Source organism: Oenanthe melanoleuca, chromosome 1 (assembly GCF_029582105.1).
Source record: "Oenanthe melanoleuca isolate GR-GAL-2019-014 chromosome 1, OMel1.0, whole genome shotgun sequence".
NCBI classification, from domain to species: domain Eukaryota; kingdom Metazoa; phylum Chordata; class Aves; order Passeriformes; family Muscicapidae; genus Oenanthe; species Oenanthe melanoleuca.
In genome coordinates this window covers 16,892,815-16,956,379 of record NC_079333.1, presented here as the reverse complement: position 1 = coordinate 16,956,379, position 63,565 = coordinate 16,892,815, and the positions used below count along the sequence as shown (strand labels likewise).

Genomic DNA, 63,565 nt, shown 5'->3' with positions numbered 1-63,565 from the left:
AGTGACTAGATGGCTCATGGGACAGGAGAATAAAATACTAACAATTTTCTCTTTATGTCAATTGCTCACACTTAGCTGCCAATTGCCATTCAGAGGGCACTTGTGAGGAAGAATTTACTGTGTTTCCTAAATAAATAGCAGTTTTCCACAGCATGGAAAATTCTCCATGCCAACATATCTAAGGTTGCTACCTTACTAACTTGCACAGCTAATGAAAGATGCACTAAAGAGAGAGGAACAATGAAAAGTGCCTTTGTTTTATAGAGCTGTTGAACATTCTCCGTGAATAAACAGAAGACACCTTGAGTGGTTAGTTCCCTTGGTATTGGAGAAATCAGGTGCAGTAGCAGTACAGAAGAAACTGCTGGGCAGATTGTCACTATTTCAGATTCTTTATTTGTAACATTGCTAATCTGATTTCTTCAGAATGCTAGAAAATTTCAGAAGACAGTTTTAGTTTGTGCAGGAGATGATGATAAAGAGATGGCAGGCTAATGTGTCTGAGCTCTTTTGAGCTTTACCTTCAGTGCATTGTTGGAAAAGTTTTTCGGTTCTATTAGGGCAGCAAGGAAAGCCAAATTTCAGACAGACCCTCAGATTAATTGCCATGTATTTCTGTTTTTGCTGTGCAGTAGTTGTCAGGTATTGTCTGAGGTACAGGACATGAATGTGCCTCTCCACAGCCTCAGTCTCTTCCCTCTTTTCCATACTTTGGCATTTAGACTTACCTTTAGAATATGTCCCTTAGGGACAGAGATTGTAACATCATGATATTCCTTTAATGAGGCCTGATCTTTGCTACCTCCTTTCCCATTTTGAGGTTTATTCCCCTGCTTCTTTTTCTTTATGGATTTTGGGTTCCTATGACTCCATCCAGTCCACCCTCCCAGCATCTCCAGTATTCTGCACAGGACATGAGTTTGGGTAAACAGTGCAGCTTGAAATGAGGCAAAAAATTCAACCCTTAATTTCAAACTGGAGCCAGATAGTTTAGCAGCTCAAAAGTTATTGTCTCAATACATTGTTGTCTTTAAGCACAATAAAAACTGCCTAGAAAGGTGTCTTGAATTTTCTTACAGGTTGTAGACTCCCTGTCCTTGGGTGATTGGTCTATGTTTACCAACTTACAAAAAATATTTAGGTAGAATCTTATCTGTAGTCGCAAACACGTGGAGTTACTGTAGATAAATAATTTTTGAAATGATGTGCCACAGTGTTTACATTAAAATGCACAGGTACTTGCATCCTAATTTCACAGGTTTCTGCTAAATGATTTTATATTAGTGTAGGAAATGAGCATTTCAGCTATACCTTCCTAATTTAGTCTAACAAAATATGACTGAGAATTTCCTTCCATACGTTGTTTCATAATGCAATACAGAACTCCCCCAAAATTGGTAATTCATTTCATATGATTAAAGTTATGCAGAAAAATTAGGCAAATTTAAATGGAAATGCTCATTTTTAAATCCACTTATATAAAAAAAGTCAGTATATATAGATAGTAGGTATTTTTCCAAGTCTATCACTTCATTAGTTTAAAACAAAAAATCCCAAATACAGCTGTTTCCATACACCCAAGCTGCTTAGATTGAGTAATTTTATTTTAAATATTGTAAAGCCAGTTCTGAAGGACACCACATTCATAGGGTTTAAATACAAAAGCATCAGACTAAGAACAGTGAATTTCTGAAGTCTGGATGTGAGAAAACTGACAGTGACATATTTATGTATCAAAAATGAATAAATAAAAGAACTTAAAATTCAAAGCATCAGCAATCGCATACATAATTTTATTTTTTTAAAATATTTTTATTAAGGGTATAAAAGATTCAAATGTCAGAACTATAATGTCAGAACTGTTTATAATGTCAAGTGATGCATGTTGCATATTCTTTCTATATTCCATTGATCAAACAGAACCTGGGATAATAATTGTAGATGATGGAATACATTTCATGTGCAAATGGACATGAATTTGAAGTAAATTTTGAAGAAAAACTCGTGTTGAAGTCTTAATAAGTGCTTTGTTCAACCTGCACCAATTTGTGCATGAATTATTTTGCTTAATTCTGATGTTTCTAGCAGTAATTAGTACTAGTGTGATGCCTGCAGGGCATTGTCAGGCAATCAGAACTTAGTCTTATGATATAATACAGTAATTTGATAAAACTTGTTACAGACTTGAGAGAGAATCAATCCTGATAGAAGCAGAACTATAGTTTTCCCTTTGCACGCATTTCATGCCATTCCATTTCAGCTCGTAGAATTAGATTTGTTATTTACAAAGTAAGGTTGTGCTTTGAGCCTACTTTCCTAAAAAAAAATGTGGCTATGTGATCATGCCATCTGCAAATGCCTTCCCTGCAATCCTGGCTACCACCTTCAGAGGCAATTGCAAGCCAGTTTGACAAGAGGTAGAAATCTCAGAAAGACTCAATTGCTAAAAGTTCTCACTTAGGTATTTAGACAGGGCAAAGATACCTAAATTAGTCAGGGAAAGGCTGTTTTGCAGAAGGATAAGTTACCCTATACCTCTTACCTTTTGTCTCATGCAGCCATGGCAAAGAGCCCAGTAAAAACATTTTTTTGCAAAGGAGAGCATACAAGTCAAAGGACACAAATCTCTGGTAGTGCTTACAAAATAGTTTGGGCTTTGCTGTTCTTTGAACTTCCAATTTTGCTTTACAAAGACAACAAAATTTAATTCCAACACTTTTATGAAAGGTTAATTTGAAAGAACAGTTGCTGAGCCCTGGAAAAAACATCAAAATATCACATTATTTTTATTAACAACTATAATAAAATCAAGAGTAATAGAGACATTGCTTAGGAGGATCTTGGGAACTGAAGTGTTTCCCAGAGAACTTAATCCAATTTTGAGTACTGATTAGGGTAAATCTTAGGTTAATACAAAGTAGGCTTTGTTCCTAATTCATCTGGATACAACACAGTCCTACCTAAAACCTTGTGCCCACACTTTAGATAGTAGGTTAAAGAACACGTCATTAAAAGAAAAATAGTAACTTTGTGTCTTCTAGAAAAGTTGCAGTTTGTGTTTTTTCATTATTTTGTTAATTAATCTGAACAGAAGAGAACGTGCTGTTTTCAGTTTGGATAGTGGTAACTTTCTTCATAGTAGCTGGTATGAGACTGTGCTTTGGATTAGTGACCAGAACAATATTGATAACATGGAGATATTTTCATTACTGCTGAGAAGCTCTTGCACAGCGACAAGTCCTCTTCTGCCTCTCACCCCACCACTGAGTGGCTGGGGGTGCACAAGGAGTTGTGAGGGGACGCAGCTGGGACAGCTGGCCCCAGGTGAGCACAGGGATATCCCACACTGTGTGAAATCATGCTCTGCATATAAAGCTAGGTGAGAAGAAGGAAGGGAGGGGATGTTCAAAGCGATCTTCTCAAGTCACCCTTATGCTTGCTGGATCCCTGCTTTCCATGGAGATGGCTGAACATCTATCTGCCTGCCTGTGGCAAATGGTGACTGAATTCAATGAATTCCTTGCTTTGCTCTGCTTGTTTGCATTTTCTTTCCAGATTAAACTTTCTTTATCTCAGCCCGCAAGTTATCTCACTTTCGCTCTTCCAATTCTCTTCCCCATCCCACTAGAACGGAGTGAGTGAGCAGCTAGCCAGGGTTTGACCACAACATGTTCACAGAGATCAAATAAGTTACTTGTACTGCATCAAATATCTTTTCTATTATACACAGGAAAAGTTGTTTTTATTTTTTTCCCCTGTGGCTGCCACAGTCATTAACAAGGGAAAGAATAAAGCAAATAAAAGGAGATATATGAAGAGTGAAAATTGCTACTCCTGGAGAAGGCTGCTCAGTATTGCCCAAGCAGGCTTTGACAACATCAAGCCCTCTGAATATAACAAATGTTATCTTCCTTGAAATGGTGACACAGAGACCACCTCCATGTCTGGATCCTTCAGACACTGTTTCTCCTGCCGTTCTGTATGATTTTGAGCACGTTGGAAAGGTCAAAACTTTGTGTGATCAATTCCATTAGGGCCTCGTCTTTTTCCACACCATTGATAAACTCTTCCAAGGTCAGTTCCCCTAAAAGAAAGTCAGGTACTTTTTAGAAACTGAGAAACACAGCAATCCTCCAGCATACAAAAACCCATCCATTCCAGATTAAATCCCTTATGAAAGTTGCTGATAGGCAAATGCAAGTAGAATATTTGGTCGTTTTTTCTCACTTTGCATCAGTCAGATCCTAGAACTGACTCACTTGTTTTTCTGTTAAAACAGGTCAAACACAGCTTTCACTGAGGTCTAAGACAATTATAAGTGCTCATAAGTGTGTGTAAAGAGGCTCTAATGAAGCCTATATCAGGGCTGAATTTGGATGTACTGGCTAACTGGAATTTATCTTAGAGCTGGTTTTAAAAGAGATTAGGGTGTGATTTGCCAAGGATTAGTGGGCATAGTCCATGTGTTGACTACTAGGATTATTTAGAGCCATGATCAGATATAGGAAAAAAATAAGTGGCTTGATAGATAAATTCTTCTGAGGAACTGAAATGGCCATTTAGAATGTGATTTTTTTGGCTCATGTCAAGATCAGCTAATAACTTGGAAGTTTCAAGACAACAATAAAACTATTTTACTCTTTTATTGAAGAGTAGGAATATTGTTTAATGTTCTCTCTCTTGTCCTGCTCTTTTCCCTGTCAGCAAAGGCCAGTTCTAGGCATGTGCCTGTTTCCATAGTACACAGAGATGTATGCAGTTCCCTGTCTAGGGGTTGTTCCAGTGATATTGTTTTACCTTGAGAGGAGAAATAAATCTTGGTTTAATAAGAAAAGCCAGATTGTTTCCTCTGAGAACGGTTTAAAGTTTCTTGTTAAATTCACAACAATGAATGATTTCTCAGTAATATAAGAGACGACAAGGGCCAGGCAAAGAGGAAAATAGCTGGATGAGTTAATGCCCCAGGGTGCAGGGGAGCAGCAATTCAAGTCATGTGTATGTCTGGTGAATGCTTAGCATGCTGATTTTTGGCTGTTTTCAGGTTTAAGTACTCCCTGTAGGGGTTTTTTTGTATCTTGGTTTTTGTCCATGGCAGCCTTGGAAACTTCATCTGACATGAAAAAGGCAAATGATCAGCATTTGAAAAAGTGAAAACCACTTTCTAGCCATAGTCAGTAAAGCTTGCTTTTGTTTTAGTCACATCTGTCCTTGCTACACTGGTGACAGGGTCATATAAAGAGCAAAGTCATAATTTGACAGAAGTCCTGGTTCTGAGGCTTCCATGAATGTACTAAGACCCTCTCCAGGAGCTGGCATGCAGAGGCCTGAGGAAGTTTGTACTTCTTTTTTCAATAACAGCCTATATAATCATTCCACAGGCAGAATCAGAACAAGCCATCTCTGTACACTTGCATGCATCATCCTGCTTTGTCACTCATCCACTCCCTCCCTCTGAACTCTCCTGCTGTCCCAGGCACTCCTCTTAGTTCCCCTCTCCTTCCCTCTGTATTGCCTTTGACTCAGGTCTTTGTGTGGATGGGGCTCCTGGACTCATCCCATGGACATGATGCACCATTTTCCTCTTATTCAGGTCAGCTGGTCTGGGGCTCCCTCCTTGTGTTGTGTTACAATACAGGATGTGGCCAGAAATGTGTATTCTGTCACCAGCTGCTGAAGCTGGGTGGGGCAGTGACCCTTATCTCCATGACACATATTATCTGCTAATGGGCCATCTTTAAACCAGCTGGGGCAATCACCTTTATCTTTTCCACAGCCCATCCTCCCTCCAGGAAGATATCATCTGCTGCTGGCCCATTCAGTCCCACTGCATGACTGATAAAATTACATCATCCCACTGGGAGATGCTCCAGCCAGGGGGAGGAGCCAAGCCTTTCCTACCTAGATAAAAAATGAGATTTTTGGACAGCAAGATACCTTCTTTACAGAAGGTAATTCCAGAGGAACGCCAGACCTTTTCACATCATCCCTGGACCTTCAGAGGAAAACTGCACCTTCTACAGGAGCACTGCTTCAGCTGAACCACATCTGCCACTGCAGGAGGATGCAGCCACCATTTAATGGGACTGCTGCCAACACCCTGACTGACAGAGTGTCAGGTTGTATTCTGACTCTGTCAGTGTTTTGGGATTGTTCTTCGTAATACTGTATTTCTATTTTAATCTTCCTAGTAAAAAACTGTTATTCCTGTTCCCATATCTTTGCCTGAGAGCCCCTTAATTTCAAAATTATAATAATAATTTGGCGGAAGGGGGTTTACATTCTCCATTTCAAAGAGAAGCTTCTGCCTTTATTGACAGACACCTGTCCTTCAAACCAGGGCACTCCTGATCCCCAGCTGTCCATTTTGAGGTACCAATAGCAGGCATACGAACCACACTGCAGTTACCAGGTGAGGTTACACAGGGAGGCCCAGACTCACTGCTGCTGTCATGGGCCTCAGATTTCTGTCAGACAATGAAAATAAATTGCAAAACCAACAGACTTGTTCTTTACAACTCAAGGGATAATTTATTTTATATTAATGTAAGGAATTTTTAAATTTTCAATTTATTTGTCTATTTGCATTTTTCTTTAAGAAGCTACAGGGAGGTAGCAGAGTTGAAGCTAAACTTGGTAAAACTTGGCCCATTGCTCAAGTCAAGCTAGTCCTGTTGCTTTCCAGCAATTTAAAAACTAAGAAACTATGGAACCACCATGAAGATAATCCTGAATATGCCATGTTCTGGATTTTCCTTCCTAAAAGGTATGACACAAATAATGGTCTAGCTCAGATAGAATAATTACTTACCAGTAAATGTATGGTCAAAGCAGTGAATAATCATAGAATTTGGGTTAGATTTTGACTGTGTTGTTTGGACTACTTTCATAATTTGTCTTCACCCAAAGAGTGGGCCAAGGAGGTGGGTCAAAAAATCATCCTCTAATGCATCCTTCACATGCATCACAAGACCACTGTTACTTTTATATACTCTGATTATATATTGCAATCAATTTTTTGACCTCAATACACAAAGACCATAAAAATGCCCCCCCGCCTTTCCCAAACTGCCGAAATTCCTGTCTGTGACCTGACTTTGCTCTTTTTTGCTTTCGTAATGTTCCTAATTTATCAATGATCTCAACAATTGCTGTAAAACATAGTTGCCAGTGGAAAGAGCATCTTCATGGTTGGAAGTATGAGGGGGGATATTAATCTGTAACAAATTTTCAATTAGAAACAACTCTGAAGTAGTGAAATGAAATTGCAATTTCCAAATACAAGATCAATTTGCTTCACCTAGTATCTTGAGGAAAAAACAGGAGCATGTCTCTTAGCATGTGTTGACAGCCAACCTTCCAGGAACATCCAATATTCTCACCAGTGTTTAGAAAATGCTAGAGCATGTGCAACCCTGCATCTTATTTGTTTTTTTTTAAAGGATTTAAAATAGATTACACCAACACAACTATATTACTCCCGCACTGCCAATCACATTTTCATTTTGCTATGCAGCCTCAGAATTGGCATTTTGGATGAGCAGTGCAGGAGCTCTGTTTTAGCCCTTACTGCATGTAATTCCTTTGTCAGTTGACTTACATTTCACTGTAAAGCTGAAGTAAAATAATGCAAAGAAGAACAGATTCAGGCTTTCAGTTATCTAAACCCATCAATCTCCAGTCACATGTTCAAATCACTTCTTGCAGAGGAATCTCTGCCAATGCCAACAAAACCTGGATTCTTACCGTCATTGTTCACATCTATCTTCTGAAATACCATGTTTGTGAACTCTTCAGCACTCATGCTGGTGTAGCCATTAATAGCCTGGATAGCCTGAGGGCAGAAACAAAGATGTTCTTTCAGGGTTTTTCCCATCAAGTTGTGAAAACCACACACTGGCAGAAGCAGTACTTGAAGTGCAACCCTTTAGTTCACAAGCCCTTTCAAAAATCACTAAATAAATAGCTATTTCAAGTAAATCTTCAGTAATGAGCCCTGGAAATTTAATTAACATAACACAGTCTGGAGATTACAGTCTAATTTGCATATCTCTGAAGGTCTGAAGAACCCTGTGGCACCTCTGCTCTGTAATGCACTTTAGATTCCACATCAGCATTTTTATCTGGCCCTAGAGAGTTCTGTGCCCTTTGGTCTGTGTGACTTAAATGCAGTATTGTTTTTCCCAGCTGAAAGAACATGCAGAGAAAGCCTAAGTAATTTTTCTATTCAGACATGTTTGGTTTAGTAATTACAAATAAAGTCAGACCTGCAGTCTTTGGACTTGGCAGAGTTTACTTGTCTTCCAGAGAAGTTAAGAAAAAAACAGAAGAGTCCTCCCTTTTTCTTCTTTTTTTTTTTTGGTTATAAAAGGACTCAATATTTGGATGTGTGCATATCTAGACATGCATATACATTATATAATGAGCACACTATAGAATTTGTTTTTCTGCACTTGAATTATCTTGAGGTGCACTCTCTTGTGTAAAATAAGTCACTGTATGTGCCACTTGTTTCTTTTGGTGTCTCTTTCCTAATATATTAGACCTCACATTTTAAAACAATATAAGTTAAACCTATTCAGCACTGATATGGAAATCTTGACCAAATAAAATCATAAAAATGCCACCTCCAAATTCCCCAAATTCCTGTCTGTTTAAAAAAGCAGCAATAATTTTGCAAAAATGGTTATATAAACTTGTTTCTATTACTAATTTGTACTTTAGGTATTTTTGGTGTTTATATGTCTGACCCTCCTGCAGCAGTCTTCAGTAGAAAGTTGTATCCCTTCCACAGTTAAATTTATTGCAGTTCCAAGAGCAAAGCAGTGGTTCCTGAAGTACTTGAGTCACTGACTACCACAGAAGCCCCTTAAAAGTAAAAAACTGGGCATTGAAAGGGTGCATGGTTGTCTGGAAGGGGTTTTGATGGTTGGTAGTGATATGCTGATTTGCATAGCTGTAGAGAGAGGTTTCATTTTAATAGCACTTCTGTGTTTCTAAGTTAATGTCTCAGCTATGACACATCTCTTTGGACACGCCCTTGCTTACTGATGCTTATTATAAGCTGAGAACCCCTTAATGGCTGTGAGCCTGTTTGTTCTTTTTTTCTTTTAGGGCCCACCATTTTTAATCTAGTCTAGGCCAATGACTTAGGCAGGTTTAAGTTAAAGTTCTTATACTCCAAATGAGATGAAAATCCACAGAGGTCTAAATTGGTTTTAAAATCAGGCAAGTTAAAAAATAAATATTCTTTACATTGAAAGGATTTAAATTTTAATTCTCATTTTGGATAAAACCCCAGAAAAACCACTGTTGACTCATTGGATCTGGGTGAAAATTAATGGAGAATATCCGTGAAAGATTGATTTCATTAGTCTCAAAGGAGAAATCTGGAAGATTCAGCCTCTCCTTCTACCTTTAGAAAGCTGCTCTTCAGGTGATCAGCTTTATTTGTTTGATCCAGTAGCTCCATCTGGCTCCAGTTCCTTTCAGTTTTGGCAGCAGCTATTTAAAGTCTAACAGTGACTGGCTTGGCCCCAGCAGTAATGCACAATCCAGGAAAAGTATTTTCCTTGTTTGTTATGACATTAAAACTCTGCTTAGGTTTGATGCTCCCTGCAGCAAAACTTTGATCTGTAGTGAGTCCTGTACATTTAGGGAGCAGTATTGAGTCATATATATTTGTAAATGCACAATATTATTTCATTAGAGCAAGTTGAAAATCATGGACATAATTTTAAAGAAAAAATTGCACTTCTTTGGCTTTATGGGTTTGAAGTGGACCCATTTTCTGCAAAATTTTGAAAGTATTTTTATCCAAATATCACTGTGTGATTTAATAGTAAAATTGTATTTCCATGATTTAGTTTTAAAATGAGGGTAATGACATTTGTAGCAAACAAATCTAAAAGTCTTTCAAAAAAATAAAATGTAGTATTGTGATGCCATCTATATTTTTCTTGCTGCAAGATCAGTTTGAGGAGCCAGTTTTCCACAACAGACTGGCACATATACTTGTAACCATCTGTTTTATTCATTTTGCTGCTACAGTTCTACCCTGCCTTATAGTATAGTTTATTACAGTAATGTCTCTACTGTTTCTACAGTATTTCACTTTCAGTAAAGTATTTTATCTGTAGAACTGTGGTTTAAAGTAAAATACTACTTAGATATGTTCAATAAGGAAGAGACTAATGTCAGGAGTGTCACTACTAGACACTGTTAATTCTGGCTTTACAACCATAAAACATTAGATAAAGCACTGACAATCCATTTACAACACATGATGAACCACTGTTTCAGGGGCAATGCACTATATCAGATGCTTTTGCTATTGGTCAAATCTTGCTTACCCTGAATATGCTTAAAAGTTCCTTTTTGTCAATGCATCCATTTCCATCAGCATCGTATAGCTTGAAATACCATTTCAATTTCTGGTCAATTTTCCCTCGTATAACCAAATTTATTGCAGCTATGAACTCCAAGAAGTCTATAAATCCGTCCTAAGAGAGAGAGAGGGAGAGAAAAAAACCACACCTATTTAACAACATTGGTTTTCTGTTCTTTCAGGCAATTGCACAGAAACAGGTGATCAAATTCCCTACAATACACGTTGATTTATGAAGCACATTAACACAGAAATCTTCAGTGGTGTTAGAAAAGGATAAAAGGATGCACTCAACTGGAAGAGCTATAGGAAGATGTGTTAGGAGGGAAAGTTCTGTTCTCCCCTGAAATCCAAGAGTTGTGGAGGTGAGGGGAAAATCTGTTCTGATCAATTGTTATTGACAGTTTTTAAGAGGAAAAGAAACAGTTTTGTGGCAGACTGCCATGTGAAAAAGAGGAGCTTGGGGTATCTGGTTTGGTGCTAATGAGATAACTACAGTGGAGTTGTTTACATCTACACTGCAGAACTATGTATGATTTCTATTGCCACAGAGCTGTTCCAGGTGTTATTCATCTGAAAGATAATGTAATAAGTGTTTTAAAATTGTAACCAATACCCTGGCACGAACCCCAAGTACTGTGGTTTATCCAAATAAAAATAGTCTCTCTAATGAACATTTTGCATGGGATATAAAGCCTCAAGGCATAAATCAGTCTCTAAATATTAAGGATTAGGGATATTCATAGGGAGAGAGTTTTTCAGATTGATTTAGCTCATTATTTTCTTACTGCTTTGCTCAAGCTACTGATAGAAGCCTGTCAAGGACAGGCCCTCATAGTCAGGTTTTTCTGTAAAAATGTGGTTAGGATGGAAGAAACAGTTGCTGAATATTGGAGCATACTTGCTCCAACTGTTTCTCTTGTGCATACAAAAAGAATTTACAGCTGGTAAATTTAGTCTTGTGATCAGAATCCAATTGATCAGAATCCAATTGGTCAGAATCCATTTGCTCAGAAAACCTTGGAAAGACTTGTTAGTTTCAGATGGCCTTTGACTGAAAAGAGAAGGTTGGATGAATATCCAGTAGGTTTAGCATGTTACTTAGTGATCATTGTCTTATATCAACACACATCTTGCCAGTTGAGGTTTACAATCAGCAGGCATTAATCAGTCCTCAATACTGTATGATAGAAAAAGAAGACCTGTAATGATGTGGTGCAACTCATTGCCAAAATCAGAATCCTAAAATCTTTAGGTTGAAAAGACCCTTAAGGCCATCAGGTCCAACAGTTAACCCAGAACTGCCAAGTCCATCACTAAACTGTGTCCCTAAGTGCCACACCTAGCATATCTTTTGAAGACCTCCAGTATATAATCAGTTTATTTTGTGACAAGGAACCAAAATGTGAGCATGCAAACAATAACGACAAACAGCAATTTATAAGGGCTAGAATATACTGGAATTGAGAGCTCTGCTGACCAACCTTCCATTGAAAATGCCTAAAATTATCCCCACACATCTACCTGCCTAGATTCAATCACAATAGATTGTAGGAGTGAATGTGGGTTCTCAAAGACTGGATATATTTTTTTTTCAGTAGGAGTCCATCCTATCTATCTATCTATCTATCTATCTATCTATCTATCTATCTATCATCTATCTATCTATCTATCTATCTATCTATCTATCTATCTATCTATCTATTTTTATTATTTTCTTCATCCTTCTTTTAGATTCCTCCCAATTGTGCCCTCGTGATGCTGATCTGGGTCAGAGCTCCTGGGAGTGCTTGTTTTGATTTCTGTGCAAGGCTGATCAGCAGAGTGGCACCTAAGAGATAAATCCAATGTATTCAAGCACACTGGATTCAGCCCTCATGCAGAAATGGTGTGTGCATAGGTCATGCAGACTGACCATTGCTTCACAGACCCTCTGCAGGTTCTCTGGTCGTTGCTTGCTTTACTCTAATTGCAATCACCAGCAAATGCAGCAAAGACCATTCAACCACTGTTGAAGATTAAATGAAATTTGACAGTAACTACATATAATTTTCAAACAAAATTAGGCCCAATATTAAAAGCAGATGCTTAACCAATAATGACATATCACACACTACAAACTTAATCTTCTTTTTGGCACACGTGCTTAAATTTCCATTTTGCAAGTATTATTTCAAGAAGGATCTCATAAAGTATTTTAATGGAAGTCAAAATGTATTTTGCTGATTGCATTTCCATCATCTGATTTGATATATCTATTAAGAATGTGGTTAAATGCATTTCACATTGCTGCTTTTTTACTGCATTTCATACTGCTTATTGCAACTACAGATTAATTTTAAGATTGCTGGATGTCCATTACCAAATTAATTTTCTTCTTTCTTCCTTATATTTAATTTGGGATTTTGGAAAATATTATTTTATTTGCTTTCTTTCTGCATCTTGGTGTCACTATTGTTGCTCTGACAAAGCATCAGAAGTTTGGACAACGTAATAACCAGTCTAATGTGTTTGGATATGTAATTCTGATCTGCTGGATTATATGGTGTGTCCCAAATAGGAAGGGACTGAAAGCCAGGGTCAAAACACTCCCACCTCTAAAAAACATCTGGGAGAAATTTGAAGTTGTCAGGAAAACCCTTGCCACTTTCTGCAGTTGTGCAAAAACTACTGGTGACATGGTAGCCAGCAGCCAGTTTCTATTTCTCAGGAAGAGAAATACTGAGAAGGTTGACATGTTTGTCTACTTAATGTGGAACCAGAAGCATTTCATAAAAGCATTGATGAAAAATGTGATGTTTTCCTTTCTATACCAAAACACATACATTGTAGGTAAAAAAGGAAACATTTATGATGTGCAGAAGGCTACATGTGATCTTGTTTCACATATACAGAACTTTCTGAGATAAAGAGAAATACTGCACTTTTTACAGTAGCATCTCAAAACACTACATTAAACAGTGAAAAACATCATAACAGTAACCTATGAACATCATCCCGTGGTTCTGTGAGTACAACAAATAATGCAATAAATGTGTTGTGATGTTATTAAAAGAATACTGCTGTGCTGATTTGCCCATCTGCTGCTCTATAATAATTCTCAATACAAGTATCTAGGTAGGTCCTTATGTGTCTCTGGGCTCTGTAAAACACCTCTCTGCAGTATGCACAACAATGTGTCTCTTGCCTGTTAGGAAGTCATTAATTCACAAGCAAAGGGCTACTGTAAGAATAATAAAATAAATTTTTAAATAATGCCAACAAGGTAATAAGCAGAACTGATTACCAGTGGTGGAAGATAGAAGTTATTTACTTTTGATGTTTAACTCTGTAATTGTCAAATATTTGCAATATTTTTAAATGGGATTAATGCTAGTGAAACCTGCTTATTCATCAGCTTAGGGTACAAGACAAATTTGGGTGTATGAAGGTTTCTTTTCCATGTCTGTATGGTGCTGGCTCTACCTTCCTTGTCTGCAGCACACTGCCATGGGCACCTGTAGGGATGGTGATGTCCTCCCCTGCCCAGATGAACAGAGGCAGATGGAGTCAGCTCACAGGGCACCCTTCTGGGAATGGTGTAAATTAGAGGGACAGAACTCTCCTAGTGTGGTTCTGAGGAGTGGGCTGGAGACATACCAAAGAGATGGATTCAGAACTTCTTTTACCTATCCCAAAGTCTTCTGTATTTCTATACATACTAGGCTTAAGAAAGATGTAGATCTTTTCTTATTCTTTGAACAGCTTGACTGGATGAACTAGAAATTTAGGGACACTTAAGGGTCATGCATGTGATTGTGCCCTTTGATACTGTGCTTTTGTAACTTGTTTTGCTTTTGCTGATGAGTAGTTTTTTAAGCCACTTGCAACAGACTGATTCACACAACAAAGACAAAAAGAGGCTCCAAAAGTGGAAAGAGAGCTTACTGGTGGTATGAAATTGGTCCTCAGGGCACTACCATGCATGACTGCCTAGGACCCAGAGCCCTTTTCATTGTTTCCCTAGCTACTGGATCTCCTGAGGAAAAAGGAATTTAATTTTGTCCTTTTATGAGAGGTTTTTGTTTCAGGCTGTCAGTCTATGTACCTTTACTGGAGGCTGCTCACCATTATTTGATGAGAGATGTGTGTCCCCTGGGGCAAAGTTGGGCAGTGAGGAGCTGCACATTATACAATGGCTATTAATACCCCAGCCCTGGAGCTGTAGGTGGGCATTACCCTTTGGCTCCTAGAATAGCACTGCTAATCTTCACAGATCCTTAAAAAACTCTTAGGACTTCAAACTACAGAGATTAAAAATAATTGACTTGTCAGCTATGAGTACAGGCTGATCTGAAACAGCATGGTTATCTAAGGTTGTGCCAGAGTGAAGTGAACTTGGTGTTTTGGCTGCCTAGCTCTTCCCTGAGAGTGATTTCCTGGCAGTGACAGGGATCCCCTACTGGGATAGTCAGCCATCTCACACCACATGCTGTGGCCAGCCATGTGGAAAGGGATAATTTCTGTCCCTGAAAACCCTATGGTGAACAAACTCATCATCTTACTTCGACCACTGTGTGCTCTACCAAGAGTCTGTACACAATAAGCAGTGCCTTGTTTCCAAAATTTTCTCCTGAAAAATCTCTAAACTCAGACAGACAGCAGGAGAATAGCTCAAATTATTTATCAGGATTAATAACTGTGCAAACATAGATGGTCCAGGTATTTCAAACTTAGGGTTTAGGTCATTAAGCCACCTCCTTTCCCAACTGCTTGTCTTTCAGAATAGTCCTTAAACCTCTTAAGGCAGAGGGAGGAGGCATGGGTCAAACAGCTCAAAATAACGGTGAAATTTATAGCTAATCCTATGTGCTTCTTTCTTTCTCTCTGGGTCCAATTTCAAATATAGCACTGCTTTCTCTGCCCTCAGAAACCTAAAGGAGGATTCATTTCACTCCATTTCTTCTTCCCTCATTTCATGGAATCAGAGAATGATAGAATCATGTAGGTTGGAAGAGTCCTCAAAGATCATCTAGTCCAACCATTCTTGGTTTGTTTTTGTTTTCTGTGTATTTTCATCTCTTCATCAAAGGTTCTGTATGCAATTATTGAAGAAATAAAGAACTACTTGTAACTCTGTTACTTTGATACTTCCCTCGGATCTTATATTGGAGTTTGGGCTTGGCCAGACTCACAAGTTTCGTAAGTGAACAGAGTTGGCATTTGTCATGGGGCTGGGTAAACATCAGCAAGCAAAGATTATTAAATAAGGATGAAGAACAGAGCAGGGAATTAGGAGCTGCAGACTCTTAAGTGGTTTTGTATTCGTTGCATTCTCACTGTTACGTAAAGGGATGAGGCTGTATTGAACAAACTGTTACACAACTGTTCTGCTTTGCACTGGTGAAGAGGACCTGCAAGTTTGGGGACCTAGAAATTAGCAGGACATTTGTATTGGAGGAATTGGAAATGCAGAGCCATCTATGTGTGCTGGCTCTCAGACTTGCAGGCTACCCTGGTAAACCTGGTGAAATCTAAAATATTAGGATGGCAAACAATTTTATTTCTTTAAAATTAATGACTGCCCCCTAACTCCCTGCATCATTGACAATTTTCTTTCAAGATTACTGGAGAAGACAGGGAAGTCACCAGACTGGGGTCTCTGCCCAAGAAGGCTGTACTGAAAAGACCTAGCCCTCTGCCATCCTCTGCTGGATGCTGGGGTTTAGCTTTCTGCACTCCTAATTTTGAGCCTTTGCCTGTGCTTTTAGGAATATCTTTCCCAACTTAAAGCAGTAGGCAAGAGAGGAAAAAACTAAAAAATACAGCCATGACAACACATTTTCCAGCAAATTCCTTGCTTATAATGCTAGCAGATTTTTCTTGCTTGACAATTCAAAAGCATAACAAGACAAACCACCAGGAAAAGTTGTCTTGGTTTGAAAGAAAGATGTATGCCAAGGAAGGCAGGAAAAAATATGACCTCCTTCCCTCCAAATTATTTAACTTTGAATTTATTGGGCTTTTAGGCAGAGATATGGGAAAAGGAATAACAGTTCTTCACTAGTATGCATAACAAGACAAACAACAACAGCAGAAGCAACAACAGACAGAACCAGAATCCCAAGCACAGCCTTCTCTGGGCTGTCAGGCACTTTCCCCTTGGTGCAGTTCCAGTCACAGCCAGAAGGGGCGCTGGTGGCTCCTGGCCAGGCAGGGCAGGGACGATGATTCCTCCAAGCCTGCAGGGGGCGCTGTGGCGTGGGCTCAGTTCTGTCTTAAAATTTTTATGGGGTCTAAAACTTTTAGATCATAACTCAAAACTCGTAGTGTTAAATCCTACAGTCAAGAATTCAACTGTACTTGCATTAAGCAAGTGATAATTTTAATGATAATGTAGGCTCTTAGTTGATAATGATAAATTATTGCAGCATAAATTTGTGCTGTCACAGCAGTGTTGGCTTCAGACCCTCTGTAACTTCTGCTCCAGAATCCCAGGGGTCGGCCTCGAGTCTCACCAGGCACCTTCTGCCAAAGGTTCCAAGACAAACCATTGTTCCCAGCTGCAGAATAAAGCACATCTGCTCCCGTCCTAACTGGGCCAAAGGCTACTGCATGAGTGATCTCCTGCTTGATCTGGGCGAAGGCTTGCTGCTGCTCAGGGCCCCAGTGGAAATTGTTCTTCTTGTGGGTGACCAGGTAGAGAGGGCTCACAATCTGGCTGTACTCAGGGATGTGCGTTCTCCAAAAGCCTATGGCACCTAGGAAAGCTTGTGTTTCCTTCTTGCTTGTTGGTGGAGACATTGCAGTGATCTTATTGATGACCTCAGTGGGGATCTGGCGCCGTCCATCTTGCCACTTCATTCCCAGGAACTGGATCTCTTGGGCAGGTCCTTTGACTTTGCTCTTTTTAATGGCAAAACCGGCTCCCAGCAAAATCTGGATGATCTTCTCTCCCTTCTCAAATACCTCCACTGCCGTGTTCCCCCACACAATGATGTCATCGATGTACTGCAAATGTTCCGGAGCCTCACCCTTTTCCAGTGCAGCCTGGATCAGTCCATGACAGATGGTGGGACTGTGTTTCCACCCGTGGGGCAGTCGATTCCAGGTGTACTGCACGCCCCTCCAGGTGAAAGCAAACTGAGGCCTGCACTCTGCGGCCAGAGGAATGGAGAAAAACGCATTGGCGATGTCAATGGTGGCATACCACCTTGCTGCCTTGGACTCCAGCCCGTACTGCAGCTCCAGCATGTCCGGCACGGCAGCGCTCAGCGGTGGAGTCACTTCATTCAAGGCACGATAGTCCACAGTCAGTCTCCATTCTCCGTCAGATCTGTGCACAGGCCAGATGGGGCTGTTGAAGGGTGAGTGGGCTTTGCTCCCTTGGCTCTCCAGCTCACGGATCATCTTGTGGATGGGGATCACAGCATCTCGATTTGTCCGGTACTGCCGGCGGTGCACTGTCATGGTGGCAATTGGTACCTGTTGCTCTGTCACTTTCAGGAGCCCCACTGCAGATGGGTTTTCTGACAGTCCAGGCAAAGTTCAACTGCTTAATGCTCTCTGTTGCTACAGCAGCTATTCCAAAAGCCCACCTGAACCCCTTTGGGTCTTTGTAGTAGCTGTTCGTGAGGAAGTCTAATGCCTAGAATACATGGAGCCTTTGGGCCAGTTACAGTTATTATTGGTTATTATTCCTTTCCTGGGCATACATAGTGGAGGTTCCTTCCAGGGGATCTGACAGATCATCCTCCCTTCTGTGACACCCTGCACCTTTACCATGGGAGGTTGAGGCTACCTTCATTTTAGCACGGTTCCCTCGGTTAGCATTTCCCTCCCTGAGCTGACACACCCGTGCTGCCAGGACAGAAGTGGGTTTCCCATCCCATTTTCCATGTCTTCCCCACGGTCACACAAAAAGAATCACAGATCAGCTTGTGGGGTGTACTGTTTCTCCCTAGCTGGGGGAAGTTGGGCTCTAAATTTGGGACCTGTGACTCGCACTGGTGCTGCATTGATCTTCCTCATCTCCTCCCTCATCCCTCTCATCTCCTCTTTAAACTCCTCTTTGAGTTCCTTAACCATGGCAGAGACATGAGCCTGCATTGGGCCATTGACCATACTCATATCATGCTCATACTCCTGAGCCTATTGTCGACATAACCCACTGTCTCTTGGTTGTTATCAGCATTAATTGTTGCAACGAAGGTGTTGTATTGGGATGGCCCTAGATTTGCCAGATTCCACATCTGCCCTGTGCACCTGACCTTTTCAGGGTCATTACTGTGCTGTCCATCTCTTCCATGAATTCCTCTTCCTTAGCCATTTCTTTTATCCCTTTTAGGTACCAGTTGTTGGTGTCTCTTACCAAAAGATGGGACAAAATTCCATGACAGAAAGAAACAAATGGAAAATCCTAACCCCCAACAGAAGTGCACTGAAGACATATATATTTTCTAGTTCTATTTGGCATATTCAGATGCTTTTATGTAATATTCTGTGAATCTCAAGGGTTGTATGAAAGGGCATATTCAGATGCTTTTATGTAATATTCTGTGAATCTCAAGGGTTGTATGAAAGACAGCTCCTAAAAGTTACATTCATTTACTATCATTGCCTAAACTACTTGTTTTATTATAGTAACTACTTGTATTATTATAGTAACTACTTGTATTATTATAGGAGATTGTTACTATAATTACTGGTTTATTCTTAATTAATATATAAATAAATAGAAAAAAGACAGTTATGCCTTAAAAGAAGTCTTTAAATAAAAGAAGCACCTTCCTGAACTGTTTCATATTAAAATTAATTTCCTCTTTACCTTCATCATAATTTAAGAAGTAATACTTAAAAAAAATTACTATTAATTGTCCAAAGTTAATCTCCATTGCCTATTCACATAATGTGACAAAATTAGTGTTACCTGATAATGATATATGCTCCAAATGCTTCTTAAGCTCAGTGAAAGCTACAGACACATGAACTTAAATGAACTTTTCAAAGAAACTCTAACCTAATCCAGACTGGCTACGTATCAAGGCTGTGTGATGCAAGGAAAAATCAACTGAAGTATTAGTCTGTAACACTTATCTACTTGAATATTTTAAAATTTAGATTTTAAAGAGAAACACTTATTAGAAATTCAGATTAGCCTTTTGGAAATGCAAAAAACCAACCAACGAACAACAACAACAACAAACCAACAAAAAACTCAAAAAAAACCCCAAAAAACAAAGAAAGTCACTGAATTCTGCAATGCTGTAATAGAGATCTGAGACAGGCATTTCTTTAATGTCCCATGTAAAGAATTGGCCTTCCATGCTTGATGATGCTGTGTCACTACTGGGGAATTACCTCTGGTCTAAAACTTTTAGATCTTAACTCAAAACTCAGAACATTAAATCCTACAGTCAAGAATTCAACTGTATTTGCATTAAGTAAGTGATGATTTTAATGATAATGTAGGCTTTTATCTGGTAGTGATATTTTTATAGCATAATCTGGTACTGTCACAGCTGTGTGTCCCGTGACAAATCAGTAGAAAACAAAATTAAGATTATGAAATTTCACCAACAACTGTGTGAAGTACTTATAATATTACAGAATCCTTTTTTTTGTTTGCTTTTTGGAACCACTATTTAAAATTGAATGTAAAAAAAATTGGGAGGCAGTTTAGTAGGAGAAAAAAAGGCATTCTTTAGTATAGTCTGTAAATAAATAGAGTAGTATTTGCAAACAGGTGAACTATTCACAGAGCATGGAATTTTTTTATCAGGGCACTGCACCTTTCAAAGGCACTTAAGCATTCTGAGAGAAATTAGGTAACTGTACTGCCTTGAACACAGCAAAGCATAATTTAACCTCCTCATTTACAGTAATCATGCTAGTTACTTTACATTTGAGATAATTTTATGCAACATTACTCCAAATTAAGGAGAAGGAAATGACTTGGCTTTGTTGTTTTTGTTGCTTTTTTTGGATTGTGTTTGAAACTAATGGGAGCAGGATTTTTACATGTCACCTTCAAAAAGTCCAGATATATCAGGAAATAAGAGCTGTAGATTTTTGTTATTTCTGACAGCAGAATTCTTGCTGTCTAAGACATATCTAGAGCCTTATTTTCTTCTAGCCCTTGGTTTGGAAGCTGATTAATTTTTTTGACATACAGGCTTTTATTGCTGACTACAATGTGATAGCAATCACTATCATAAAACAAAAATAAACTTTCTAGTCTTTTCTTGTTGTGCAGACATTTATGAGAGCAACAAAGCCTTCAAATTCAGAAAAAGCAAGAGTTAGGCTTCTCTGGGCAAAGTGGAAGTGCCTGGCCAATACAAGAACCATGGAAAAGGGATAATGTAACACATCCTGCCTCGATGCAATATCAGTTTATATGGTTCTTAGCCCCATGGTGTAATGCAGATGTTGCTGCTGCAACCTTATACCTTTGGCTAGGCTGGTTGGTTGGAGCAGGCTAAGAAAAGTGTCCAAGGAGTTGTTTCAGGCTGAAGACTTCCCTAAAGTTACGTGTGTTGCTGAACTTATGTTTGCTCAATTATTCAGAGCTTTATGACACAAAAGGGGAAAGTAGTTCAGAAGAGTTAGGGAAAGTATTTCTCTGATTATCATCCTTACTTTCTATCAGCACAATTTTATTTTGTCAGCTTTGGTAATGCCTGCAAACATGTATGGTTGTTGCAAAGGGGCTGAGTGACTCCTTAGGCAGCCTGACAATTGATATCACAGCTGCTATTCCCAGTTCTGAGGACACTGCAGAGCAAGACAGTCTGGGAAAGGAAGCTCAACTGAAAATTGTGTTTTCCAGGAAAGGACAGTTAGCAAAGTCATCCTGAGCCATTATAGTTTATCCCACATGAAGTAGGAATGCTTAAGATTCAGGTTCTAGGTAGTTTTTGAAGCATTGCTCTCTAGCACCCATATTTTTTCATCCTTTAAGAGCTCTTCATACCTTCTGTGATCATGTGGGAGGCAGATAACACCTGCCAGGTCACAGCTGCAGTTGGGCCCTGCAGTCTTTAATAGAATATATATATAAAATAATATCTTCACTAGAATCTCTAGACTAAATGCTTCATAAAGACGAAATAACATTCCTCTCTCTCTCACAATTCTTAAAGTGGAAAAAGTGGAAGGAAAAACACAACTGAAAGTCAAATGAAGAATAAATTACTATAAGCAGTAAAAGACTTCTGAAAAATATGTCATCTTTCTGTGGACATTTGTTTTTCATGGCATGGGAGGTGCAACCACTGCTTTAACAGAGAATTTCATGGCTAAATGACTCTCATTTCCTTCTATGGTGTACTTGGCTAACCACACTCATGCCAGGAGCTAGAATGAGAAAAAAGGAAAGGTGGTCTGCCTCCCAACATGCCTTAGCTTTGTTCAAAGTAAAGGGAGTGAAGGGAAACAGTTATTCTTCAGGAAAAAAAAACAAAAAAACAAAAAAACCAAAAAACCAAAAAAACAAAAAAACAACAAAACTGGAAAAAAAGGAAAAAAAATATTTAACTTGAGATTTAGTTTACGCTGCTATGTAGTCATCCCTACACACAACAAAGTTCTATTGAAATAACATTTGCATTTCTTATTATCTGTTCTACATCAAACATATTTTTAAAACTTTCTTCTTTATATTTTAAATGGATTCATTTTAAAATCTTTTTTTATCATTCTAATCTGCATAATGATGGCAGATGAACTCTATCAGAGAACTACTTTACATTTTAAATGAAAAACAGAAAGTATAGAAATGATTAAAGATTGACATCATCTGGTGGCTCCTTATCTAAAGATTTGTAAAACTGCTGTGGAGTGTCCATTTTTGTGAATCTACCAACTTTATCTCTGCATAAGAAGTAGCAGAAGATAGTGTTCTCTGATGTGGACTGCCCAATGCTTTATAAATTTTAACAGAAAATCCTTCAACTTGTGTAATTTTCCTTCAGTGCTACATACCTATTAATCTTCTTTACTCTTCACAGTCAACTTACCATTTAAAATCCAATTTTCTTACAAAGCAACAGACACTTTATTCCTGTAGCTAGTTTCAATTAATGCCAAAAGAAGCAGTACGAGCAGTACAACAGCAGCATCCCATTTTCAGTCCATTGCTTCAAGTGTTAAATGGCTATGCAAGTTTTGTCCTTCAGAGGTCATAAGAACTTAATCAATCAATCAATCAATCAATCAATCAATTTTTATTGTTAGATTTTTATTTTTAGTGGCAAAACCTATTTGCAAGCTAACAGGAAATGAATGACAGTGATCTGAATTTCTGATTTAAAGAAAGAAGATATTTCAGTGTAAGTGTTAAATAGCATCAGGGCTGACTGTAGAATTTTTTCTTATTTCTGCCTAAGAACAAGTAACACTTCCAATGTATTATGGATAGGCCAGACATTATTTTTCTAGATATGTTTTCTCTAACATGGGTGAAACCTCTTTTTGATGGATATAATAGCAATGAAATATGATACATATTCTCACTGTAAACCAAATATACATCAGTATATTTGGCAACTTGGCAACTACTGAGATATTATAGGTGAACAAAACTGTTTCTTCTCTAAAATTCATCATTGGGGTGCATGAACTAGGACTCCCAGTTTTGTGTGAGATGCAGGGGAAGAAAAAAAGTAGGAAGAATTAAATGTGCTTGTATGTGCTTGCAGATTTGTCCTTTTTGTATTACAAATCTTAAGGATGAAGAAGACAGATAATTTTTCCCTAAGGAGGGACTCTTGAAATCTAAGAAAAGGAATCCTTTAAAAAATTAATTTGGTTGCACTTGTTTTTTAATAAACACATCATTTTTGAAAGTTTTCATTGGAAAGCTGTGGCAAAAGATAAACCTACCACTTATTATCCTGCCAATGTTGTTATGTAAATAATGCTTACAAGTATTAATGTGTGAGTCATCAGTAAAACGTTTGCTTGAAATGCTACCTTCTGCACTCCTTGTGCTAATCTCAGGGGAAATGAACTTTGCAATTATAGTTCTGAATGTTCAGCATTTTTATTTTTCAATGCTGTTAAGAGTTCTGAAGAACATCTTTCAAACTTCACTAGCATATTTATTAATTTGCTTGTTTTTATGTTTAATTATTAGCAAAGCATCCCACAAAGGGCAAGGAGGGCTGAAAAACCTTCAGATGATAGTCCTTGTTTTTAAGAAACTTAAAAAAATTAAAAAGACATCTATGTTCTTGGTGTATAGGGTCATTTAGTTATGAAACCATTGGTGGTCTGCACAGGAGACACACTAGAAAGGGTTAGTGTTTTTTTAGTATGTTCCTGAGAAGAGTGTTTGTAACAGGCTTCAGTTGGAAACAGCAAAACTGATGAGAAGATGAAATTCACAACTGTAATTACAGTTTGTGTAATCAAACAGGCCATCCCTCACTGGTCTGGTATCTGTGACCCCAAGAATTACAAAATACAGACAAGGGAGAAGACAGTAGGGGAAATGCTTTCTGCTGTGCTGATTATAGAGCCATACTCTGCAATCCCCCAAGGATGTGTTCCAGAAAGTTGTGATGGTCAGCAATAGATAGGATGGGTGATGAGCCAGTTTTCCTGTGAGACTGAATTCCTGGTCATTACCCTGGTCATTTCCCCATTCTTTAGCCTGTATTGATCTTAGCTCATCAAGGCAGACAAGGATGAAGACAAAAGTTCAGAAAGATGCAGCAAGAAAAGAGGGGTTCAGTCACACAGGTGAGGCAGCTGAGATGTTTCAGGACAGGGATCCTGGAAGCTGTGCTGAAAAGGCAGGGACAGTCCTGGTGCAGCTCTTCATGCCTCTCTGTTTTTTACACCATACATACCTCCTGTCTACATTTAAAATGTGTAATAAATTCCCCCAAGCATCTGTCCTCTACCTGTCATAAATAAAAGCAGTAGTTTTAGTATCTGGCAGCTTAACTTTGCATACAAGTGATGACAGCCTGCAGAGCAGAGTGATACAACTCTGATTGTATAGAGTAGCAACAATTAGCAGATTATTCCTATTTGGTTTTAAGTGTCTTTGGCCACTGTCACAGCAAAGGGTGAGCTAGGCAGTATTTCTCTAACCTGCTTTGATCCCACTCTCCTCACTTTTGCATTAATCCAAAGGTCTCAATGAACCTGAAGGTTTCACAGGACTGCAGGGCATGTGTCCCAGGCCACTCAGCAGCACAGTGGGGCTCCAGGTGCCAGCTCCAGGGCCTTACAAACAGGAGGCAGTGCTCAGGACAGACCTAGAAAAGGGTGCTCCAGAGATGTACCAGATGATGGTGTCTTCAGCCTTGTCTGTACTGCTGAGGAAAGTATATCTGTCTGGAAGCCAGCTACATCACAGAGAGCTGATTGCAATCATAAGCAGTTATTGCAGTAAAAAGGAGGGTAAATTAGAAGTATAGCCTGGAGAAACTGCTTGACCTCTCCATTCAGTAGTATTTGGTCTTGTGACTTGTATACTGAGTGTGAACTCCTCATCTGAGTTGTTTTCCCTTCTGCCACACATTCCATAGAGTACTCTGAGAAAATCCATTTAAATCCATTTATCTACACTGCATTCCATCTTCAGTTAAGTGCAGACCATATTTCCCCTTTGTCTAATGTAAGAACATATTAACTTTGATCACACCAACATTTTCATAGGCTTATATACAAGCACAGGATAAGCAATGAATAGAAGAATAACCAGTGAACTGGAAATTACATCTCTTTTTAAGAATTGTTTCCTGACATTTTTTAAGTGTCCACAGACTTCTAACAAAAGTCCTAATTCAAACCCTCAAAGAACAGTTTTGCTTTTTCACCTCTAGTGCACCTTAATGGCAAACCTATCCACAAGAGCAGGTTTGGGAGGATAGCACAAAGAGGAACCTGCAGGTTACAACTCACAAACAAAGAAATAGTATGAGATTAAAACAAAATAAAGAAAAGAAGGTTTACCTGGTTCAGATCAAAGATATCAAACACTCGTTTAATGTACAGGTCTCCCTGTGAATCCAGCCCTTGAAGATCTAAAAGCTTCTTGAATTCGTGCAGACTAAGCAGCCCAGATGGACATTCTCTCATAAATTTGCTGTAATAGTGGTGCATCTGTGCAGGAGCATCTGGCAATGATTCTTGGGAGCCCATGTTGTTACACAGTAAGGATCCCTTTCTGTCTGTTCACATTTCTATCTCCCAGGTTCAAAGTCTTGCTCATGACCACAACTTGGGTTAACACAGCTTTTAAATGTCTAGGTTAAACATCTTAGAGAGTAAGTTTCTATTTTTATGTAGTGCATGTCTCTACTCATGAGATTATCTTTAATACCCAGATCTAAAATAGATGGGATTTCAAATTGTGGCTAAAATAAAGCAAAGAGCACCATGGGCAAATTATAGTTCATCACTCTTCCATTGACTACAAACATATCTGTTATTTAAAAAATAAAGAGGATATTTTAAAAGTGATTGTTTTTGAATTATATACAAACCAATAGCAACACATGAGAGTCTAATTCTGGAATGGCTGTGAGGAATAGCTTTAATTTTTGCTGCAAATAAGGATGGAAAAGTTGAGAGCGCAAACAACAATTACATTCTCTTTGCTGTAAGTGGATAAATCCCTACTAAAACTTGAGCCCTTTGGACTCCTCCTTGATGTACTTTTTAATCATAAATATGCTGTGTATTTGTATTTGTGTGCAAATCACATCCTATTTCTTCTCACTCAGCATGGGTTTCCAGATGTTACACAGTTTTGGTCACCAGCCTTGTCACAGAATTTGAGTGGAAGAGGAATCTTTTACAGTAACTTCCCAAACAGGAATCAACATAGTCTGATAAATAAATTAAAAACAGGTTTGCTCTTGGTCAGTGCTGTAGTCCTGCTTTTTATTTTGCAGCCTTCAGGAGCTGATTTGCTTCTTTCTCCATAAGCTCAGGGAAGGTGTTAGGTATCAGTAAAGCTTCTGTACTGATTAGCTTTTATACAAGGAGATGAGCAGCTCAGGAGCATTACTATAGGGCAAAGAAATGAGGAGCTATAAATACCAGTGTAAACATACAGGATGTTAGTGATGCAGAAACAAGACACTGCCACTCATCCTTTTCATTTATAATTGTGCAGTGGAGTTAAGGAGCCCAGTCCTGTGAGGTGGTGAGTGCCCATGGAAAATGGCATCCATCCTCCAGCCTGACTTCAGCCAGAGAGCAACCAATATTATAGGATCAGGGCAGCTTTTGAGAGGAACTCCCATACTCCTAATGGTCTGTGCTTCAGCTCTCTCCTCAAGGAGATCAACAAGTTTATTATCATATATTTCAAAATATGTCATATGAGTAAGAAAGCTAAATATGTCATATGAGTAAAAAAGCTTGAACACTTCTCATGTGCCCATGAACCTCTAAAGATCAAACAGAAAGATACAGACATTGCCACCAATTTAGCAAAAAATGTTCCAGTAGGCAAAGAACATAGAGCAAAGTGGATAGTTGGTGTGTTGCCCTAGACCTTGCTGTGTGATCCCAGTCACTGAGAGATTGGGAGCACACCCTGTGCAGGCATTTAATCTGCAGGTGTGGGCTGGCTACAGCACTAAGGGTGATTGAAGGTGATGTAAGGACAAGGGAAGTGAAAGGAAAGCAGACAAACCTCTTGGGGATGCTCAGTCAGACGACAATTCTAGACTTTATTCTTCACCCGTCATGCCCTGCTCCTAAAGGAATGACCAGTGATTGTATCAAACAGTAAAGACAGATATTGTGGTTTAGCCCAAGGGGCAGCTGAGTACTGTAGACAGCTGTGCTCTCACTCCCACCCCACCCTGCCCCTGGTGGGATGGGCAGGAATACAGGAAAAAAACCTGGTAGAACTAGTGAGTTACTATATTTATTTTATTTTATTTATCAAACTATAAGACTAGTTTTATAATTGAAATAAAATAAATATAATAACTAATAATAATAATGCAGGAGAGGAATAAAACCCAAGAACAACAGTGTTGTACAATACAATTACTCATCACTCTCTGAGCAGTGCCCAGCCCATCCCTAAGCAACAATTGGCCCCTCCCAGCCAGCTCCCCTTAGTTTATATATTGAGCATGACATTCTATGGTATGGAGTATCCCTTTGGCCAGTTTGGGTCAGCTGTCCTGGCTGTGATCCCTCCCAGCTTCTTGTGGACCTCCTCAGTGGCAGAGCATGAGACAGAAAGTCCTTGACTGAGGATAAACCCTACACAGCAACAACCAGAGCATCAACGTGTTATCCATATTACTCTTGCTAAATCCAAAACACAGCGTTGTACTACACAGTAGGACAAAAATGAACTCTATCTATCCCAGCTGAAACCAAGACAGCAGAGCATCAGGAACAAGACTTAAGCAGCCTGAAAATTTGACATGATATGGTTAGGTTAAGAACTGTCCATCAGCAACTCACCCAGTGCTAGTCATCCTTCCTCTTTTCTCCCTTTCACTTGGGCAGTAACAGCTCCCTCCCATCTCTTCACCTGACCTTGTACAGACTCTGGTCACTGGATTTCTCTCTAGGCACAGGGAACTTGGGAGTTGTCACATATACTGATCCCTCTCCCCTCCCTCCTCTTTTCTCCCCCTCAAAAAACCATATATTACTTCTGCTTGTTGCTTCCAAATGGCAAGTCTTTGGGAAATGTGCCCACAGTGATTGAGGGACATGAGAGACTGCTGCACTGCCTTAAAGAAATATGACTTTTTGTCAGATTTTGTGCATTCTGACAAAAGGCTTACAGGAGAATATTAAGTAAAAGTTGGAATGCTTTTAAAGTAATACCTGTTTTCAGAATCCCTTTAGCTTAATAAAAATAATTGAAACACCTGTAATGACAGCAAAAATGCCTGGGTAAAAAATGATCTGATTTATACTTCAGTCTCACAGCATCCCTCACCCCTAGTAGGGGACTAGAATGGTATAATTTGGTTGATATAACATCTGACATAAAAAGAAAGGAGAGTTTTATGGGGCACAAAAAGACTAAAATTTATAACCCTCTGCATAGTCTGATGGCATTTAATGAGCTGCAGACAAAGCATGTGCTGAGGTTGTAGAAATTCTATAGAACTCACCTGTTCCAGAAGCCAAAGGCATTGGAGCATTTCTATTTATGAATAAAAATAGAAAAACTGATAACAACATGGAGCCAAACTGAATAAGTTAATATAGCAAAGACACTCCAAAGAATGCTGAAACAATGGGTGAAGAGACTAGTTTGTGTATAGACAACCCAGTGAAACAATTCCTAATGAGTGATCTGTACCAAATGAGCTGATTCTAAAAGGTGAAGATAAAACTACAGTATCTATTGAGATGCCAAGAAGCTTTCTGGAATCTGTACAATATTCTGGGAATAAAAAAAAAAAAAAAAACCCATACAAAGAGGTAACAGTGGGACTGTGCACTTCCACTGAAAATGATAGTCCCATAATAAGGATTGCTGGTTTAAGGACAGTCAATGCAGCAACATGGGCACACAGAAAATGCACATTGCAGGGGAAGCAAAACTGTCTCTGTAGGGAACCATGAGAAAAAAGAGATCAGATTTCTTAGTTCAGCTCTGAAAATGGTATAAAAGCTCTTAGTTTTAGAAGGGATCATGTAATTTAGATTTCTTTACAAGTGAAAAATGGTGGTTTTCTGACTGAGGTTGAAAATAGAGGTTGAGCCTTTTAGAAAAAGCCCACATCACAACAAAACGAAACTTCCCAGCAGGGTGATCAGGAACTAACTTGAAATATAAAAAAGCAGAAAACTATAGAAAACAGTGGTACTTTGGCAGTTGGCAGCCCACACTACATGCCTGTGTTGTGAAACAAGGAGCACACACATCTTTCTCCTCTGATAGATGCAGCTGAATGGTACCTCTTTGAAGTGTAATACAAAAAAGAGAAATGCTATCTCATGAAGTGGCAAATGCCAAGTTTTACATGGATTTGAATAAAAAGCTTATCTACAGATTTTTGTCTGAATTCATATCATCTTTGTCAATTAACTTTTTGCATCTGCTCCAGCTCAATCCAGCCCCACTTTCTGTTTCCTTCCTCAGCAATTTCTTCGTGGTGTTTTCTCTGACATCTCTCACTTGTGGGACTCAGCTCGTGCTTCTGTACTTTGCTCCATCCCTCTCTACTATTCTGTCCCAACCATCACCATCTTCTCCCTATGGACCTTTCTACAATTTTCTAACTATTTGAATAAGTGTTTAGCTTCTCAATTTTGCATTTCTTCTATGCATGATACAAGGAGGAAGACCAAGCTGACCTTTCTCTCTTTTATCTTCATCTGAATGTAGCTGGCTTTTAAGGGTTGTACTTCCCTCCTTTATAAACCAGAAGAATTTTTAGTAGGACACAACCCCCTAATCTGAGGTAAAAGGACTCACAAATTCTTGCTAACTCCAGCACAGGGATGGGGAAAAGAGAGGTCATTGCTGCTTTCTGTGATGTTTAAACCCTGGCACCATTGTGGGACACAATTGTTGAATTATTCTCTCATTGAAAACACTGATCAAGCACTGGCCCAACTTTGCTAGTTCACAGCCACATTCCTTCTGTGCCTGCTGTTATAGCTGTACAAACAATTAACTCCTTGAGTTTTTGTATAGCTTTAAAACTGAGCAAGAAGGCAGTGACCATTAAAACAATACATCCATAAGAGCCTATTATGTCTGATTTCTTTTTGTAGTACTGCTTCATTATTCCTGACATGGAGATTATGAGTATAGCTCAATGATACACACTTGGTGATGAGAAAGTCAGCTGTGCTTATCTTAGTGGTGCAGAGCCCAGCCTAGGAGGGGTTTTATTATTAAACCAGTTGCAGATGTAATTCTGTGGGTGTTGTTAGCCACACATGCTACAGTGTGCCCATATCTATAAATAACCAGCAAACCATGCATAATGAAATAACAAGTCTTATCCTTCCCACAGAACCATTTGTAGTGCTGTTCCTTTAGTTTTAATGATTATGGGAAGAGCTCTGGGATACCAATTTTCCACTTTCCATTTGGAGTCCATGAGTTACAACGAGGACCCACTGCTGAAGTTCTTATTTTCATCAAGGTTTCTAGCTGCTGAAGAGGGGCACCCTCCTTTGTCAGGAGGAGAAGACAGGAATGCTTTCTTTAATTGTTGTTGTGATTCACTGATTTTCCTAAACTCTGTGTGGGCAGGAGCTTGGGCTGCAGCTTGTCTGGTGGGCATCAGGGAGCTGCAAGTGGGATTAACAATCCCTGCTACTGCTAACCTGCTACTTTTCAGTGGTCTTAGTACAAATGAAGAGAAAGGGTCCTCTCATCCAGGGAAAATCTGAGAGGCCAGTGGAATGTCCTGGCTCCATCTAGGAGAACAAAGAAGAAAAGAAATCACTGAACTTTTCCATGCTGATGAACTAAATGGGAGGATTCCCAGAAATCTTCGTATTAATAGTAATAGATAAAAATTAACACTCACCCCAACAACATTTTGATGCCACAGGCTGTTTTCATGAAGGATTTCAGCTTAGACAAATTGGATTTTTCCAGTTAATAATGCTACATATAGATCCTTAAACAACTCTAAATCCTGGCTTCCTGTTTTTATCTGCCTACACAGCTCAGCTATTTGGAAGAAATTTGAAATTATTTTTTATTTTTTTTCCTACTAGCAATAGAATCCCCTAAGTTAAGCACTTTGGAAAAAGGAAAGCCAAGCCAATAGAGTTATCAGCAAACATTTAATTAAAAGACCAGGCTGTCTTCCCTAATTAGGTGCAGTTGTTTTGGTTGGAGATGTTTTCCTTCCTGGTGCTTTTCCAAGGTGAGCAGAGACTGAGCCACTGGCATCTCCTAGTGGCCTGGGCTTGCAAGGCAAGGGCTTGTGTTCTTGCTAAAGAGATGGTGATATTTCTGTCCAGTAATCCCTGTTCCAGAGCTTTTCTGGGACGCTGGAGAGGCTTTGTGGAGAGACACCTCCAGGGCTGGATCTTGTGGCTGCCACTGCCAGCCCCCCTCACTGCAGTGAGCAAACAACCACATTGATTTATTTATTCTGTTGTTTCTGTCCAGCTGTCAGCTCTGCTTCTGATGAAGAATTAATCTCTTGCTAAGATTTTAACTACACTTTTTCTCCACAGTTGGCATTTCAGTTCCACAAGTGTTTCAATTAATGTATAAAGAAGGAATGAGACACTATTTCCTTCTTCCACTCCTTGAACATTTATTCCCATCTCTTTTTGCCTTGATTTTGTAAATTTTGCTTTTTGTTTTGCATTTCACTTGTTTCTTCCCTCTCCTCAAAAGCTGTTATCTACTTATTCCTGTCTATTCCTGTTTTTTTTGACTGCACTTTCCCCACTCCATTTGTCAATTCTTTCAATTTATCTTCTTGAAGTGACAATCTTCTTTCTGATCTATGCAAAAATTTAAGTCTGCCTCCCTTCCACTACCTAGCTTTAAAAGCTGTTTTTATAAGAGGTGAATAGGGAAGTAAAACAGCTGTATAACTTTTTTACAAGCTTTCCAAATAAGAATAAAAATGCCAGTGATAAAATAAGGAATAAAACCAGAAAAGATTATTTGTAACTGTGTAAAAATGCAGCTCTGAACAGTATTTTTTTTAGAAATGGTGGGGAAAGTAATTTTTAAAGAGGCGAATGAAGACAAAAATATTCACACAGCCAACCAAGGGTTTTAAGGCTTTCATCTTTAGCCCCACCTACAAGGAAACAAACTCATTTTGGAGATGTTTGAAGAGCTTGTCAATAGGTGGGTCCTTCTCTTTGTCTGGAGAGACCTTGACATGTTCTCAGGTGCTTCTGCAGAGACTCTCTTGAAGACAAAACATGATATTTATGCTCATGTTTTGTCAGGTTTGCAGCCTTGGTAGTCTTACTAAACTTGAGATAGACATACAACATCATTAGCATTGGGAAAAAAATGTTCAGATCTCAAAGAAATCTCCCACAGAAAATATCAGGTTATTTAAATACAAACATGGGTGAAATTCACATCACAGCACCTGAAGAAAGGGTATGAATCAGACCTAGTGCAATTTGGGAAGGAGCCTTCTTACTGAAAACAAGACTCTTTATGACTCTCCAATTAAAAGTACACACTTTGATTTAACATCTCATCTAAACAAAGCATGGTATAAGTACTTTTCCTGTTATAATCCTAAGGTTAAAAAGAACTAACAACATGTCTTAATGTATATAATTCTGAAAGAGCAAGAGCATGAGGAGATAGTAAAAAGTAATCATAAAGCTTCATTTGCATAATCCACTTAACACACATGTTCTGTTCACAGGCTCAGTGATGGGTTTTCAGATAATAAAGTGATAGAAATTTGAATATTTAAAGCATAGCACTTTTGTCATCACAGAAACTGGAAGCTGACAGAGTCATCTTCAGCAATTTCAGGTTCAGGGAGAAGCTTGCAGACAGCTAAGTTTGTTGTTTGCTTGGAATCTCACTTCCTAAAATTTAAACACATGCATGCTACAAGAAATTTAATCTCAAATTATTTTCCTCGTCCACAATTGTCATAGATCTGGCAGTGATTTTTACCACTATGGCAGCAGAGAAAATCTGATCCTCTAGCAGAGAAAATTAACGTGAAGAATTCAGGGTGGAGTATGTTTGGAGGGGACAGGGTGAAGAAAACAAAAGAAAACTAATGCTGAAATTTTTAACATCAAAATAAAATGGCATTATGGCTTTTTAAATCTGTACATGTTATGCTACTTCCAAACCTTGATTTATATTAGGATTTTTTCATAAGCTGATTAAAAAATTATCTTCTGGTAAGAAAGACTGTTAGTTTCACTGACTCAGGTAAGTTGTTTTTCTCTTGATGTATAAGGCAGGGCAGAGAGACTTGGTTCATCTGACTTGGAAAGAGCTGAGTCATCTTGAAGGAAGATCCTTTGTCTCCACTGAGCACAGAAAGGAATCTTGAGCTGGATTTCTGCATTAAGACCAGAATCCAGAAGATGAATGCTTGTCCATTGTACTCTGCCTGAGCCAGGCTCTTGCTAGGAGTTGATGCAGTCAGAATGACCAAGAATTCTATGAAGATACTGAGAAAGCCATGCCAAGCCATAAAACTCCCAAATGCATTTTTCTTGGCAAGCTGGTATAGCCACAGCTCATTCTGCTTGTTCCCTAAGCCAGCCTGATGTCCCACAGAATGACTTCACAGGAAACATAAATTACAACAGATAAATATACACATCATGTCTAACTAAACACATGCAGTGTGAATGCCAAAGAGGAAACTTATGAAATCCTGGCAAGTTGTTTGAGAGGTCCTGGTTTTTGTTTGCCACAGGGTTTTCAATGAGGCTTTCACAAGACTTTATTCAAGGCAAAAAAAGAGTGAAACTGAGCTACAATTTATCTAGATGCTGTGTGTTGTATCTGAATAATGCAGCTACACTGTTGCCTTTTAATCAAAAATAGATTTTTAAATTAGTATTTAAAGGGAAAAAGTAAAACATTCAGATAAAAGATTCTGGTTCACTTGATTCATCTCCCTAAGTTTAAGCCTTTCCAACTACTAAATTATGCAAATAGATTGGGCAGAAATTAAAACTTGCCAGCCATTTTTCTGGGAATGGAAGCCCCATTCTTCATCTTATTTCCATCTCCAAATGGATATAGACTATACAATCTTATGTAATTGACAATTCTAAATGTGCCATTGCTGTTCTGCCTTCTAAATAACTTTGCCTGGTTCTATTGCTGCAGCTGAGCAGCAGCTCAATTAAGAAAGAACACAATAAAATCCATGCCTCAGATTAGAAGTAGCTAGTGGAGGATTGTTACAGCATCCTGCAGAACAGGAAATGAATATCAGATATTTAGTGGGAGCACATTATTAAATAATGTGATTTTAAGCCTAGTATAAGCAGTTTTACAGTGGATTTTATGAAGTCCTAAAGGCCAAATCATTGTTAAATTTCATTAAAATGGGGGGAAGAATTCCAAACTGATAAAAAACTGAAGCATCTTTTTTCTGTCTAGCTTGGAACATTAATTAAACAAGCCCTTTTGGGAATAGCAAAACAAAAGCCTAGACCCATAAAAACTATGACTTTTGTCCCCTAAAACCCCAAATGCTGGTACCCCAGCTCCATCCTGTATTTTCTCTAGGCAAAGGGAAACAAATGCCTGATCATTTTGTCAGCCAACTGTTGCCTTAAACAATGAATAAAAGCTTAATTCTGCATGAATGGGGCATTCATTCTGGGTGTGTCTCTGCTACCCAGCTGCCAAATTTTATGAAAACATTAGGAACTGATTAACTGAAATGCCTACTCTTTGAAATTTGTTGGAAATATACCAATTGATTAAAAAATTCTGGGGATGGCAGAGAAGGAGATGAGAGATTCATTGGTAATAAGTGTCAAACTCATGTATATAACCTAACATGTTTAAGGCATACATCTTAATACTCTTCAGATAACTTGAGCAAACAACTCATGGGTGATAAGCTACTTGTAGTGGGAGAAAGGCAGTTAGGAACTCCCAAAATACCAACAAACCAAAAGATATTCTCCCATAAAATAAAAAGCCAAAATCCCCAACACCCAAAGCTCCCCATACTTTTCAAGAACACTGGAGTGTCAAGGGCTTTTTGCAGTACACATTAACTCTAAACTGAAAAAGCTGTTAGGTGTGTGCTGTCTAGGAAGGTTAACATTCATAAAGCTTTTCTGGGGAGCTTAATGCATCAAATTAACAATTTCTGCCAGTCAGGTTTCATATTTGTAGACTGGAAGTTCGCTCATCATCTGTAATTAGCACATTTATTGAGTTAGGTGGTACTACTTAAACAAATTTTGATGTGTTTAACCATCTGGTAATTGGCAGTGGGAAGTAAAGAGCATGCAAGGAGCCTGATTTTATAGGAAGGGTCCTTGAGGATTGTGGAAGAAAGAAGTACATAATTCCAAAAAAGCAAGTGGAATTGGGAGTGGAGATGTGTATGGAAACACAAGAAAGCAGTGTAATAGAGATAATGTTGCATGTAAAAATACACAAGGTATCTTATACTCTCAGCATTTTCTGAAACAAGTATAATTAATTCCATAATTATTAATAGAAAGGCAATGTCTAGAACAGAAAAATGTCTGGGGCAGTTATGGCTATTTGGTCTAGTTTTAACCTGCTGTTAAAGTAATTTGCCTAATGTAAAAACAAATTTTTCATTACATCTGTGAACTCATTGGGATAAGTAATATGGGTAGTGCTTTATTGTTTTTTAAAAATATTTTTTATACCAAGATGGGCCCATCTGTTGTATTAGCTGAAATCTGAGTTTGTATTATTGACAATTCAGCCTAAGCCTAATTTCTGTGATTTTTTTTTAGGGATTACAGATGGATCACTCCTTTTGTCACATTTGGTAGAAAGTGTTACCTTGGCTTAAGGGGAAAATAACTCTGGATTAATCTCATGAATGGAAGGAACCTGTATGGAATAAAATTAGACAGCAGTGCATCTAACAGCCCCTGGATATACCTTTAGCAGGACCTGTGCTGTTAAGCAGTAAAATTGGGATGATGTATCAAAACCAGATGTGTCTTTGGAAAAGGGGGATTGACTGATACTGAATTAGGACACAGAAGGTGTTCAGAATGAATCCCACACAGAAGGAATATTATTGTGCCTATGTTGCATAATCTGAAAGCATTAATACCTATGGATCCAGCTGAACATTCACTGCCTTAGAAAGATTTTTCAAGCATCTATATAAATAAAAATTTAAATTATTAATGCACACTGAAAATAATAATAAAAAAATCTGGTTTTCAAAGATGAGAAACCATCAGCATGTATTGGAATGACACTTTAGTAGTGTCATTCTAGTATTAGTATGAAACTTTCAAATTGGCAAAATGTACTGGGAACAGAGCATTCATCATTGTTTTCCAGTCACTCTCATTTATCTGCTCAGAGGTTTCCATTGAATCACTTCCATTACCTCTGAGTAGGGAGCTTGAAGCTCTCTGAGATCTCTGAGTGCATCAAACCATTTATAAAGCCATAAGAAAGCCAGGAGAAGTCAAGAATGAATTCTTACCTTATTCATGTCAAACGTGTTAAATACTTGTTCAACATAGCTGTTAGCTTCAGGAGTAAGTCCATGTAGATCCAGGACATGTTTAAATTCATGCAGGCAAAGCTGTCCAGATGGGCATTCCTTCATAAACTTTGTGTACCAGTGGTGAATTTCCATGGCATTGATGTCATCTGCTGATCCACCAGCACCCATTGCATCAAACATACCAGGTAACCTTTCTCAGTATTTATTCATCCAAATGCTGACTGTTGCTACCCAGCAATGATCATTCAAACACCAACTCTGCCTTTGAGAGCTACTTTAAACCTCTTACAGGTCACTACCAAGATAGGCTAAGTAAATATAGCACCCTAGAAAGATTACTGGCACCCAGTTTTAGTAGCCCATGGTTTTAGCAGCTAATTACAGTCTTTGTGCACAGTCAGTCTGCAGAGCCCCAGATGAACTGATTATACTGGTTCTCATCTTGCACTTGCATCTGTGCTGCTAAAGGTATTTATACTGGATGAATATTAAAAAAGTAACATGGAGGAACTTTGAGGGTCATTTCTAAACGTTAATTTTAATAATTTACGAAGATTTAACTACAACTTAGAACCATTAATACTTGGATACATTTCATGCAGCTGCCTTTGAGTAAATGACTTTTCATTTTTCTTATTTCTGTATATATGGTGATCCAAATCTTACCTGATAGGTCATAACTGCAACTTGCATAACCTGGAAAAACTGAAAGTGGCTGTCACTAAACACAAAAAACTTGTCTTTAGACAGCAAGTTCTACAAGCATCTGAGTCTCCTGTAAGACAATGTTATCCTGAAAGTTGCTTCCCTCCTGCCATTGCTCCTTCAATCCCATCCTTTCCCTTCCCTTAGGCCAGCAGAAGTGTTTGTGGTTGCACCTTGGAACAAATGTTAGAACAGATCCAGGCAAAACCTTGCAATAAAATTGAATACCAATAAATACAGTCATCTTTAGAAAACATTGCTTCCATTTTTGTATTGCCTGGTGTCACAATACTGGGCTCTACAAGAAAACAGATAAAGTGAGGGTGGAAAAGGGTGGCCAGCAGTATGGGGGGTGCAGGACTGCTGCTTCAAATTGTTTGTGGAAACTTGTAGTGCCATAATGTCTGTGCTGTATTGCAGTACATAGCAGTGTGCAGGTTTACAGCATGTTAGCCCTACAGCAGATACTGTGGCATGCAGTGGAGACTAGACTGGTAGAATGTAAAATACAGCTGTTACACCTAAGGCTGCTGCAAAGGTGGTGCCCCACCAGTGGCACTGCAGTGATGTCTCACCAGGGGAAGGTGAGCACCCCTTGAGCAGCTCTGCTCTGGAGAACAGGGCACAGTCCCACTCAAGTGCAGTGCAGCTGCAGGAGGTGAATTCTCTGGGCCAGGGCTCCTGCTTGCTCATCTGCAGAAGCAGTGTCAACAGTCAGGAGAGACAAATGTGGTCTCAGGATGGCAAAGGAACTGAATGCTACTGTTGGATATGTCATGAGACCTGGTTTTCAGTGCCAGGACTGATGGGCATTGTGGTGGTGCATCCATGGGGTGTGCACTGCAGGCAGGACCAGCTGGCCAAGCTGGCCCTGATGCACAAGGTTTAGGGCCATGGCATGCAGGTTCATGTGCTCCTCCAGTATTTTTAGATAAGTATAGGGCTGTGATGTGCTAATCATGTAAGATCAGAATTGCAAGGTATTTTTCAGAAAGGGGTGCAAGCCTCCAGTGAAAAAGGGCCACAAGCTGGGCTGTTGCTGGGACAGACTTTCAGCACATATTTGCACCTACCTTGCATAAACCAGAGTCTGCAGCCAGTCAGGACAATGCTGCTGAAGAGGGAGAGAAGGAAGAAAAAAGTGCACATGGATGCCTGGAGGACTTCAATAGAGACATATACTGTAGTTATCATTAAAAGGCGATTTTTCCTAATCTCTGCTCATTCCTTGCATCACTTTTAACAGTCTCCCCACAGCAAAAATAGCTGCCCACTAACATCCTGTCAGTTATAAGATCAAGACCTTCAACAATGAGAAGCAGCAGGGCTTCTCTTTATGAAATATTGAATAAAATCAGAATCTGAAACATGTGAGTGGTATTTGGAAGTATGTCACTTCAAAATATCCCTAGCAGGCAAAGAATGCCATATTTTTAATACCAAAGAACAGCAAGAAAAAGAAAGGCAGCTTAAAATGGCAATCTTCAGTCTTTTATTGTTTTTCATCAAATCTAAATTTTCAATAGTTAGGAATTTGAAATGCCAACACAGAATTTCTACCAAATTTCTTGTTCAGTGAAAAGAAGAAGTTTTAAAACACTCAAATGTTACTCAGAATTCTTCCCCCCCAACCCCTCCTGCCCTCCCAAAATAACAGCAGTGCTCAAAGGAAAAAAGTCAAAGGTTTGAACCACAGATTTCAGAAGCCATGGACAATTTTTTTTTAGTAAATAAAGTGGCCTGCAATTGGTTTTGTACATTTTCAAACCTTCTTCTGAAAAAAGCAGCAGCATAAATGGGAATATTAAAAACCAAGCCATCTCAGTCCTTGAAAATGAGCATATTTCTTTCATATGGCATGGAAGACTCTCCAAACTCTGTTGTGCTTGTCCTTCTGGAAGACCAGGTTAAAATGTCAGAAAAATCTACATTTTATTTAAATAACTCTTCAAGATATTAGTCAAGCTATTTTAAATTATCTATTTGATGAAGCTGAAAAAACCCATCAAATTTTAAGGTGGAGCATTTGAAAAAATAAGATTATGACATGCTTCTCAGCAAAGGTCATTATTTAAAAAAGAATTAAAGGAAAACATGAGAAGACTTGAAGAAGCAGGGCAATAAACCAGACTAAACTGGAAATATGGAAGCCAGAATTAGGTTCAAGTAGGAGAAGAAACTGCTTTTCAAGTTCTTGGCCATGTTCCTGCTAGAATAGCTTTACTGAGGGATTATAGTGATGAAGTGCACACAGATTAGAAGGGCTATGCTGGCAACACTGTTCTTTTTAGCCATTTAACATCCTCACTTTCACTCTGAGGAAAAGCTCCTTCTCTATTTAAAGCACAATTTTCTCAGACTTATTGCATGTCCACATCCAGGTCAGCTGGGCAGTACATTTCTTCATGTGTACTGCCCTCCAACAAAGTCCAGGAGTGGAATGAGGGAGAATGTAGAAACAGTGAAGTCTTGTAGGTCTGCAAGCAATGTAGTACAAGAGAGGAAAAGCAGATGGAAAAGAGGAGCAACACCTGTCAGAGGGACTGGCAGGACTTTGAGAATAGGGATAGGGGAGAAGGCAAGGCACTTCAAGAAAGAATGAAAAAATTTATTTTAAATTCTGCCATAAATGTGAGGCCTGAAAAGAAAAAAACCTGAATTTATGCATTACAGTAAAAAACAAAATTTAGTTCCACTGACTTAAATCTAGCATCATGAGTTACACACACTATATTGCCTGAACAGTGTCTCTATAAACAAGCCTGTGATTATTTGCCTCTGAATATGATTGTAAAGAACCACCCAGGTCATGTCCTAGCCCTATTCAAGATGTCACTTAGACCTTCATATTTGATGGTGGAAACTCAAGTCTACTAACATGAGATAAAAACCCTTAAGGGTGTGATAGACTGTATCTAGGAAACTCCAAGTTTTCTATGGATTATGCTATAAAATACAGGAGAAAGTTTAATGAAGCATTTGAAACTTAAGAATTGCAGAAAATAAGATCAGGACAGAGAAATCCACATCTAATACAGGGAGAAGCTACAAGAGACTAAACTCTGACTCTAGCTTTAACCCAAAAAATTCACACTAAGTCTCTCTCATTATATATTAGCACCATCAGTCTCTGCAAGCCACAGGAATAAAAAACTTGGACTTAAAGATGTAGGAAGACATTTAAAAGTTTTACCTGATCCCCTCACTACAATGACAGGCAATGGTCTTATCTGTAGACATAAAAATCAGAGGTTACTGAAATGAAAAATCTTATTTTCCTTTAACCTCAAGGCTGCCTTTCTGGAATTCTTTGAAACATTCCTGCAAAATAATTTGAGAAATTATTCGACTTCTTAAAAAAAAAAAAAAAAAATAGAGGAATGTTTGTGCAATTATAATGTGGAACTGATTAGCACAAGGTGGTATGGAGGTTTAAAGTAAATATGAGTTTAAAAAAACCAAAAAAATACAGGTAGGAAAAGCCTGTTGGAGAAGCCCATTTAACCCATGTGTTGAACCTCTTCTCTGAAAGAGTGGCCACAGGCTGGTGGAAGCAGTGAGGGTGGCAGGGGTGCCTGTTCCCTGGGCATGTGCTCCTGGCTTTTGCCAGGGACAGGAGACTGGACCTGAGTATCTCAGACCTGTTTAATGAAGTGTGGCTATTTTTGTACCAGATATGACCCAGAGAGTGTTTAACTGGCTTGCTTTTGTCCCAAGTCAGTCTCCAATGACTGACTGAAAATCAAGAATTTTGGAAAAATTATGGTGTTCTTAAAGGTCCTGTCTTGGATGGATGTCTGGGTACAATGCAGGCAAACCTGATTTATTTTCTAAATTGCATATTTATCATAAAAGCATTCATGTAAATTTTTCTACAGTTTCTACTTGCATCTTCCTATAATTTTTTTCACACAGGTTATTGCTTCTTTATTAGGACATTTTCTGATTTAATTTGCTTGTAAGCTTCTCAGTGTGCTTGTATGTGAAAATACACAATCCTGAATACACAGTAATAAACCTGTAAATTAGTGCCCTGCTATTGTTTTTGGTCCTGTATCTATCTGTTTTCTTACATGACAAAAATACTTATGCAGAAATCTGTCTGCTACCAAGGTTATGAAGCATAAAGGGGCAACAAAGTTCTACTGCTATCAACTAATAAGAAAAGAGATTGTTGTGATAGCTTACACTGAGGAGATGACTAGCTGGCAATTAAACTTTAATTCTTTCTCTTCTCTTTTTATACTGAATAATAATTTCTTTTGGTCCTCAAACTCCTTTAGATGCCTTTTAAAATTAGTTTTGTAAGTGGGTCCTGAATTGTTGTTAAGGTTAGTTAAGTAATGCTACTAAAGGCCTTTATAAAGTATTAAGGTGACACTGTAATCTCTCTGGGACTCTTACACAACACACACTGCTCTGTTTAAAAAAAAAAAAAAAGCAACCATTCCTTTTCCTACCTAAGTAGAAAAAAGAGATAGGACAAATAATACTTATTTCTTCTTCAGAACAATAGTAAATATCATAAATTTTACCAAGGGGAATTAATGTAACAAACAAATAATATTTGGTAAGTGATTATATTAACTCAATTTGAAGAACATGGAGAACATGCATACACCACCTTGAAAAGAATTCTGACATTTAATAAGTCCCAATTTGATTTGATAGCAGTAATTGCATGTAATCTGTCAGTCCCTCCCTGACCCTGGGATTATCTAAGTGACAAGATTAGTGCAATGGGAACAGGCAGAGGAATTCATGGCACACAAAGCATCAGATTCCCTCATGAGCCAGAGGGACTCAGTGGGAACCATGAGCATGTTCAAGTCCAGTGCAGCAGGGGATAACTAAAGTACCAAAAATCCAAAAATGGATATCTATGCTATCTGTGCATCTGTGCTTAAAGCTGAATATGCTACTAACTCTGGAAGCCCAGAACCAGCCACATTTTCCTTATTTTCTCAAATAACAAGAAATTAAATTCAATGTAATTTACCCTGTGAAGGGACTTTGGTGATTCTGACATCTTTCCTCTCAGACTACCAAGTTTTCCTGGAAAAGCTATGTTTGCAGTTCACAGCTTTGCTGCAGTTTGCAAGCATAGGCTGCTTTGTGAATATGGCAATGGGTAGAATTTTTAAACATCCTTAATTTTTAAACAGAATGAGATCTTTTAAATCCAAACAGGGTGTTTCATTTTATATCCTGAATATAGGCAACCTGAAAGTCCCTTTAAAATATATTTCTTGTAAGAACTACTGATGAATATAAATATTCATCAGGATGTAGAGAATTGCAAGCTAGTACCTCACCATGGTTAATAATCCCTAACAGAGGACATGCAAAGAGTGGCCTTAAGGTTCATCCATGGTTTGTGCCATGTGCAGCAGCAGCTGAAGTGGAATGGACTTGTGGGATTCCCTTGTACCATATCCAAAAACCTTTGGGCAGCCACGATGCCAATTTTTTACAACAGTGAGTTGAGACTGAAAAAATGTGGTTACTTTTGTTACTCCTGTATTTTTCTGTCAGAAGTACCCTGAAGAGTTGAGAGCAAGGTACAGTAATGGCATAGGACAAAGAAAACAAAAAGGAAAATAATATCTTTTTATCTTGCTGTCAGCATTTGATATTACATCCCGAGAGGCAATGCACAAAAATAAAACCAGCATGGAATTTCATTTAAAAGAAAGATGCATGAAGGTCTTTCAACCTTTTATAGTTTATATTCCTCAAGAGGAATTTTATCACCACTGTGCTGTGCAGCTCTGACTGTGCTCTACAGTTGTCTCATGCTGCCACAGCAATCTCAAGGTAGTTCCTGGCTGCTGTAATTCTTGACAAACTTTCAGATATGAAAAAATACCAGCAGGCACAACATTTATTTTAATGTTGGTTTTATTTTTATTTTTTTTTTTTAAACTGAGTATTGACAAAGAGTATTGCTTTGTGTTTTTAGTCTTAAACTGATAAAAGCACACTTAGAGAACTTACACTGAGAAGTTGTGCTCTGTGAATAAGAAGGCACAACTCCAGTGCATTTAGAGGAGGAATGCACATGCTTAATCAGCACATGCAATTAAAATAAAGGCAAGGAAATCTGTTAGAGTTTAGAGTGCAAAGATCATTGTTTCCAGACATTTTTGCTGATCTATTGCAGATTTCTTTTTCGCACTTTTAAACTGTTTTCATCGTCATGGTACAGGTCATAATATCAGCATTCAGTATTAAGAGTAAATCACTTGAACTGAAAAATTTGGCTCAAACTTCAAAATTTGAAAAGAAACTAAGGGGAAAAAAACAGACTGGGATTCTAAAGTGGTCTGAAGGGTTAATTTTATGAAAAGAAATGTGCTCTTTAGCCTAAAAAGTGCAACCAGGTAGCTTCCCCTCAGCTGTTAGACTAAGACCCTGGAATAGACTAGTTTTCTTCTATCACAATTCTTAAAAATCACCATGTTGGTATGATTTGTCTAAAACGTGAGATCCACCTCTTAGAGCAATTCCTCTCAGTCTGAAGAGCTACCCAAAATTACTCCTTGCTCTTGGATTAATGAGTTTGAGACCAATTCTCCAGGCTGTTAGCAAAGAAATTAATGTATTCACCTATTCACCTACTTAAAAAACAAAAAATCGTAAAAACAATTTAAGTGAAGTAAAATCTGTCTGTTAGTCTTTTGCTAGTTTTGACTGCCAAAATATTTTGCAACAATAACTAAAAGCTAAAGCCATGCTTGAGTTTTGTGAATTAGACTTGGCCTGTTTGTCTACTTCACATAATTTAAGAAACCACTTTGAAGTAGTAAACATATTTTTGTTAATAAATTCAGGAACATAAATAAAACCATGCTATTTTTTCTTGGAAAGAGCATCCACAAAGCATTGTAGCACCTATTCAGCAGCATGTCTTTAAAGAAATTTTACCTGGACATAGCATGATTTCAGCTATTTAAGAGGAATCTTATTTAGAAAGAAAAATAATTAGTACTTACATTCACAAGGTACTGTGTCTGTATAAAAGGAGTCAAAAAATTTGTAAAGAAGAAACAACTGAACAAATAGAGAAAAAAGAGAATAGTAATTAAATTGAGAAGGATATAGAAGCCCTAGCTGAGCAAATTAACTCTTTATCATCAGCAGGTGAATAATGACAGGTGATTTGTCCTCTTATGCCTTAAAGGTGACACTGGAGTATTTAAAAATAATAAGTCTGCAGTACTGGAGTGAAAGGCCAGTATGCCCTCTAGTCCTATTACAAGTTTTGTATTCTTTGATCTAAAAGGAAATTCAAAAGAAGAAGGGCAAAAGGCTGTTTAATACTCTAGAGCACCTCCTGGAAAAGTTTAATAGCCTGAAGTTTGTTTCTGTGAAAAACTTCTAAGAATGTGGATGTGCACTTTGGACAAGCAGCTGCTGACATCTCCCAGTAGCATAAATTCCCAGTAAGCACACTCAGGTAGTAAACACTCCTTTAGGTCAGCATAGGACAAAATATTAAAAGGTCTCTGAAAAAAAATTCCTGGGTCCTAGATGGGGAAGCAATTAAAACTTTGCATGCCAATATCTCATCTTTGCTTTTTTACCTTAAAGGTATCTGAAAGCTTTTAATTCTAAATTGAATTAGCAGTTTGCAGGAGGTGCAGGAAAGCAGCTTATTGATGGGAACAGAGTGAGCTGCAGCTTCTCTGAATGTCTTCTGAGTTCACTGTGTGTACAGCTGCACAGTTGTAGGAACAATTGGGTGGCAATTTGTCTGCAGAAGCAAAACATGGCAACTAGAGACATATATCTTGGAGTGGTAAAAATAAACAAGCTGAGTAGCTGTACTTACCCAGAGTGACTCCTCAAGTGTGACAATTTCTGTTGTGATTGTGGTGGGCTCTCTCTGTGGCCAGCTGCCCACCCAACTGCTCTCATTCCACTTTGTGAGCAGGACAGGGGAGAAAAGAAGAGGAAAAAGCTCAAGAGTCAAGTTAAAGAGAGGGAGTTTGCTTACCAATTACTCTCATGAGGAAAATAGACTTGACTTGGAGAAAATTAATTTAGTTTATTCTCCATTAAAATAGAGTTCTAACAGAAAGACAAAACAAAACCCAAAGTCCCTCTTTTTGACATGCCCAACTTCACTCTCTCCTTCCTGACTGCTCTACTCCCTCCTTCCAAGCAGTGCAGGGATTGGGGGCTGTGGTGAGTCCATAACAGCTCCTCTTTTCCTCTCCTTCCTGTTCTGCAGGCTACAGCACTTCCCATGGGCTACAGCACTCCAGGATCAACCTGCTCCAGCATGGGCTCTCCATGGACCTTGGCTCCTTCAGGGATGTCCACTTGCCAAAATGTGGTCCTTCCCAGGGCTGCAGTGTGGGTGTCTGCTCCAGTGTGATGTCCTGCAGGGAGAACCTCTGCTTGGACACCTGGAGCATCTTCTCCTCTGCCTGTGGTGTCTGCAGGGCTGTTTCTGCAGCACTTTGCCCTTTCTCTCCTGAGGGGCTGCTGTTGTGGCTCAGCTGTGCCCTGTGCTCAGTCTGGGGGGATGAGCTGGAGGTGGCTGTGCTCAGCATGGGACAGTCCCCACTGCTCCCCACCAAGGCCACTCTGCAGCCCCCCACCAGCACCTGAACATTGCTGCAAACACAGCTTCAGTGCAGCTGAGGATGGGGACAAAAGCAGACTGTGTCTGTATGGAAAAACAGGAGAAACCAATCACTTCCCATACAAAATTCACTGGAAAAATTGTGACAATGCCACAGTCAGGGTCACTGTGGCTTCCCATGAAGCAGGAGCTCTCCATCCTGAGTGAATACAATCAGGCAGCTGCTGGCTCCCAGACTGCAAACACAGATGTAAGATCTCCAGGTGTGCAGGCAAGCTGTTCTCTTAAGAGCCTATGTTTGGAAAAAAACCAGCAGCAGATCTCTGAGAAGTTCAATGACAACAAAAGCAAATACACATCAGTGATGAAGATTTCCAAAGCACCAAGGCCAGGAGAGCCATGTCTTGGTCACTCAGTCAGGGCATCTTACTAAGAGCCTTGGAATGCAGCTATCCCTCACACAGTGGAGGGAAAGAAACTGTGTGCAACAAATGAAACCAATGCTTTTAAATGCCACAAGGTTTTAACTTCTTGTAACTCAGTCAGGCTTTTATGGAGAAAGATTAAAATCATACATACAAAGTGTGCTTACAAGACTTCAGTGCACACCATTCCACTAGAAGTAGCAGAAAATGCCCTTAATGGGCAGTTTCTGATTTAGTACACTTTTAAATAGCTGAAAACGTCTTAATTTTTTGATAATTAATTCTGTTTTTTTTTTCAACCAGCTGTATAAAGTGAAACCAAACCATCTGGCCACCATAGTGTATAATTTGCTGTGATTAAAATTAAAGAACTGGACTGCAGGCCAACTCTTTTTGCTACCCCATGTGTCTTCACACTGTATCTGTACTATATGACACCATCAATGTGTCTTCCACACAGTGCCAGTAGTAACACAGAAAGCTTTTTTATTTTAATCTGAATTCAATGATGGAAAGAATCCAAGTTTCAAGAAAACACACAAACTTTATTTTAGATAAGAAGCTGCAGCACAGAAAGAGATTTGTCTTAGATCTGCAGTAAAGCCATGCTGGTGCCAGAGTGTGTGCAGGTCTGGCACCTGACTGAGTCACTTGGCATCCAGGGGATGGGTCCCCTCCCTAACTCTGTCTCCATCAGTGGAAGGGATGATGAAGAGATGCCTTTTAGGGTGTATTTACTCAAGGCTCTGCTTGCACAGAAGTTTTGAGTTCAGCAAGGAGAGTAGGAGCAACAGCAGAGGAAAGGGGTGAAGGAGGAACTTCTTTCAGACAGAATATTCGTGTTGCCTAATCTGCATTGCCTGATAACTCTGCTTGAATTACTGAATGTCTTAAGATGGAGGCAAAGCAGTCGAGGATGTCATTTCAATAAATGGAGTGCAACCAAAATCACAAATAGAGGCTAAAGACATCTAGAAACTGTACTGCAAGCTTGTGTGAGATCTTGCCTTGCACACTGAATTATTATGCCACTGTGCTCAGAGAGTAAGGGATGTCAGCTTCTTGCAAGCTGGTGTTACCTGCACCAAGCCTGACACTGGAAGCACTTCAGGCTCCTGTGCTTCTGTTAAGGTTGCTGTCTTTTCCACAGAACAGTGTTTAAAGGCTGGGTTTAGTGCATTTCTCCCTGTTGGCAGAAAAGCCACCTTAGGGAGCCACTGGTATTTCTGGCAATTTTATTGGACATCAGTTTTGGGCACATAATAATGATAAGGCTGCTCTATCATGTTTATAACACATTTGAAAAGACTGCTTAATGCAGGAACTGAAATCTGATGGTTCAATTGCGGTTTACCTTGCTCTTCTACAAACTGATTTACTGAATAAAAGAATAACAAAACAATACACAACAGTTTTTCCTCTGTCAAAATTACTAACATGTTTTTGAGTGACTTCAACATTTTTTCTGATTAAGAAACTGTTCTTGTCTCTCAGAAAATAACTTAGAGTCATTATATTAACAATCTTAATAAAATAGCTGGCCACAGCAGTCACTGGAACAGAAATGTCACCATTTTGTTAATAATTACCTTTAAAACTTCTTCATATTTCCACTTTTTTATTTCACAAGTCGATAATCCTTAAATAAGAAGCCTGGTTAAGTTTTGACATTTTAAACTTAGTTCCTGACTATGTATTTTCTTTACATGAAGAAAAATCTACTAAACTATGCTTTGTCCAGTGGTTCAATGCAAAAGACTCCTGGAGAGCAGAAACCAGCTGTGAGACTGGGTGTTCTTTACACTTTACAACTTCTTAGTTTTAATGGTCAGTGTTAACAGGAGTGTGGAATATGCCCCTAATTCTGTCATTTGGTTAGTATACCACTTCTTTTTTTTTTTTTTTTTTTTTTTTTTTTTTTTTTTTTCAGGGGGTAAAAGGGCTGAATTAACTCTTATTGTTTCTGTCATCAGAACCTGACTTAACACTTTGCTTTTTACTACAGACCAGGCTTATGAGACAAATCTGCCAAGTGAGAAAGTTTGGTGTTTTATCCCTTTGTAAAACATGCAGTGCATCACAAGCCAAATTTAAAATGCAGTAAAAAGTGAAAGAGAGTTACAAAGACAATTTAGACAGCACTGCTGCCACAATGCATCCATTTTAAATTTTAAGTGCAATGTTTCAAAGCTACACTCTCAAATCCTCATTCCTCCTTCAAATCTGGTAGAAATCAACATCTGCCAAAAACTTACACATTCAACTTATACAATTTCCTGAGAGCTGAGTTCAGCACTAAACCAAAGATTGCCTCCCTCATCCAAGGACAAACTACTAGCTGCTTATTCAACTCACTGTCCTGAAAAGGGAAGAGTCTTTTTGGCCCCTGAGCACCCACAAGAGGCATGACTATTACTGGCTTCAGGGACAGACATAAGAGGCAGTAAGGGATGAAAATCCTCACTTCACCCTGCTAAATCCACCATTACACTATGGTGATGTGACAGCAAAGAGCCAAATACCTGCCACTTTCATCCTGCTGAAGTGCTGAAACAGGGATTAGAGTTATATAATGCTGTAAAATAGGAATTCAGCATGTGAAGGGAGGAATCTCTCTGCTCCCTTCCTTGTTAAAATCACTGCTCACATGGATGAACAGCCCTGCCTCTATAGAAAAAAACCAGCCAAACCCTCAAAACTACCTCTCACCCAAGCATAGTGTTACAAAATCACATTCCAGAGTGATCACTGAGTGCCTGGGTATTTCTGCTTAGAATAAAACTGTAGGGCACATGTCCTAGACAGCTGGAAATTTGGTCAGGTGTTTTTCACAGTGCTCAAATTTTGTTTATATTTGTCCATAAGACTCTGAAGCAGACTGAAAAATTATTGAAAATTATCTGTACACAAGGTGAGCACAGCAGGATTTCTAAAACATTTGCACAGGAAAGCTTGTCCTGGATGAGAGGTTGGAATTTCCAATGCACAAGGAAGATCCCAAGATCCCATGAATGCTGTCACTGCACCAGCTTCTGTGTGATGGTACAGACTTCTTCAGTACACTAAATAAGCAGAGAGCAGAAGAAGAACTTAGAAACTTCAAGAAAGTTAGAGGTCCTCTTCCTCAGCAGTTCTTATGGCTTCTTAGCTGCTAACTGAAGTTACCACAGTTGGTGCCAAACTGAAACTTGAAATCAGGGAGACCAGGCTGCCCTTATTTTTGAGTCAGGGCTCTGGAATCAGGTGAAACCTCCACTGGGCTGAGGATGCTGTTCCCAGGGCTCTGGACTGGGGAACTCTGATTTCCTCCAACCCTGAAAGGCCACTTGGTCCAGAAAGCAGGGAGCAAGGGGAGACTATCCCAGCCACTCCAGCCAGGCAGAACAAAATTAGGCAAAACAGCAAAGTGAAAGCAAAGAGCTGACAGAAAACTTGCTAAGTTCAAGAGGTTTGGGCCCTTCCAAGTAATGGTGGCACTAATACTTCTCTGGAAGAGAAAGGGTTGGAAGAGTTTGGAAGAAGTGGGGTGAAAACAGCTCAGGTGTTAAATGTCTGCTTTGGGAAGAAGAGTATGTGTTTCTTGGAAAAGCATGGAATCCTTCACAGCCTGGCTGTGCAGGCTAGAGTGTAATACACACAGTACAAGCCAAATAAATGTTGATTAAATAGTTTGTTTTGCCCACTGGAGTTCAGTAGCATCAGTCAGGGATCAACAAAATTCATCCTTCAACATATTCTTCCATCCAGCAGGAGACAGGTGCTTTTGTAGCAAATGAATTAGACTTGTAAATTTTATTAAAGAGCAAATAAAAAGTGGTTGGTGGGGTGAAAGCTTAGGAATGAATTAAGTTAAACATGCAGAATCAAACAACTAACAGATAAATGGTAACTTTTGCACAAAAATAAAGTTAAACAGACTAAAATTCTAAGAAACACCTAGTGTTCTGTATTTTGGAATTTAAAGAAGTGTTGGATATTTTACACTAAAATATCTAGTATTTCAGTACTGTGCAAATATTCTGACTGTTGCCATCTTCAGAAATATTACATTATTTAAGAAATATGCTAAAACAAAAACTTTATTTGGCTGGCTTTCTTTCACTGACCTTTAAGAGAAGCACATGAAAAAATTCAAAGCAACAATTCCCAGTTTTGACAGTACTGTAATGGTAAAGTGCAGAAATTGATGCTGCACACAGCAGCAGCTCAAGACACCACATAAAGATAAATGATTGAGGTACTGCAAGGAAATTATTTGTCCAGATACTACCTCATTCTGACATAATATTATTTTAGTACCTGCATTAGTGTTACTGAAGTGCCTTTCCCATTTATCTTACCTCTGCACAGCCTACATGTTTTTACACTCATCCATCCAAAAAAAGAACAAGGTAGTTGGCTGAATGCTACATTGCATTTAACCACCCTGACAAGAGTAGGGTCAGACATCCAACACTCCAGCCTAGGGGGTCTTATTATAGCAAATTTATGAGAGCAGATGCTGCTCCAAGCTTTGCAAGACTGCATGTTGTGTTTGGCACATTGGAGTTCAGCAGTTACATCTTCTTGCAGCTGCATAAAGTACCAATTATATTGTTCTAACTGCATGCTAAAAATGTACCACTGAAACTAAGCTAGCATGATTAAGGGATCTGAAGCCTTGGACAAGCTCTAGACTTTAATACATTGGGTGAATAGCAAGGTCTTAGAAAAATACTTTTTTTTTTTGGCATTTTAGAGAATAGGTATTTAATCACTGCTTTTAAATTCTTCTTTCTGAATATAGTTGAGGCTGTTTTTCATCAACAATGTCAGATTTATTGTCTTAACCCTATATTTATAAAATAAATTACCAGTAAATGAAGAAGAATAAGAATAAACAAGAATTCTATAGATATAATTCGCATCAAGAAAATATTTGCAGAAAAAAGTAAAATTATTATTAGTTTTTCAAAATTGACTGCACTTATGATTTAAATCTTTAAAAGAATAAAATAATCATTTAAGTGGGTATAGAAGGCAAAATCCCATGTATAAGACTCGATTAAGATCACATTCAAATCTAGGAAAAGCCTCATTCCAAAGTAAGCCTTCAGACTCCTCTTGAAGCAAAGTTTGCAAAATGCCATGTACATTAAATTAAGGTTTTGAATAGTAGGCTAACCTACCTTATTTTTGATTAAAAAAGTAACTTACAAGAGTCAAATGCTGTGGTTCATCAGGTGCAACTGCATCCTACTTTACCTTTGTTTCTATTTTCATCAGAAACAGGTCCACTAATGTTAATGGGTTTTAAATGGTGGAGCTGAGCTAATAAAATTTCCTTATTAGTTATTTCCCATTTCAATGCAATACAGTTTTAACCACCAGCTCATCATTATTATAAAACAGATTATGACACTGTCTTTATATTGAACCACAAATTTTTCTCACTTTTCCTGTTCTCTCCTCCAGCTCCTGGGGGATGGAGATGGTAGGAGTGTGAGGGACTGGCTGGTGGGTACCCAGTGGCTGGCCATAATATAGAAAAAAAGAGATATCTGTATATCTAAGTACACACAAAGCATTTTACTAGATCTAGTGAAAAAGATTAAACTTTTTGCAAGTGCTTTGACTGACTTAATTCTCTTAAATATGTCTGTCTAGTGATGGTTACTAAATAACATCATAAATAATAAGCAGATATAGAGACCTCTAAGAGCAGAGGCTGAAGTAATGGGGATGTTCACAAAATCTGACAGAGAAGCTTCAACCTCCCAGGGCAGTGCCTGCTCAGTCTCTGCTCATTCTGCCCTGGGACATGCAGAGTCCAAAAGGAAGAAGCAGAAACAAGACTGGTTTTGCAGGGAAAGCACTCAGTGGAGTGCAGGCTGTCTGTTGGAGACAGAAACTGAAAACTCTTTTTGGTCAGAGGTGAAGATTCCTACTGGCCTACAATTTGCCCTCATTTATCTATAGAACAGAACTGCTTCAACTGCCCTGTTTAATTGCCTGCTGAAAAGTGTTTGGGTAATTTCACACTTGCTCTTGGATATTAGCTTTATTATACAAAGCTTTATCTCAGAGAACTGTTATATGTTTCAGAAGACAAGGGTTTTGTAACAGAGCTAGTTGCAGGCCTTTATTATAGAGGTGATAGGAGTTACCATCTGAGAATAGCAGATTCTTTTTCACAGTGTAATTGGCATTGATTATCTTCTGTCCATGTGCACTGGTGCTTATCAGTAGAGATGCCCCAGAAAGATGGTTTTAAGTTGTGTCTTTGTACAGTACTGAAACTTTCTTTGCCATCAGAGAAAGTTGATTATCAGCCACAATGAAATCAGACCAGCTACAGAGGTTAATCATGGAGCTAGATGTCAAGGAAAGTCAAGAATTATTATTTCACAAAACAAGACAGGCAAACTTCTAACTTAAAGCAAAAGAAACCCCAAAAAACCAAAAACCCAACCAAAAAATCACCCTCCCCCTTACCAAAAATACCCCAAACCCAAATACAACAATAGAAAACTGAACCCAACACCAAAACTCACCTCCAATCCCCCAGAATTAAAGAGAAGAAATCAAAGAGCTCCTGAAGAGCAGGGTGCTGTCAGGGGATGAAGAAAAGGAAGAGCAGTTAGTGCTCTTGTTTCTCTCATGGCCACAGTGAGTTTTCAATCCAGTTTGGACAAGTTTTAGCTATGCCATTTCAATCCAGTTTTTGGCTATGCCATTTCCCCAAGTGTGTTGGGGCAGCTTTTGCCAACAAGGGCCAACAGATTAAAGGGATGAGGAAAGGAAGCAATGCCATGCTTTCCAAGGAAGGAAAGGATCAGCACAGATGTAACTTACTCCAGTTCTTAACAACATATTCCTACAAACAGAAAGCAATACTGAAGCTATTACTGTCACCACTCAGGCATGATGATAAGTGCTAGAAGTAATGAACTACCCATCTGAACATATAAAAATGAGGTAAAGTATGGAATAATGATTATCAGACATTTCAGCTAGTACTGAAACAGGGATAATATGTGTTCTGCAAACTGTCCATCAAAGCTATCCTACATTATTCCATGTGACAGATTAAATGGCTGATCTCAGTGCATGTGAAATTGCCAGATATTCAGGAACTTAGGAAAACACAAGCCAGTTTTCAAGAAGAGCCTGGCCTTAGTAGTAGTAAAAATTACTACTTCCTTTTATTCTGCCAAAATGCCAGAGTTTGCATGGTTTACAACATGAGAATGAGAGAAAGACTCTGTGCAGAGAACCAGGCAAGGAAAGGTAAATCACAGTGAGAGAGGTGTAACAAGCTGAGACAGTGATAAAGGGCTAAAAGAAACTCCCATGGACTCACAAAACATAAGCATTGTGGGGGTGGCATACCTGGATAGAAACATGAAGTAATTTTAAAAAGTTAATGTTTAAAGCATAACTGTTTGGGGTGAGTTTATAGCTCTTCACCATTTATAGGACAAGCAGAATAGTATCTAAGCAGGAATTAAAGACAGATTGGGATTGAATGAGGCAGGGTGGGTAAAACTTTTGTTATGGTGAATGCTTGCTCAATTAAAAAAATAATAAAATTAGTGTCACACAAAAAAATGTCCTAAAGATGTCTTGGTGCTTGGTGCTATCCACAGCACCAAACACTGTGTATAGACTCAACTTTTGTTTGCACATCAAGAAACAGCTGGTGGGAAATTTCATTTGTAACATTTGGTACAATCTGCAAAAACTGGGCCAGATGATACTAATTTATACTGCAATTCCATCATGCATATGCCTCTTAAAAATGAGTTTATTTGCATGCAGACAGGTATTCAATTGAAGGAAAAACATGGAACAAAATGTAAACAAAAGTAGCACAACAATGGTTCATCTTGACAAAAAGGACTGCAACCTAAACAGTTTCCTGTGATATCACCCCAAAATGGACAAATTCCAAGGTCTGATAATAGACACACCCTTTGAGCCTTGCTTAGTGCCAAACTTTATATTCCTTATGAGAAACAGTTGTTTGTATAAGCACTCAAAGCTTTACTGACATTTAGCTTAATGGATTTATTTTTCTTTCAATCAGCTCAGGAATGTTCTGCTCTTAAATTAACTGCTAATTCCTAATGCACACCTACTATCCATACATACTGCCATTACTCCTTGACTTAAACTCCTTCTCTTTCTGCACCAAAGTTGCCAGAAATTGGTGCAGATTTCATTTGTTCAGTTGAAAAATGACATTAGAATTTTGTTTTTTTTGATGCTCTTTGTGCTCTAGAAATCCCATTCTTTACTGCAGTGAAAGTTTACAACAAATCAATGAACATAACCTGCTAATACTGCCTAAGCTTTGCCTGATTTTACTTCTTGTGCTTTGCCTCTTGATTATGGAGCATTAAATTCTGAGTATTTTCAGGAAATTGCTTTTTCACTATTTCTTCATGATTTTGGAAACTGGCCTCTGGCTTATCAAATTTCCTTTTCTGAAAGTTAATACATATTAAATGTCTTTACCCCTCATTTACTGCATCAATAGCTTTTATCTTTTCTCTTTTTCTTTTTTTTCTTTTCTTTTTTTTTTTTTGGAAAGGAGGGTAAAGAGAGAAAGGAAAAGATAAACCTGCTATTTAGAGGGTTTGATATTTTTCTAGGTTGTTTATATTTGTGCAACTACTTGTAAGAACATATTATTTGAAGTTATATATCAGATTTGTTGGTTGACTTTCACTGCATCACCAACCTTATGTTTTCAAGAACAAGTCAGCACTTTAAGATAGATGATCCACAAGTAATTAAGTCAAATGATATCCCCAGCCAGAGATTTAGAGTGCTCAGTCACCATATTAAGAGTATTACTGGCTTTAAGACATTGAAAGTCCATCCCTGTTACTTTTCTTGCTACAGCACAGCCTTTTGTCATGGTTTACAAGAACCATGGTAAATTCATATTTTTGCACTAAGGTTTTCAACCTGCAGTGGTAGTATAGCACTGTAAGACACCAGTTTAAAAGATGTTTCTTTAAGCAGCAGGAGGTTTAGCATCACCCCTGTGATCAATTTTGATACAATTTGTTACCATAGAACAGCTCTGGCATTTTAAAGAAATTCCTCACACAGATAATTTCTGGACCACTGTTTTTTACATCAATTTTAGCAGCATCTGCAGTTCACAAAACAGGTGATTTCCTTGAGATTGGGAAGAGGTACCTGCAAAATTACATAGGAACCAAGCTAGGCTGGAGGTATTTTTACCCTAAAAACATCCATGTTGAATGCCTTCACAATCTGAAATCAATCTCTGGGATATCTCCCTCTCTGTGCCACATTGCAAAATATGTTTCCTTTTGAAAAATCTTGAGATTGTTAGAGGACATTCCAGATGTGACTTGCACTTCTGTACCTGGGGTGTATGGAGGAGATCTTAAATCAAATTTCTGGGTAATGAATGAACACACTTCCATGCTAAAAAAATCCCAGTTCACAGCTTGATTTAAGTGACAAGCTTTCAGGAAAGAGGCATCTCTTTAAAGCACCATTTTCTTGTGCAACATCCTGCTTGTAGAAAAATGTGAGTGAAACTGGATGCTTTTACATTTCACTGATTGACTGCTATAGGAAAAAAAAATTTGCAGTTAACAGCTTATTGGCTGGCAAGCCTTTATCTTTTTCCTAGCACTTAGGTTAATGAGAGGTTAATCTTTCTAAAGCACATCTGACACAGCTCTTTTTCAGGAAATCAGAAAACCAATAAAAGCCTAATCAGTTCACATGTGGCCTCTCTGCTACTTGCTGCTAATATGACCAGGCATCATTTTATCAGGTAAAACCAATATTTCATGTAATCTTCAGCTGGAGTCAACAACAGGGAAAAGCAAACAAACCAGAATGCAAACAATCATGCTCATACTCAATAAAGTTGAAGTGAAGGGAGGAAGAATGGGCTGCAAGGGGATGAATTTTTCCCCAACCTTTTTGAGTGATCAATGTGCATCCTAAAGCATGAAGACTGACAGCACCAATAAGTTTTTATCCCAGCCAGTTTAACTAAAAGCATTACTCATGCCATGCCTTATAATTTAGACTTGTATTAACATACAGCTTTATTTACCACTCTCTGACATCCTATTTGTTCTAGCACCACACAGAAATGTGGGGCAAGGTGAATTATAGGAGCTGTAACACCATATTATTTTCCAGTTGTATATACATTAACATTCTATCCCTTTCTTTCAGGAATGAAATCTGTAGGGAGAGAGGCCTGGTCTCTCTCCAAGGCAAAGACATTTGCTTAGTTCACACATACACCCTTCTTCTGTCTTTAATCTTTCAAGATGTGTGTGTGGGTGGAGTTCTCAGCCATCTGAAACAAAAGTGGTTCTATCATTTTGATACTTGAGGGAATGTGAGAACAATCTTATTGAAGAAAAGTTAATTTTTTTGTTCTGAATAAAAAAAGATAGGAAAGTACAGTGAGCTAACTGTCTCTAAAATGCTTTGGGAGCTATCCTAATGGAAAAAAACATAAGTATAATCAAACTTTCACAGAAGCATTGTGATTAGTCCCCTTGTCAAAAGCATGACCTGCAGTAGTGTAAGAGATTATTGCCAAATGTAAGAAGCTTTAATCCTGAGTTGATCCAATCACCATCAAAAAATTACCATTGCACAAGATGAGCTTCATCATCATTTGTGAGCTAAAAGATGAGTGGAAATATGTGTGGCTCAGCAAACAAATGCTCTTTTCCAAAGCACTTGCTAACTATACAGTATTTATCAAACATGTGCTCCTGAATTTGGTATTTCATACAGCCTGTGTCAAAGGCAGTAAAAAACATCTGAACTACCAACTGATTTCAAAATGAAGACATTAAAATATACAGCTAGAATCTATAATCACAATAAAACTTTTCATTGAGAAATGAGATATGGTAAAATGTAATCATCATGTTTACCATTTTAAGATCAATGTGCAGAGTAAAACGCCTAGGAGAGAAATTTTTTAATAGACACCAAATTCTGTATGCTTGAGGGAAAAATATTAATGGTTCCCTGAACAACCACTGTGATAAAAGCAGCTAAAGCTAACCTTACACTTGTGTTTTGATGTGCAGCAAATGTGAGTGAAACAATAGAGAGTGACATGAAAATAGGTGTGTAACCACAGCAGAAGCAGCACACACCAATTTCTGGGAGACTTGGAGATTGTTCCAGGGAAGTGATTATCCATTGAAGTGCTAAAGAATGTCATAATTTATGCATTAAACCCTAACCAAACCAGCTCAACATTAAATGTGTTAATTCTTCCTATAAAGTCAAATGCCACTTACAGAGTACAGAAGTTCCTGCAGCTGCACCATGGGCTGCCCTTCGTTTGATCTGATCTTTTGATCTTTCCTATGTGGCATTTAACAGAACAGGCTTTTTAAAAAATTTTATTTTACTGTGTTTCCTCTTCCATGTACCTCTGTCTGTAAAATGACAAAAGGAAGAACTTGTGTTTCAGTGACACTCTGGCCTGTGCACACAAATGATCCCCTGGGGAAAATGAGTGATTCTTTAATTATATTAAAACTACCTCAGAATTTGAAATGAGGTTTCTTATGTTTTTGGAAAAGAAAGCACAAAAGCATTTACTCTACACACTCCAACAGCATTTTCAGCCCAGGCTTTGTTTTGCTTGTGCAAGAACCTTTATAAAACACTGAGAACAATCCCTCCTTCAAGAAACTCGCTCTTATTGAGTGTAAAACAAGCAAGATTCAGTCCATGGGGCCATCTCACACCAGCTGTGGTGGGGACACCTGTGTGGCTCTCACCTGCCACAAGCTGTGTGCCAGCCAGCAAGCAGGGCTCACAAAGAAAGAATTAATATTTTACTTCGAGTCAGGTGTCAAAATCACTTTTGACAGCTTTTGCACAATGTTCAGTGTTTCTGAAAGCACATTTGAACCTGCTTGGTTACAGAAATATCACTTTGCAGAGCTCAAGGCAAGGTGGAGAATGAGAGACTGCAATGCTGTATCCAGGAGCATGGGGATGCTCCTCAGGCTCCAAAGGAAAAGGCAGTATGCTCATCCTCCAGGTGATCTAGTTTTCTTTGGAGTTGGAAAATCTTTATCCTGAGTACAGCACCTTTTAGAGCACACTTTTTGCATGTGGCCCTTTGTCTCCCCACAGGTCTCTGAGCAGAGAAATGATGGAACTGAACCCTCAAGTAAAATTAGTTTTGGTGCTTGCTTTTGTGGGCACTCATGTACACCTCAGAGAAAGGAAGAGGCCAGCTATGCTGAGACCTGCACCACTTCTGCTTGGTTAGTCTGTTTAAGAATGATCCATGTTTGATTTTAGAGAGTATCTCATAAATAAGTGTAAAGTTTGACCTTTTCTAATTCCCTGCTAGCACTAAATGGGTTTCCAATGAGGTAGACTATCCCTGTGAGACACAGTGTGACTTTTCTGGGGACGAGTTTCTATTTTGCACAATGTAAAGCCAAAAGCTGACTGTGTGCATGTAGTATTTTCATTTTTATTCTAGCACTGTTTCATAAGAATTTGTCAGAAAGCATGAAACCAAACAAAGAAATTCATTTGTTCCTGGGGCTCTGCTGCCTCCAGAATGAAGAGCTAGCTGTTTGTGGTCCTAATGAAAATCCCTCTAGGAAAAAGGTGCATGAAATTTTGGCACTTAGTTATTTATGCCTGTCATTAAATGGTAAAGACTCACTGAATGTCTATTCAAAAGGTTAGCTACTGACATTTTAAGTTAATGCTCAGATTCAGCATGCCCCCTGATGTAGCAGCACAAAGAAACAACTACAGAAATAAGCTGCAACCCCCCATTTCCAAATGTGCAACTACCTTCAAAAGCAGGTGGGGAAAAAAGGTCATTTCAGCTGTGGACACCTCCTGTCTCAGAGATTATTCAGCCTGGGCATGTTCTGGTGATATCAAACCACCTCTCCCTACCCCCAGGCAGGGCAAACACACAAACTGCAGGTGTACAATTTCCTGGGCATTACACCTGAACTCTGGATTTTCTGTTTTTAGGAAACTTAGGACTTGAGAATATGAAAGGTCACATCATTTTTTCTTCTCAAAGGTCTTGAGGTTGGGTGTTAACTAGACTCTCCAGAAGACTGGAGGATGAGCAGAATGCAAAGTTATCGAATAAAACTACTTACCAAAAACTGAAATAGGAATATGTTTTAATATGAGCAGTTTGCATGGTAAATTTTCATAGATCACACTAATTCAACAATAAATTATATCTCACCTTGGGGTTCCTTAAGAGCTATTTTGCATACATTTTCAACACAAAGAAAACACATTATCTGCAGAATTTTTTTCCATAATATTCTTTGCACGAAGAATACTGGCTTTGTCAGAGTGGTCACTCAGCATAAAATTGGAGTTTCTTGATGGAATAAATGCATATATAAATTTCATAAGTGTGAGGCCAAAATACTACAGGTAAATTTGTTATCTGGTTCAGCCCAAGGGCCCTTCTCACCACCTAGTCTATTCCCAGAAATGCTATAAGAAAATTCTCAAGGGAGAACAGGAGCAGGGCAAGTCATATGTAATATTGCTGCAACAGCTTTCAGCTACTTTCAGCTGAAATTTTTGCATGAAATTTCTGTTCTTTTTCTAGAAAACAGCTAAAGTATTTTTATACTGAAAACAAACACAAATTCTCAAAAATATGAATACATTTATACTTCCTTTCTGGGAAAACAATTAGTACCACTTAAACCATGTGTAGCAATGTCTATTTTCTCTTCTTTTTTCTTTTTCTTTCCTAAGAATAAAGGTTTGCATTGCATTTTGAAAAGTATATATTATGCATCACTTTTCTGCATTGTGATATCACCACATTTTAGGAATTCATTTATTATTCTTTGATAGGTGACTTAATTTCAAGAAGCATGCAATGAAGAGCTTAACCCCTCTTCACTTGGAAAATCTCTAAAGATTTTGTAGTTAGAGAATTTAGAAAAAAAGGGACTCTAGTGAAAGCAATGGTGCTTTACTTGAAAGGGCTGTGGCATAAAGAGGTAGTATAAAGCCACCATGATAAAATGCACATATTTGTCAAAATTCTTTTGGATCCATGCACAACTGAAGTGTTATTCCTTATTCATTTGTACAGTGGAATAAAACCTTTATCTTAAATGCAAGAGTGCTTTGAAGGTATTACCACTAAGATAAAGGCAAATTTGGAGGATGGAGTTATATTTAGAATTTTCAAGAGAAATTGGCAAAGGATTTCAATCAAAGAAGGTACAACAAAATGTGGAATAAAAAAGCTGTCCAAAAAGAGAAAAGAAAACCTTCATAGCAGGAAGCTTTCAGTTCAGCAGAGGTGGCTCCAATGCCTGAACCCTTTCTACCATCTGGAGAGGCTGTTCTAGGAGCTAGAGACTACCCTCAGACTGAAAAGCCAATAGTTTATTTTATCATTTTAGATAAATGTGAGAGGTTCTAAGGAAAAAAAAAAAAAAAAAAAAGGCAGTATGGCAGTAACACAAGTGTATCAAATTAAATTTTAAAGTAAAGTTTCAACATTTCTATGATAGCTGGTGCATGGTGACTCATGAAACCTTTATTTGCCTCATTTATGGACCATCAGTGCATTCCTATATTCTACATGCTCTAAACTCTTTACTAAATCCTTGTTCCTTGTCTCATAATTCCTTTGGGAGAGCTATCAACTTGGCATAAATAAAGCAGGATTAAGTAAGAACTGAAAACATTGGTCTAACTAGAACATAGAGATTATGCTACCAGGCAATTAAATACCAAGATATAGAAGATAAGAGTAACAAAAACAAAGATAAACAATGCTGGAATAGACAAGCTTCAGGAAAAAAAAAGAAAACTAGATCAAGACAAGAGTAATCCAATTGGTGAGCTGGGTGAAAAACAACACAATTCCTGAAAGAAATTTTAAGGAAAAAATATTAAGAAGACATGTGCATTTGGCAAATAGAAGGAGAAATTCTGAATACAAAGAATTTGGCTTGTAACTTCATCTATTTGTAATTTCTGTGTCAATTATATAGGGAGATGTAATTTGTTTTAGAGAAGAAAGAAATATAAAGAGGAACTTTGATAATTAACAACTTGTTTGTATAGGAAGAGTAGAAAAATGATCAAATATACAGATCAGCTGAAGGGATAAAAGAGTATTTCCAGCCTTGCAAAGAACATCATTAGAGGTGGAGTCAATGTGCTTTCCTACAGCTGAAGTAATTTCAGTTTTTCTATTAAAAACAGATTAAAAGAAAATCCACACTACTGACCATCCTTATGTGAGTATGTTTCTGGCTGGCAACTTTTGCAAGAATTGAGATGTGTCCAAGCATCTGATCCTTATATAAGCTGTGGTTAGAAATCCTTAATCAACCAAACCAAGATATTGCCCAGAGTGCAGTGGTGAAACCCTCAACAGAACTAACTTCCCCAAAATGAAGTGACTTGAATGGAAAATCTGATGAATCAATCTGATGTCACTATGATGTCACTATGTCACAATGATGTCACTATGGAGATAAAAACCACATGGGCTATGAGACTGAGGACAGGAAAAAATGGATAATTTGAAAAATCAGCCAAAGATGTGGTTAACAATGAGGCAGAGAGAAGGCTCCATGCTGCAGAAGGAAAGCCTGATCTTCTGGACTGATACGTAATAGAGTGCATGGGGATGGGGAAGAGAATAAGTGTGGGAAGACATCAAACCACACCCTGCAGAACGCCTGCAAGTATTGATGAATGGCAGAATGGTGCACTCTTTAATTCCCACTTTACCAAAGAGCTGGAAAGAAAGCAGAAATTTAAGAAACATTGTGCAAAATCCACCTTCTTCAACTGCCACACAAGTTCAAAGAGACAAAGCACCAGGGAGTCCCAGCAGTGGAACAGGGCTCTTGCCACTCTGGAAAGCCTAGGGTGGAGAAGTGCCACTTTCTGCAGGAAGCTCCAGCAGCTGTCCCTCTGTCACAGAGCAGGCTGTGCTGCTGAGATCCTGGCTCTGGAGGGGTTCCCTGTGCAGCTCAAGGGCAGTGGGTGCCATGGCACAAACACTGCAGCTCCAGATGCTGCACGGGGCAGGAGGGTTTGTGTGACACTGCCCAGCCTGTGAGCAGACAGCACAACAGACACAGGAGAACTGACTTCATGTGAATTAACAAAATCAGCTCAATATTCACTTGTGGGGCTATAAAGAAAAGTAAAATATGAAGCAATTTCCTGTCCTTTTATCGCTACCTAGCAAAGGGCAGAAATTACCTGAGGTGCTGTGCCTTCATCTCTGATTAGCAATAACAGCTCTGTCAGTCTTCTTCTTGGAAAATAGAGGAGTAGTTTGAAAAAGAGCATAATGTGACAGAAAGATGGAATGAGGTAGTCTAAAAATGAACATACCAAGTAATTTTTAGAACTATGCAACCACTGCATATCTAGTTGATAAGGAAAGTTTCAACTGCTAAGAGAGCAATTAGACATTAAATATATTTAAGGAAAATCTTATGTTCTCTTTTTCTCTCAAGAAAAGACAGATTCAGAAATCAGGATTTAAAGAATGGTACTATGCATCACAAAATGATAATTTGCCCAAACAGTAATTTTCTGTTCCCTAAATATGGCAGAAACAAGCAGATGTCCTAGTTCACACTATTAGAAGTTTGTTTCTGAGAACAAGGACTTTGTCATCTGAAGAAGCACTAAACTATACAGTTTTGTGATGCAAATTCCTGTGAACAGCAAATGTTTGCCCCTTGATCTAATTTAACAGTGCTTAATGCAAGATTTCTCCTTGGAAACCATATACTGGGCTTAGGCTCAAGATCCTGAAAGGCATACTTGAATTTGAACTACTCCTGGCCACTCCTTCCATGGACTGAGGAAAACAATTCCTTAAAGTATTTAGGAAACAATTCAGCTGTAAACTACTAATATATCCCCTTCCTTAAAACTTAAATTCCCTAAACATGTTACTACTTTAAAGCAAATGCTGATTTCTGTATTTCAGGTTTAAGAAGAAGAAGAAGGTTTACATCCTTCAAACTTGTCAACATCTGTTTCATTGTCAGCAAACTTGGTGTTTGGCAATAATGTATAATTATTTCAGATTGTTATTAGTGCCTGCACTGCATTTGGATAGAGGTTATGGCAGTTGACTGCAGATTCCTAATGCCCATGTGAAAACCCCTGAGTTAAGGCAAACTTTAAAAAACATTCATAGATTAAATGTAGTATCACTGCTTTAATGTTTGTACAGTCAGATTATTTTTTTTTGTGGAAAATGGATTAAGAGATTTTTTTTTGTAATTTTTTTTACAAAAAGTGTATAACA

General features: G+C 38.5%; 1 protein-coding gene across 2 annotated transcripts; it reads right to left on the bottom strand.

Annotated features, from left to right (window-relative positions):
- Positions 1-2,834: 2,834 nt before the first annotated feature.
- Positions 2,835-36,681, bottom strand: GUCA1C (guanylate cyclase activator 1C). 2 transcript variants are annotated; one of them, XM_056490500.1, is made up of 4 exons: positions 36,478-36,681; positions 10,350-10,499; positions 7,744-7,831; positions 2,835-4,084 (listed from the first exon to the last, which is right to left on the bottom strand). In XM_056490500.1, exons 1-4 carry the CDS (start codon positions 36,679-36,681, stop codon positions 3,954-3,956), a joined length of 573 nt encoding a protein of 190 aa, XP_056346475.1. In that variant the 3' UTR covers positions 2,835-3,953. The 2 variants fall into 2 exon arrangements, with proteins under 2 accessions (XP_056346475.1, XP_056346484.1); XM_056490509.1 differs by lacking the exon at positions 36,478-36,681 and adding an exon at positions 25,334-25,496.
- Positions 36,682-63,565: the final 26,884 nt, after the last annotated feature.

What these genes read in the sequence shown, in the direction of transcription:
- GUCA1C (XM_056490500.1), bottom strand. Translation starts at nt 36,681, where the DNA reads ATGTTTGATGCAATGGGTGCTGGTGGATCAGCAGATGACATCAATGCC. An exon ending in AACTTTTAAGCATATTCAGG is followed by an intron (nt 7,832 to 10,349) that starts GTAAGCAAGATT and finishes TTCTGCCCTCAG; the next exon opens with GCTATCCAGGCTATTAATGG. An exon ending in GATAGATGTGAACAATGACG is followed by an intron (nt 4,085 to 7,743) that starts GTAAGAATCCAG and finishes ACTTTCTTTTAG; the next exon opens with GGGAACTGACCTTGGAAGAG.